We start from the raw sequence: 72,089 nt of genomic DNA, 5'->3' as shown, positions 1-72,089 counted from the left end.
GGGTCCATTATTCTGTATGGTGGGCTATGTGGGGCACATTATTCTGTATAGAGGACTATGTGGGGCACATTATTCTGTATGGAGGGCTATGTGGGGTCCATTATTCTGTATGGATGACTATGTGGGCCCCCTTATTCTGTATGGAGGACTATGTGGAACACATTATTGTGTATGGAGGACTATGTGGGGCCCATTATTCTGTATGGAGGGCTATGTGGGGCACATTATTCTGTATGGAGGACTATGTGGGACACATTATTCTGTATGGAGGGCTATGTGGGGCACATTATTCTGTATAGAGCACTATGTGGGACACATTATTCTGTATGGAGGGCTATGTGGGGCACATTATTCTGTATGGAGGGCTATGTGGGGCACATTATTCTGTATAGAGCACTATGTGGGGCACATTATTCTGTATGGAGGACTATGTGGAGCACATTATTCTGTATGGAGGGCTATGTGGGGCACATTATTCTGTATGGAGAGGTATGTGGGGACATTATTCTGTATGGAGGGCTATGTGAGGTCCATTATTCTGTATGGAGGGCTATGTGGGGCACATTATTCTGTATAGAGCACTATGTGAAGCACATTATTCTGTATGGAGGACTATGTGGGGCCCATTATTCTGTATAGAGCACTATGTGGAACACATTATTCTGTATGGAGGGCTATGTGGGGCCCATTATTCTGTATAGAGCACTATGTGGAACACATTATTCTGTATGGAGGGCTACGTAGGGCCCATTATTCTGTATTGAGGGCCCATTATTCTGTATGGAGGGCTATGTGGGACACATTATTCTGTATGGAGGGCTATGTGGAGCACATTATTTTGTATGGAGGACTATGTGGAGCACATTATTCTCTATTGAGGGCTACGTAGGGCCCATTATTCTGTATTGAGGGCCCATTATTCTGTATGGAGGGCTATGTGGAACACATTATTCTGTATGGAGGACTATGTGGGGCCCATTATTTTGTATGGAGGGCTATGTGGGGCCCATTATTTTGTATGGAGGACTATGTGGAGCACATTATTCTGTATGGAGGACTATGTGGAGCACATTATTCTGTATGGAGGGCTATGTGGGGCACATTATTCTGTATGGAGGACTATGTGGAGCACATTATTGTGTATGGAGGGCTATGTGGGGACATTATTCTGTATGGAGGGCTATGTGGGGCCATTATTCTGTATAGAGGGCTATGTGGAACACATTATTCTGTATGGAGGACTATGTGGGGCCCATTATTTTGTATGGAGGGCTATGTGGGGCCCATTATTTTGTATGGAGGACTATGTGGAGCACATTATTCTGTATGGAGGACTATGTGGAGCACATTATTCTGTATGGAGGGCTATGTGGGGCACATTATTCTGTATGGAGGACTATGTGGAGCACATTATTGTGTATGGAGGGCTATGTGGGGACATTATTCTGTATGGAGGGCTATGTGGGGCCATTATTCTGTATAGAGGGCTATGTGGAGCACATTATTCTGTATGGAGGACTATGTGGAGCACATTATTCTGTATGGAGGACTATGTGGAGCACATTATTCTGTATGGAGGGCTATGTGGAGTACATTATTCTGTATGGAGGACTATGTGGAGCACATTATTGTGTATGGAGGGCTATGTGGGGACATTATTCTGTATGGAGGGCTATGTGGGGCCATTATTCTGTATAGAGGGCTATGTGGGACACATTATTCTGTATGGAGGGCTATGTGGGGCCATTATTCTGTATGGAGGACTATGTGGGGCCATTATTCTGTATAGAGGGCTATGTGGGACACATTATTCTGTATGGAGGGCTATGTGAGGACATTACTCTGTATGGAGGACTATGTGGGGCACATTATTCTGTATAGAGCACTATGTGGAACACGTTATTCTGTATGGAGGGCTATGTGGAACACGTTATTCTGTATGGAGGGCTATGTAGGGCCCATTATTCTGTATGGAGGGCTACGTGGGGCCCATTATTCTGTATGGAGAGGTATGTGGGGTCCATTATTCTGTATGGAGGGCTATGTGGGGCACATTATTCTGTATGGAGGGCTATGTGGGGCACATTATTCTGTATGGACCACTATGTGGAACACATTATTCTGTATAGAGGGCTATGTGGGGCCCATTACTCCGTATGGAGGACTATGTGGGGACCATTATTCTGTATGGAGGACTATGTGGGGCCCCATTATTCTGTATGGAGGACTATGTGAGGACATTACTCTGTATGGAGGGCTATGTGAGGACATTACTCTGTATGGAGGGCTATGTGAGGACATTACTCTGTATAGAGCACTATGTGGAACACGTTATTCTGTATGGAGGGCTATGTAGGGCCCATTATTCTGTATGGAGGGCTATGTGGGGCACATTATTCTGTATGGAGGGCTACGTAGGGCCCATTATTCTGTATGGAGGGCTATGTGGGGCCATTATTCTGTATGGAGGACTATGTGGGGCACATTATTCTGTATGGAGGGCTATGTGGGGCACATTATTCTCTATTGAGGGCTATGTGGGGCTCATTATTCTGTATGGAGGGCTATGTGGGGCCCATTATTCTGTATGGAGGGCTATGTGGTGCACATTATTCTGTATGGAGGGCTATGTGGGGCCCATTATTCTGTATGGAGGGCTATGTGGAACACGTTATTCTGTATGGAGGGCTATGTAGGGCCCATTATTCTGTATGGAGAGGTATGTGGGGCCCATTATTCTGTATGGAGGACTATGTGGGGCCCATTATTCTGTATGGAGGGCTATGTGGGGCCCATTATTCTGTATGGAGGACTATGTGGGGCACATTATTCTGTATGGAGGGCTATGTGGGGCACATTATTCTGTATGGAGGGCTATGTGGGGCACATTATTCTGTATGGAGGGCTATGTGGGGCCCATTATTCTGTATGGAGGACTATGTGGGGCACATTATTCTGTATGGAGGACTATGTGGGGCACATTATTCTGTATGGAGGACTATGTGGGGCCCATTATTCTGTATGGAGGGCTATGTGGGGACCATTATTCTCTATGGAGGGCTATGTGGGGCTCATTATTCTGTATGGAGGGCTATGTGGAACACGTTATTCTGTATGGAGGGCTATGTGGGGCACATTATTCTATATGGAGGGCTATGTGGAACACATTATTCTGTATAGAGGACTATGTGGGGCACATTATTCTGTATGGAGGGCTATGTGGGGTCCATTATTCTGTATGGTGGGCTATGTGGGGCACATTATTCTGTATAGAGGACTATGTGGGGCACATTATTCTGTATGGAGGGCTATGTGGGGTCCATTATTCTGTATGGAGGGCTATGTGGGGCACATTATTCTGTATGGAGGGCTATGTGGAACACATTATTCTGTATAGAGGACTATGTGAAGCACATTATTCTGTATGGAGGGCTATGTGGGGTCCATTATTCTGTATGGTGGGCTATGTGGGGCACATTATTCTGTATAGAGGACTATGTGGGGCACATTATTCTGTATGGAGGGCTATGTGGGGTCCATTATTCTGTATGGTGGGCTATGTGGGGCACATTATTCTGTATAGAGGACTATGTGGGGCACATTATTTTGTATGGAGGGCTATGTGGGGTCCATTATTCTGTATGGTGGGCTATGTGGGGCACATTATTCTGTATGGAGGGCTATGTGGGGCACATTATTCTGTATGGAGGGCTATGTGGAACACATTATTCTGTATAGAGGACTATGTGGGGCACATTATTCTGTATGGAGGGCTATGTGGGGTCCATTATTCTGTATGGTGGGCTATGTGGGGCACATTATTCTGTATGGAGGGCTATGTGGAACACATTATTCTGTATAGAGGACTATGTGAAGCACATTATTCTGTATGGAGGGCTATGTGGGGTCCATTATTCTGTATGGTGGGCTATGTGGGGCACATTATTCTGTATAGAGGACTATGTGGGGCACATTATTCTGTATGGAGGGCTATGTGGGGTCCATTATTCTGTATGGTGGGCTATGTGGGGCACATTATTCTGTATAGAGGACTATGTGGGGCACATTATTCTGTATGGAGGGCTATGTGGGGTCCATTATTCTGTATGGTGGGCTATGTGGGGCACATTATTCTGTATGGAGGGCTATGTGGGGCACATTATTCTGTATGGAGGACTATGTGGGGCCCATTATTCTGTATGGATGACTATGTGGGCCCCCTTATTGTGTATGGAGGACTATGTGGAACACATTATTGTGTATGGAGGACTATGTGGGGCCCATTATTCTGTATGGAGGGCTATGTGGGCACATTACTCTGTATGGAGGGCTATGTGGGCACATTACTCTGTATGGAGGGCTATGTGGGCACATTATTCTGTATGGAGGGCTATGTGGGCACATTATTCTGTATGGAGGGCTATGTGGGGCCCATTATTCTGTATGGAGGGCTATGTGGGCACATTATTCTGTATGGAGGGCTATGTGGGCACATTACTCTGTATGGAGGGCTATGTGGGGCACATTATTCTGTATGGAGGGCTATGTGGGCCCCCTTATTGTGTATGGAGGACTATGTGGAACACATTATTGTGTATGGAGGACTATGTGGGGCCCATTATTCTGTATGGAGGGCTATGTGGGCACATTACTCTGTATGGAGGGCTATGTGGGCACATTACTCTGTATGGAGGGCTATGTGGGCACATTATTCTGTATGGAGGGCTATGTGGGCACATTACTCTGTATGGAGGACTATGTGGGGCCCATTATTCTGTATGGAGGGCTATGTGGGCACATTATTCTGTATGGAGGGCTATGTGGGCACATTACTCTGTATGGAGGGCTATGTGGGGCACATTATTCTGTATGGAGGGCTATGTGGGGCACATTATTCTGTATGGAGGGCTATGTGGGACACATTATTCTGTATGGAGGACTATGTGGGACACATTATTCTGTATGGAGGGCTATGTGGGACACATTATTCTGTATGGAGGGCTATGTGGGGCACATTATTCTGTATGGAGGGCTATGTGGGGCACATTATTCTGTATAGAGCACTATGTGGGGCACATTATTCTGTATGGAGCACTATGTGGAGCACATTATTCTGTATGGAGGGCTATGTGGGGACATTATTCTGTATGGAGGGCTATGTGAGGTCCATTATTCTGTATGGAGGGCTATGTGGGGCACATTATTCTGTATAGAGCACTATGTGAAGCACATTATTCTGTATGGAGGACTATGTGGGGCCCATTATTCTGTATAGAGCACTATGTGGAACACATTATTCTGTATGGAGGGCTACGTAGGGCCCATTATTCTGTATTGAGGGCCCATTATTCTGTATGGAGGGCTATGTGGGACACATTATTCTGTATGGAGGGCTATGTGGAGCACATTATTTTGTATGGAGGACTATGTGGAGCACATTATTCTCTATTGAGGGCTATGTGGGGCCTATTATTCTGTATGGAGCACTATGTGGAACACATTATTCTGTATGGAGGACTATGTGGGGCCCATTATTTTGTATGGAGGACTATGTGGAGCACATTATTCTGTATGGAGGACTATGTGGAGCACATTATTCTGTATGGAGGACTATGTGGAGCACATTATTCTGTATGGAGGGCTATGTGGAGCACATTATTCTGTATGGAGGACTATGTGGGGCACATTATTCTGTGTAGAGCACTATGTGGAACACATTATTCTGTATGGAGGGCTATGAGGAACACGTTATTCTGTATGGAGGGCTATGTGGAGCACATTATTCTGTATGGAGGACTATGTGGAGCACATTATTGTGTATGGAGGGCTATGTGGGGACATTATTCTGTATGGAGGGCTATGTGGGGCACATTATTCTGTATGGAGGACTATGTGGGGCCATTATTCTGTATGGAGGGCTATGTGGAGCACATTATTCTGTATGGAGGACTATGTGGAGCACATTATTCTGTATGGAGGGCTATGTGGAGCACATTATTCTGTATGGAGGGCTATGTGGGGCCATTATTCTGTATGGAGGGCTATGTGGGGCCCATTATTCTGTATGGAGGGCTATGTGGGGCCCATTTTTCTGTATGGAGGGCTATGTGGGCCCCATTATTCTGTATGGAGAGGTATGTGGGGCACATTATTCTGTATAGAGGGCTATGTGGGGCCCATTACTCCGTATGGAGGACTATGTGGGGCACATTATTCTGTATGGATGACTATGTGAGGCACATTATTCTGTATGGAGGGCTATGTGGGGACCATTATTCTGTATGGAGGGCTATGTGGGGCCATTATTCTGTATGGAGGACTATGTGGGGACCATTATTCTGCATAGAGGGCTATGTGGGACACATTATTCTGTATGGAGGGCTACAGTTAGGTCCAGAAATATTTGGACAGTGACACAAGTTTTGTTTTTTTAGCTGTTTACAAAAACATGTTCAGAAATACAATTATATATATAATATGGGCTGAAAGTGCACACTCCCAGCTGCAATATGAGAGTTTTCACATCCAAATCGGAGAAAGGGTTTAGGATTCATAGCTCTGTAATGCATAGCCTCCTCTTTTTCAAGGGACCAAAAGTAATTGGACAAGGGACTCTAAGGGCTGCAATTAACTCTGAAGGCGTCTCCCTCGTTAACCTGTAATCAATGAAGTAGTTAAAAGGTCTGGGGTTGATTACAGGTGTGTGGTTTTGGATTTGGAAGCTGTTGCTGTGACCAGACAACATGCGGTCTAAGGAACTTTCAATTGAGGTGAAGCAGAACATCCTGAGGCTGAAAAAAAAGAAAAAATCCATCAGAGAGATAGCAGACATGCTTGGAGTAGCAAAATCAACAGTCGGGTACATTCTGAGAAAAAAGGAATTGACTGGTGAGCTTGGGAACTCAAAAAGGCCTGGGCGTCCACGGATGACAACAGTGGTGGATGATCGCCGCATACTTTCTTTGGTGAAGAAGAACCCGTTCACAACATCAACTGAAGTCCAGAACACTCTCAGTGAAGTAGGTGTATCTGTCTCTAAGTCAACAGTAAAGAGAAGACTCCATGAAAGTAAATACAAAGGGTTCACATCTAGATGCAAACCATTCATCAATTCCAAAAATAGACAGGCCAGAGTTAAATTTGCTGAAAAACACCTCATGAAGCCAGCTCAGTTCTGGAAAAGTATTCTATGGACAGATGAGACAAAGATCAACCTGTACCAGAATGATGGGAAGAAAAAAGTTTGGAGAAGAAAGGGAACGGCACATGATCCAAGGCACACCACATCCTCTGTAAAACATGGTGGAGGCAACGTGATGGCATGGGCATGCATGGCTTTCAATGGCACTGGGTCACTTGTGTTTATTGATGACATAACAGCAGACAAGAGTAGCCGGATGAATTCTGAAGTGTACCGGGATATACTTTCAGCCCAGATTCAGCCAAATGCCGCAAAGTTGATCGGACGGCGCTTCATAGTACAGATGGACAATGACACCAAGCATACAGCCAAAGCTACCCAGGAGTTCATGAGTGCAAAAAAGTGGAACATTCTGCAATGGCCAAGTCAATCACCAGATCTTAACCCAATTGAGCATGCATTTCACTTGCTCAAATCCAGACTTAAGACGGAAAGACCCACAAACAAGCAAGACCTGAAGGCTGCGGCTGTAAAGGCCTGGCAAAGCATTAAGAAGGAGGAAACCCAGCGTTTGGTGATGTCCATGGGTTCCAGACTTAAGGCAGTGATTGCCTCCAAAGGATTCGCAACAAAATATTGAAAATAAAAATATTTTGTTTGGGTTTGGTTTATTTGTCCAATTACTTTTGACCTCCTAAAATGTGGAGTGTTTGTAAAGAAATGTGTACAATTCCTACAATTTCTATCAGATATTTTTGTTCAAACCTTCAAATTAAACGTTACAATCTTCACTTGAATTCTGTTGTAGAGGTTTCATTTCAAATCCAATGTGGTGGCATGCAGAGCCCAACTCGCGAAAATTGTGTCACTGTCCAAATATTTCTGGACCTAACTGTATGTGAGGACATTACTCTGTATGGAGGACTATGTGGGGCACATTATTCTGTATAGAGCACTATGTGGAACACGTTATTCTGTATGGAGGGCTATGTGGAGCACATTATTCTGTATGGAGGGCTATGTGGAACACGTTATTCTGTATGGAGGGCTATGTAGGGCCCATTATTCTGTATGGAAGGCTACGTGGGGCCCATTATTCTGTATGGAGAGGTATGTGGGGTCCATTATTCTGTATGGAGGGCTATGTGGGGCACATTATTCTGTATGGAGGGCTATGTGGGGCACATTATTCTGTATGGACCACTATGTGGAACACATTATTCTGTATAGAGGGCTATGTGGGGCCCATTACTCCGTATGGAGGACTATGTGGGGACCATTATTCTGTATGGAGGACTATGTGGGGCCCCATTATTCTGTATGGAGGACTATGTGAGGACATTACTCTGTATGGAGGGCTATGTGAGGACATTACTCTGTATAGAGCACTATGTGGAACACGTTATTCTGTATGGAGGGCTATGTAGGGCCCATTATTCTGTATGGAGGGCTATGTGGGGCACATTATTCTGTATGGAGGGCTACGTAGGGCCCATTATTCTGTATGGAGGGCTATGTGGGGCCATTATTCTGTATGGAGGACTATGTGGGGCACATTATTCTGTATGGAGGGCTATGTGGGGCACATTATTCTGTATGGAGGGCTATGTGGGGCACATTATTCTGTATGGAGGGCTATGTGGGGCACATTATTCTGTATGGAGGGCTATGTGGGGCCCATTATTCTGTATGGAGGGCTATGTGAGGCCATTATCCTGTATGGAGGGCTATGTGGGGCACATTATTCTGTATGGAGGGCTATGTGGGGCACATTATTCTGTATGGAGGGCTATGTAGGGCCCATTATTCTGTATGGAGAGGTATGTGGGGCCCATTATTCTGTATGGAGGGCTATGTGGGGCCCATTATTCTGTATGTAGGACTATGTGGGGCCCATTATTTTGTATGGAGGACTATGTGGAGCACATTATTTTGTATGGAGGACTATGTGGAGCACATTATTCTGTATGGAGGACTATGTGGGGAACAATATTCTGTATGGAGGGCTATGTGGAGCACATTATTCTGTATGGAGGATTATGTGGGGCACATTACTCTGTATGGAGGGCTATGTGAGGACATTACTCTGTATGGAGGACTATGTGGGGCACATTATTCTGTATAGAGCACTATGTGGAACACGTTATTCTGTATGGAGGGCTATGTGGAACACGTTATTCTGTATGGAGGGCTATGTAGGGCCCATTATTCTGTATGGAGGGCTATGTAGGGCCCATTATTCTGTATGGAGGGCTACGTGGGGCCCATTATTCTGTATGGAGAGGTATGTGGGGTCCATTATTCTGTATGGAGGGCTATGTGGGGCACATTATTCTGTATGGAGGGCTATGTGGGGCACATTATTCTGTATGGACCACTATGTGGAACACATTATTCTGTATAGAGGGCTATGTGGGGCCCATTACTCCGTATGGAGGACTATGTGGGGACCATTATTCTGTATGGAGGACTATGTGGGGCCCCATTATTCTGTATGGAGGGCTATGTGAGGACATTACTCTGTATGGAGGGCTATGTGAGGACATTACTCTGTATAGAGCACTATGTGGAACACGTTATTCTGTATGGAGGTCTATGTAGGGCCCATTATTCTGTATGGAGGGCTATGTGGGGCACATTATTCTGTATGGAGGGCTATGTAGGGCCCATTATTCTGTATGGAGGGCTATGTGGGGCACATTATTCTGTATGGAGGGCTATGTGGGGCACATTATTCTGTATGGAGGGCTATGTGGGGCACATTATTCTGTATGGAGGGCTATGTGGGGCCATTATTCTGTATGGAGGACTATGTGGGCCACATTATTTTGTATGGAGGGCTATGTGAGGACATTACTCTGTATGGAGGGCTATGTGAGGACATTACTCTGTATGGAGGACTATGTGGGGCACATTATTCTGTATAGAGCACTATGTGGAACACGTTATTCTGTATGGAGGGCTATGTGGAACACGTTATTCTGTATGGAGGGCTATGTAGGACCCATTATTCTGTATGGAGGGCTATGTGGGGCCCATTATTCTGTATGGAGAGGTATGTGGGGCCCATTATTCTGTATGTAGGACTATATGGGGCACATTATTCTGTATGGAGGACTATGTGGGGCACATTATTCTGTATAGAGCACTATGTGGAACACGTTATTCTGTATGGAGGGCTATGTGGGGCCCATTATTCTGTATGGAGAGGTATGTGGGGCCCATTATTCTGTATGGAGGGCTATGTGGGGCACATTATTCTGTATGGACCATTATGTGGAACACGTTATTCTGTATGGAGGGCTATGTAGGGCCCATTATTCTGTATGGAGGGCTATGTGGGGCCCATTATTCTGTATGGAGAGGTATGTGGAGCCCATTATTCTGTATGGAGGGCTATGTGGGGCACATTATTCTGTATGGACCACTATGTGGAACACATTATTCTGTATAGAGGGCTATGTGGGGCCCATTACTCCGTATGGAGGACTATGTGGAGACCATTATTCTGTATGGAGGACTATGTGGGGCCCCATTATTTTGTATGGAGGGCTATGTGGGGCACATTATTCTGTATGGAGGGCTATGTGGGGCCCATTATTCTGTATGGAGGGCTATGTGGGGCCCATTACTCTGTATGGAGAGGTATGTGAAGCCCATTATTCTGTATGGAGGGCTATGTGGGGCACATTATTCTGTATGGACCACTATGTGGAACACATTATTCTGTATAGAGGGCTATGTGGGGCCCATTACTCCGTATGGAGGACTATGTGGAGACCATTATTCTGTATGGAGGACTATGTGGGGCCCCATTATTCTGTATGGAGGGCTATGTGGGGCACATTATTCTGTATGGAGGGCTATGTGGGGCAGATTTTTCTGTATGGAAAGCTATGTGAAGCACATTATTCTGTAAGGAGGACTACACCATGTTCCAAATTATTTTGCAAATTGGATGTAAGTGACCTAGCGATTAATAATGAAACTCATTGATGGTATTGTGTCTCAGGGTCTTTGGGTAACTGAAATCAATCTCAGATACCGGTGATAATTAGTTTGCCAGGTGAGGCCCAATAAAAGGAATACTGAATGTTCCACAATATTAAGCAGCCACAGTTTTCAAGTAACATGGGAAAGAAAAAGGATCTCTGGTGCTGCCGAAAAGCATCAAATAGTGCAATGCCTTGGACAAGGGATGAAAACATTAGATATTTCACGAAAACTTAAGCGTCAAGTTCATTGGGTTAAGAGAGCAGCTGCTATAAAACCATTACAAACCAGCAAACAGATATTTGAAGCTGCTGGTGCCTCTGGAGTCCCTCCAACGTCAAGGTGTAGGATCCTTCAAAGGCTTGCTGTGGTGCATAAACCTATTATTCGGCCACCCCTAACCATTGCTCACAAGCAGAAATGGTTGCAGTGGGCCCAAACATACATGAAGACTAATTTTCAAACAGTCTTGTTTACTGATGAGTGTCAAGCAACCCTGAATGGTCCAGATGGATAGAGTAGTGGATGGTTGGTGTAAGGCCACCTTGTCCCAACAAGGCTGCGACGTCAGCAAGGAGGTGGAGGAATCATGTTTTGGGACGGAATCATGGGGAGACATCTGGTAGGCCCCTTTAGTGTTCCTGAAGGTGTGAAAATGACCTCTGCAAAGCATATAGAGTTTCTGACTGACAACTTTCTTCCATGGTACAAAAAGCAGAAACTTGCCTTCAGAAGCAAAATCATCTTCATGCATGACAATGCACCATCTCATGCTGCAAAGAATACCTCTGTGTCATTGTCTTCCCTCTGTACTAGTCTGTCTATTGAAATTTTTTAGATGTAATGTGTATGTAACCCCCCTCTCATGCACAGCACCATGGAATCAATGGTGTTCTATAAATAAATAAATAATAATAATTATTATAATAATAATAATTGGCTGCTATGGGCATAAAAGGAGATAAACTCATGGTGTTGCCACCATCTTCCCCTGACTTCAACCCTATAGAGAACCTTTGGAGTATCATTAAGCAAAAGATCTATATGGGTTGGAGGCAGTTTACATCAAAACAGCAGCTGTGGGAGGCAATTCTGACATCATGCAAAGAAATTCAAGCAGAAACTCTCCAAAAACTCACAAGTTCAATGGATACAAGAATTGTGAAGCTGATATCAAAGAAGGGTTCCTATGTTACATGTAACTCGGCCTGTTAGGTTATGGATTTAAATAGCTTTTTATTTCAGTGAATGTGACCTCCTAATGCTGCAAATTCCACAAATCAGCATTTTCAGTTCTATAAAACATATAAAATGTTTAGAAACTCTACTGAGCCTAATAATTTGGAAAAGGAAGATTATACTGTTATCATTGGGAGGTTTTTACAATAAAATTCCATGTATACTCTAACGGATAATGACGTTTATTAGACTGACTGTCATTTGCACCGACCAGTTAGGAAAATCAGAGACAAATATCATTTGCATAATAATTTGAAACATGGTGTATATGGTGCACATTATACTGTATAGAGGACTATGTGGGGCGTACGTCTACGTTGACCCACGACTGTATAATTTTTTTATTTTTGTCCCTCTGTGTATTTGAGTTTGATAACCCTGTTCCATACTATGTCATCTATTATAGTCATAGGCGAGGGTGAAGTACGGTGAGTGATGATCCGGCTATTAAGGCTATGTTCACATGTTACATCTTTGCAGCATTTTTAATGAGTTTGATGCAAATGAAAACCTGATTTTAGTCCCAACAAAAGCAATGAGATTTCATAAAGCTAATGCACACGATTATTATTCCTGACTGAAATGGGAAACTGCTGCATTTTGATAGAACGCTCAGTGTGAATATAGCCAAGAGGGTGGAGCAGGCAGTTTTTCTCTATAGTTGAGTTTTGGTCATATACAAGTCACTATACACAGTAAAGAATCTTTCCTAACATTTTGTCTACTAAAATCTTTTTTATTCTCGGTTTTGTTTTATTCTCAGTCCAGTAAAAGTGGTGTAATTCTCTGGCCACATTGTTCCCGACTGCGACTTGGGAGTCAGAGATGCTGCTTCAAGGTGTGGTCCTCGTGCTGTTCCCATTCCGGACATCATCCCCGTGCTGCTCCCATTCTGGGTGTCGTCCCCGTGATGTTTCTGTTCAGGGCATCGTCCCCGTGCTGTTCCCATTCCGGACATCGTCCCCGTGCTGCTCCCATTCCGGACATCATCCCCGTGCTGCTCCCATTCCGGACATCATCCCCGTGCTGCTCCCATTCCGGACATCATCCCCGTGCTGCTCCCATTCTGGGTGTCGTCTCTGAGCTGTTCCCGTTCAGGGCATCGTCCCCAAGCTGTTCCCATTCCAGACGTCGTTCCCGGACTGTTCTCATTCCAGGCGTCATCCTTGTGCTGTTCCCTTTCTGGGCGTCGTCCCAACCATCCTGTTCCCGTTCCGGGCATTGTCGCCATACTGTTACCATTCCAGATGTAGTTCCCATGCGGTTACCATTCCAGATGTTATCCCATTCCAGGCATTGTTCCTGTGCTGTTCCCATTCTGAGCTTTGTCCCCATACTATTCCCGTTCCAGGCTTTGTCCCCATGCTCTTCCCATTCCAGACGTCGTTCCTGTGCTGGTCCTGGCATCATCCCTATGCTGTTCCCATAATAGGCATTGTTCCCGTGCTGTTCCCATTATAGGCATTGTTCCCGTGCTGTTCCCATTATAGGCATTGTTCCCGTGCTGTTCCCATTACAGGCGTCGTTCTGTGCTGTTCCCATTACGGGCATCATCCTTGTGCTATTTCTGTTCCAGGTGTCGTCCCCCATGCTGTTCCCATTCCGGACGTCATCTTCGTGCTGTTCCCGTTCCGGGCATTGTCCCTGTGCTGTTCCCATCCGTTTCAGTGATTTCCCGGCCCCCTCAAGCCTCCCGGGGGGTCTGCCAGGCTAATGCTGGAGTTTCTCATTGCCTTCCATTATGCTGTTAATGGAGACGAGCCACCCAGCATTTCAGTGCTCGCCCCTCTCTATATCGCCCCTCTCTATATCACCTCTCTCTATATCACCCCTCACTATATCACCCCTTACTATATCATCCCTCACTATATCACCCCTCACTATATATTCCCTCTCTATATAGCCCCTCACTATGACGCCCCTCTCTATATCACCTCACACTATATGATCCCTCACTATATATTCCCTCTCTATATATCCCCTCTTTATATCGCCCCTCTCTATATCACCCCTCTCTATATCACCCCTCACTATATCACCCCTCACTATATCACCCCTCACTATATATTCCCGCTCTATATCGCCCCTCACTATGACGCCCCTCTCTATCACGCCTCACTATATATTCCCTCTCTATATATCCCTTCTCTATATCGCCCTTCACTATGTCGCCCCTCACTATATATTTCCTCTCTATATATCCCCTCTCTATATCGCCCTTCACTATGTCGCCCCTCACTATATCATCCCTCACTATATAGCCCCTCTCTATATATCCCCTCTATATCATCCCTCACTATATATCCCCTCTTTATATCACCCCTCACTATATCATCCCTCACTATATCGCCCTTCACTATGTCGCCCTTCACTATGTCGCCCCTCACTATATCATCCCTCACTATATATTCCCTCTCTATATCGCCCCTCACTATATATTTATATCCCCTCTCTATATCACCTCTCACTATATCACGCCTCACTATTCCCTCTCTATATCGCCCCTCTCTATATCACCTCTCTCTATATCACCCCTCACTATATCACCCCTTACTATATCATCCCTCACTATATCACCCCTCACTATATATTCCCTCTCTATATAGCCCCTCACTATGACGCCCCTCTCTATATCACCTCACACTATATGATCCCTCACTATATATTCCCTCTCTATATATCCCCTCTTTATATCGCCCCTCTCTATATCACCCCTCTCTATATCACCCCTCACTATATCACCCCTCACTATATATTCCCGCTCTATATCGCCCCTCACTATGACGCCCCTCTCTATCACGCCTCACTATATATTCCCTCTCTATATATCCCTTCTCTATATCGCCCTTCACTATGTCGCCCCTCACTATATATTTCCTCTCTATATATCCCCTCTCTATATCGCCCTTCACTATGTCGCCCCTCACTATATCATCCCTCACTATATAGCCCCTCTCTATATATCCCCTCTATATCATCCCTCACTATATATCCCCTCTTTATATCACCCCTCACTATATCATCCCTCACTATATCGCCCTTCACTATGTCGCCCTTCACTATGTCGCCCCTCACTATATCATCCCTCACTATATATTCCCTCTCTATATCGCCCCTCACTATATATTTATATCCCCTCTCTATATCACCTCTCACTATATCACGCCTCACTATTCCCTCTCTATATCGCCCCTCTCTATATCGCCCCTCACTATATCGCCCCTCACTATATCGCCCCTCACTATATCGCCCCTCACTATATCATCCCTCTCTATAAATCCCCTCTCTATATCATCCCTCGCTATAGATCCCCTCTCTATATATCCCCTCTATATCGCCCCTCTCTATATATCCCCTCTCTCTATATATCCCCTCTATATCACCCTTCATTATATCATTCCTCGATATATCGCCCCTCTCTACATCATCCCTCGCTATAGATCCCCTCTCTATATAACCCCTCTATATCACCCCTCTCTATATATCCCCTCTATATCACCCTTTATTATATCATTCCTCGATATATCGCCCCTCTCTATATCATCCCTCGCTATAGATCCCCTCTATATCACCCTTCATTATATCATCCCTCGATATCTTGCCCCCTCTCTATATCATCCCTCTCTATATCATCCCTCTCTATAGATCCCCTCTCTATAGATTCCCTCTCTATGTCATCGCCCCTCACTAGTAAATATTTGCATTCCTGACACTCCTGTGCGGGCTGTCAGGCTGCGGCAGATATATCCACAGGTTTAATCTCACGTGGGCACAGAGCCTTATACATCTGTGAAGCCCTGCAATACCGCGTGCTGTTATAGATGGCGCACTTCAGTATGTGCATCGTACGGCCAGTATAGCTGTACGGCAGGAGTACCGGTTCGCACTGCCGGACCGGCCGGCTTCTCTCTGTATGTATATCTGTGGTGCTGACCCGCTCCTGTCAGTAGCGCCGCGGCCGGTCCGGGCAGTGCGAGCCGATACTCGCACGTGACTCCAGCCGTAAAACGCAGAATTCCAACGCTACATGAACGTCTTTTCCGGTCAGTGGAACACAGATGCGTTCCAGTGCCATATGAAGGTTACTTCCGGTGACGCAGTTCCGCCTCTGGCTATATGGAACGCATTCTGAGTTCTACCGCAATATGGTGTACGACTTCCGGTGACCTGCTCCTAGTATATACACCAGCATGAGTCCAGCGCCTCCATGTGGATAAGATGGGGCTGTGCCTCCAATAACACGCATGCGCCCTGGGTCGCTGTTAATGTCTGTGGCTGCTCTCTGCTGCTACCGTTGTGTGATGGGGCCAGCGTTATACAGGGGAAACCTCAGAGGAAACAGGTAAAAGTGAAGCCGTCCCAGGGGGGAGTCACAGGTGACAGCAGGGAAACAGTCACAGGGGGTGGAAGCAGTCACAGGTGACAGCAGGGAAACAGTCACAGGGGATGGGAGCTGCCACAGGTGACAGCAGGGAAACAGTCACAGGGGATGGGAGCCGCCACAGGTGACAGCAGGGAAGCAGTCACAGGTGACAGCAGGGAAACAGTCACAGGGGATGGGAGCCGCCACAGGTGACAGCAGGGAAACAGTCACAGGGGATGGGAGCCGCCACAGGTGACAGCAGGGAAACAGTCACAGGGGATGGGAGCCGCCACAGGTGACAGCAGGGAAACAGTCACAGTGGATGGGAGCCGCCACAGGTGACAGCAGGGAAACAGTCATAGGGGATGGGAGCCGCCACAGGTGACAGCAGGGAAACAGTCACAGTGGATGGAAGCAGTCACAGGTGACAGCAGGGAAACAGTCCCAGGGGGTGGAAGAAGTCACAGGAGCAGCCGTGTATCATCTATGCTACAGCCGGGTGGGGGTCTTACAAGATCCACCCGCTGTTCAACAGTTTGTCACAATCAGACTGCTCTCTAGCGCCCCTCCTGTCATCAGGTCCATTTCGGTACTGCCGGACAATAAGTAAATAAGGCTGCTGAGCTACTAATGCCAAGTATTGAAGGTCTGCCAGCATGGGTAATGTATTTGTCACCGATTCCCGCTAATGGAATGAATATATATATATATTTATTATACCCTGGTACTCCTTACTGGAATCACCCCAATAATTCTACACAACAATAATTATATTGCCACCACCGGACATTCTGCAGGTGGTCCGGACACCCGATACAGATAGCATAGGGCCCTTCGGGTTTGGATTCGTGTGTAGAACAGGAGGAAATTAACTATTAAATTTGATATATTTAATCTAAAAATAGGCAGTGTTTATAAAATATACAAGATGTTACAAAGGGGAACAATACAAATACAGTGTAGACAGCTACATAAAAATAAAAGGGATAAACATGAAACTTACTAAACCCGTGCCATAGATGTGACTTCGGAATTTCTGGATGGAGGGGCTCCAGTAAAAGATGGGTAGGGCTGCAGCTTCCGCAGGGCCCACACTATGGCGAGGCGCTCCTCCACAGTGGCGTAGGCCACTTCCCGGATAAGAGCTTGCGGCTGAGAAACCCCACCGGATGCTCTTCCCCATCCCCTTTTTCCTGGCTGAGTATTGCATCCAGGCCAAATGCACTTGGTTCTGTCTGAACTATGAACCGTCTGGTGAAGTCTGGGGCTTGTAAAATTGGAGAACTGGCGAGGGCAGCTTTGAGGACATCACCTGCTTCTTTGACTTGGGGTTAAGGCCCTGTTACACGCGTTGATTTATCGTACAATCGCATGTGCGATCGCCCCCACCCCCAACGTTTGTGCATCACGGGTAATTTGATGCCCATGTCGCACAAAGTCGTTAATCCCCGTCACACATACCTCCCGAATGACCTCGCTGTGGGCGGTGAACATCCTCTACCTGAAGGGGGAGGGACGTTCAGCGTTACAGCGACGTCACACAGCGGCCGCCCAATAGAAGCGGAGGGGCAGAGATGAGTGGGATGTAAACATCCCGCCCATCTCCTTCCTTCTTCATTGCCGGCGGGACGCAAGTAAGCTGTGTTCGTCGTTCCCGAGGTGTCACACAGAGCGATGTGTGCTGCCTCAGGAACGGCGAACAACATGCATCCAGGAATGTGACCGATATTATGAAAATGAACGACGTGTCAACGAGCAACGATAAGGTGAGTATTTTTGCTCGTTAACAGTCGCTCGTAGCTGTCACACGCTACGATATATCAAACGATGCCGGATGTGCGTCACGGAATCCGTGACCCCCAACGACATATCGCCCGATATCGCGCACACACACACACTCGGATCGCGCACACACACACTCGGATCGCGCACACACACACTCGGATCGCGCACACACACACTCGGATCGCGCACACACACACTCGGATCGCGCACACACACACTCGGATCACACACACACACACTCGGATCGCGCACACACACACACTCGGATCGCGCACGCACACACACTCGGATCGCGCACGCACACACACTCGGATCGCGCACGCACACACACTCGGATCGCGCACGCACACACACTCGGATCGCGCACACACACACACTCGGATCGCGCACACACACACACTCGGATCGCGCACACACACACACTCGGATCGCGCACACACACACACTCGGATCGCGCACACACACACACTCGGATCGCGCACACACACTCGGATCGCGCACACACACACACTCGGATCGCGCACACACACACACTCGGATCGCGCACACACACACACTCGGATCGCGCACACACACACACTCGGATCGCGCACACACACACACTCGGATCGCGCACACACACACACTCGGATCGCGCACACACACACACTCGGATCGCGCACACACACACACTCGGATCGCGCACACACACACACTCGGATCGCACACACACACACTCGGATCGCGCACACACACACACTCGGATCGCACACACACACACTCGGATCGCACACACACACACTCGGATCGCACACACACACACTCGGATCGCACACACACACACACACTCGGATTGCACACACACTCGGATTGCACACACACACACACACGCACACACTCGGATCACACACACACACTCAGATCACACACACACACTCAGATCACACACACGCACACAATCGGATTACACACGCACACAATCGGATTACACACGCACACAATCGGATTACACACGCACACAATCGGATTACACACACGCACACAATCGGATTACACACACGCACACAATCGGATTACACACACGCACACAATCGGATCACACACGCACACAATCGGATTACACACACGCACACAATCGGATTACACACACGCACACAATCGGATTACACACACGCACACAATCGGATCACACACGCACACAATCGGATCACACGCTCAGAATCAGATCAAAACAAATCCCAAACTTTTCTTTAAATTTATAAACAGTAAAATGATTAAAATTGATGGTGTCCGCCCTTTAAAGAACAATGAGGGTAAAATCATAGAGAGCGATGTGGGAAAAGCAAATGTTTTAAATACTTTTTTCTCAACTGTGTTCACACAGGAAAAGGATATGCCTGGGTTAATGAAGAGTGATAATGTAAACACCCCATTAAGTAAGACCTGCCTAACCCAGGAAGAAGTGCAGAACCGACTTAATAATTCCTTATATTTAAAGACTCTATAGAAACTGGGTCTGTTCCATTGGATTGTCAGCAAATGTGGTACCAATATTCTAAAAGGGGTTTAAAGGGAACCTGGAAAGTATATGCCGGTAAGCTGAACCTCTGTTGTGGGTAAAATGTTTGAAGGGTTTTTAAGGAATACTATTATGGAATATTTTAATAAATGTTTAACTCCATATCAGCATGGATTTATGAAGGATCGCTCCTGTCACACTAACCTGATCAGCCTCTACGAGGATGTAAGCTCTCAAATGGACCGAGGAGATTCATTGGATGTCATTAATCTCCACTTCTGTAAAACATTTGACAGTGTCCCACATAAAAGATTGATAAGTAAAATGAGAAAGCTTGGGCTCAGGGAAGATGTGTGTAGATGGGTAGGTAAGCTGGCTTAGTGATAGAAAACAAAGAGTGGTTATAATGGTGCATACTCAGATTGGGCCAGGGTTACTAGTGGGGTACCACAGGGGTCTGTATTGGGCCCTCTACTATTTAATATAGTATATGATCTGGTGGATGGCTTACAGAGTAAAATATCAGTATTTGCAGATGATTCAAAAAGAATGTAAGGTAGTTAAAACAAAGGAGGACAGTTTGCAACTACAGATGGATTTGAGTAAATTGGAGAATTGGGCTGAAAAATGGCAGCTGAGGTGTAACACAGATAAGTGTAAAGGCCGCTTTACACGCGGCGATTTATCGTGCGATCGCATGTGCGATCGCACCCGCCCCCATCGTTTGTGCAACACGGGCAATTTGTTGCCCGTGTCACACAAAGTCGGTAACCCCCGTCACACGTACTTGCCTTCCAAACGACCTCGCTGTGGGCGGCGAACATCCTCTTCCTGAAGTGGGAGAGACGTTCGGCGTCCCAGCGACGTCACTAGCGGCCGCCCAATAGGGGCGGAGATGAGCGGGACGTAACATCCCGCCCACCTCCTTCCTTCCGCATTGCCGGCGGAACGCAGGTAAGCTGCAGTTCATCGTTCCCAAGGTGTCACACGGAGCGATGTGTGCTGCCTCGGGAACAATGAACAACCGGCGCGCAGAAGGACGTTCAATTTTCTTGAAAATGAGCGACGTGTCAACGAGCAATGATAAGGTGAGTATTTTTGCTCGATCACAGTCGCTCGTAGCTGTCACACGCTACGATATGTCAAACGATGCCGGATGTGCGTCACTAACGACGTGACCCCGACGACATATCGTTATTAGTGATGAGCGAGCATGCTTGTAACTACTCGGTACTCGCACGAGTATCGCTGTACTCGGGCTGCTCGGCGGGGACCGAGTAATCTCGCGATACTCGTGCTGTACTCGTGGTCTTCATTTCTGCATGTTGGCGCTCTTTTGAGAGCCAGCCCTCATGCAGGGATTGGCTGGCAGACCACTGCAATGCCACAGCCCTGTTAGTTGTGGAATTGCAGTGATTGGCCGGCCTGCACAGCGTGACCGAGCCTTTATACCGGCCGGCGCGCTGTGCTCTGCTCACAGCTATCCAGACAGTGAGTGCAGGGAGAGTGTCGCTGATTCAGGGAAAGCTTTGCGGCCCTTTATAGCTTTTTCAGTTGCAGGGCTGCAAACAGTGTGACCAAAAGTCCTTCTCAGGACTATTCTAGTTGTATACAGGCAGGCAGGGTATAGCCAGGTTGGAGTACAGTAGCAGAGTCCTTCTCAGGACTATTGTTGCTGTATACAGGCAGGGTATAGCCAGGTTGGAATACAGGCTAGTGACCAAAAGAGTCCTTGTCAGGACTATTGTACCAGTATACAGGCAGGCAGGCAGGCAGGGTATATAGCCATTCCTAGTGGTGACCGTATACCAGCCTTCATCATATCTGGGGCTGGTGTACACAGTCTAAAACAGTCCTGATAGTGTCAGACTTCTCAGCAATTGTCGCTCCTAAAACCTGTTAGGTTCTTAGTGCGTCCGTGCTTGCATTTAAAAACCGCACGTGTGTGCCTGTCGGTGGCAGCGTACAGGTGCACTTGTGTGCGTTTTTACCAAACTATTATATAACGCACAAGTGTAGTGTATAATACACGTCAGTCAGCAGTGGCTGATAGTGTCAGAGTTCTTAATTTTTGCTCCTAAAACCTGTGTTAGGTTCTTAGTGCGTCCGTGCTTGCATTTAAAAACCGCACGTGTGTGCCTGTCGGTGGCAGCGTACAGGTGCACTTGTGTGCGTTTTTACCAAACTATTATATAACGCACAAGTAGTGAATACACGTCAGCACAGCATTGCAAAATGCGCAAGGGCATTGGCAAGGAACAAGGAAGTGGACGTGATGGTGGTGCAGGCAGAGGCCGAGGTCGTGGGCAAGCTCTAATTTCGCCACAACAAAGGGCCACATCTAGTCGCTCGCACGTCCTGTCCCAAATTCTTGGGGACCGCAGCAGTACACCGCTCTTGAACCAAGACCAGTGTCAACAGGTTGTTAGTTGGATAGCAGATAATGCTTCCAGTCAGATTGGCACCACCACAAACACTCTGTCTTCCACACGGTCAAGTGTCAGTAGCCGTGATACTGCACCGCACATTTCTGAACCTGATCCTCCTTCCTACCACCAGGCTGAGTATACGTCCTCCTCGGACATTAATGATCCCACACTTGGACACTCGGAAGAGCTGTTCACGTTTCCATTCACACATTCTGGCCTCTCGCCAGCTCATATTGAAGTGGGTCATGAGGAGATCGTCTGTACAGATGGCCAAATATTTGAGCAGCCACGTTCTCACGAAGTTGGCAACGTGTCTCAACAAGTGGTGGACGATGATGAGACACAATTGTCAGGAAGTCAGGAGGAGGAGCAGGGTGCGGAAGAGGAAGACGACGTGGTGGATGATCCAGTAACTGACCCAACCTGGCAGGAGGATATGCAGAGCGAGGACAGCAGTGCACAGGGGGAGGGAGGCGTAGCATCACAACAGGCAGTAAGAAGCAGGGTGGTGGCCCCAGGCAGAAGTCAGGCAACCGTTCCCCGGAACAACACGACGACACAAGGTGCCTGTACAAATGTTAGGTCTTCCCGAGTCTGGCAGTTTTTTAAGTTGGATCCAGATGATTCAAAAAAGGCCATTTGCAACACCTGCCGTGCCAGCATCAGCAGGGGTACCAAAACTAGCAGCCTGACCACCACCAGCATGATCAGGCACATGTCAGCCAAGCACCCGACTTTGTGGGAAGTACAACAGAGTCGAGGAGCAGTGCTTGCTGATGTCACTGCTACGTCTTCGCTGGTTGTGCATGCGAGCCAATCCCCTGTCCATGCTGCCTGCGAACAAGCCTCCTCCACTCCTGCACCTGCAGTTGCCTACGCAGAAAGAACACCATCATCAAGCACGTCCTTGTCCCAGCGCAGCGTTCAGTTATCAATTCAGCAAACCTTTGAACGCAGGCGCAAATACACTGCCAACACCCCACATGCCACAGTTCTAAATGCTAACATTTCGCGACTGCTTGCGCTGGAAATGTTGCCTTTTAGGCTGGTGGAGACAGAAGCATTCCGTGACCTGATGGCGGCAGCTGTCCCACGTTACTCGGTCCCCAGCCGCCACTATTTCTCCCGGTGTGCCGTCCCCGCGTTGCATAACCACGTGTCACAAAACATCACACGTGCCCTGAACAACGCTGTTTCACCCAAGGTCCACCTAACCACAGACACGTGGACAAGTGCTTGTGGGCAAGGCCGCTACATCTCGTTGACGGCACACTGGGTTAATATTGTGGAAGCTGGGACCCAGTCTGAGCGAGGGACGGAACACGTCCTTCCCACACCAAGGTTTGCAGGCCCTACCTCAGTCAGTGTTTCACCCACACTCTACAGCTCCGGAATGTCATGCTCTTCAGCCTCCTCCTCCTCCTGCGCATCCTCATCCACTGTACCCTCCACACCAGTCACAAGCTGGAAGCACTGCAGCACTGCCTCGGCGAAGCGGCAACAGGCTGTGCTGAAGCTAATCTGCATAGGTGACAAACCCCACAATGCAGAAGAGCTGTGGACAGCTCTGAAACAGCAGGCAGATCACTGGCTCACACCTCTGAACCTAAAGCCAGGAAAGGTCGTGTGTGACAATGGCCGGAACCTGGTGGCGGCTTTGAGGCGAGGCCAGCTGACACATGTTCCATGCGTGGCCCATGTGCTCAACCTCGTGGTTCAGCGGTTTCTAAAGTCATACCCAGAGCTGTCTGATCTGCTGGTAAAAGTTCGCCGCCTGTCTGCACATTTTCGAAAGTCACCTACTGCTTCAGCCGGCCTTGCCGGCTTTCAGCGCAGTTTGCATCTTCCGGCTCACAGACTGGTGTGTGATGTCCCCACGCGTTGGAATTCAACTCTGCACATGTTGGTCAGGATATGTGAGCAGAAGAGGGCAGTTGTTGAGTACCTGCATCACCTAAGCCGTCGGGAAAAGGGTCAAACTCCACACATAACACCTGAGGAGTGGAGATGGATGTCAGACCTATGTACCATCCTCCAAAACTTTGAGGACTCCACCAAGATGGTGAGTGGTGATGACGCCATTATTAGCGTCACCATACCGCTACTCTGCCTTCTAAAACGGTCTCTGCTGAAAAACAAACATGATGCATTGCAGGCGGAGCGCGATGAGTTGCAGCAAGAAACAGTAGTGGGTGTGGGTGATGATAACACACAGCCCAGCCTCGTCTCATCACAACGTGCAGTGGAGGACTATGACGAGGAGGAGGATGAAGACATGGAGCAACTCTCCGGCCAAATTGAGGATATGACATGCACACCAGTCATATCCTCGGTTCAGCGTGGCTGGCCAGAGGACAGGGTAGATGAGGAGGAGGAGGAGGAGGACAGCATGTTCAGTCATCTTGTTGGTCAGGCTACTGAAGTCCTGGCTGTTAAGAGTCTGGCGCACATGGCTGACTTTATGGTAAGCTGCCTGTCTCGTGACCCTCGCGTTAAGAACATCTTGGCCGACAATCATTACTGGTTGGTAACACTGTTAGACCCACGCTACAAGGAGAACTTTTTGTCTCTTATTCCCGTGGAGGAGAGGTCAACCAAAATGCAGCAGTTCCGGAAGGCCATAGTCACGGAAGTAGGCAAAGCATTCCCCTCACAAAACGCTAGCGGCATAGGTCATGAATCAGTGGACAACCGAGGCGTACAGCCGAGAGAGGCACAAGTCCAATCCGCCAGAGGTAGGGGAACAGTCTTTAAGATGTGGGACAGTTTTCTCAGCCCCTCACGTACCACAGCCCCTGAGGTGCGGGGTAGTGCCACAAGAAATCCTAAGTTTGCCCAGATGCTGAAGGAGTACCTTGCAGATCGAACAACTGTACTCCGACATTCCTCTGTGCCTTACAATTATTGGGTATCCAAGCTGGACACGTGGCATGAATTGGCTCTCTACGCCTTGGAAGTCCTGGCCTGCCCTGCTGCTAGCGTTTTGTCAGAGCGTGTTTTTAGTGCCGCAGGTGGAATCATTACAGATAAACGCACCCGCCTGTCAACTGAAAATGCTGACAGGCTGACTCTGATCAAGATGAACAAGGGTTGGATTGGGCCAGACTTCACCACACCACCAGCAAATGAGAGCGGAATTTAAAGTTTGCCATGTACCTCCACTCACCCATGGGTACACACTTCTGGACTTTGGATAATCGCTGGACTGCTCCTCCTTCTCCTCATGCGCCACCATGATGATGACCGTTACAAATTGCAATACTTAGGCCTTTGTTTCAGGTATACCCCCAGTGGTAAATTTTTTCGCCCATTCTTTGCAGAATGGACATTACAACGACAGGAAACAATGTTTTGAGGCCCTCATGCACGTCTCTACCCAGGGACAACGTGGAGCCTCCCAATTTTTGGCTGCCCTGCCTAAGGGCTACACTATAATACACCCACTTCCTGACAATGGACACTTAATGTTTTGAGGCCCTCATGCACGTCTCTACCCAGGGACAACGTGGAGCCTCCCAATTTTTGGCTGCCCTGCCTAAGGGCTATACTACAATAGACCCACTTCCTTCCAATGGGCACTTCAGGTTTACAGGCCCTCATGCACGTCTCTACCCAGGGACAACGTGGAGCCTCCCAATTTTTGGCTGCCCTGCCTAAGGGCTATACTATAATACACCCACTTCCTGACAATGGACACTTAATGTTTTGAGGCCCTCATGCACGTCTCTACCCAGGGACAACGTGGAGCCTCCCAATTTTTGGCTGCCCTGCCTAAGGGCTATACTATAATACACCCACTTCCTGACAATGGACACTTAATGTTTTGAGGCCCTCATGCACGTCTCTACCCAGGGACAACGTGGAGCCTCCCAATTTTTGGCTGCCCTGCCTAAGGGCTATACTACAATAGACCCACTTCCTTCCAATGGGCACTTCAGGTTTACAGGCCATCATGCACGTCTCTATCCAGGGACAACGTGGAGCCTCCCAATTTTTGGCTGCCCTGCCTAAGGGCTATACTACAATAGACCCACTTCCTTACAATGGGCACTTCAGGTTTACAGGCCATCATGCACGTCTCTATCCAGGGACAACGTGGAGCCTCCCAATTTTTGGCTGCCCTGCCTAAGGGCTATACTACAATAGACCCACTTCCTTACAATGGGCACTTCAGGTTTACAGGCCATCATGCACGTCTGTATGCAGGGGCATTGGTGAACCTCACAATTTTGGACTGCCCTGGCAAAGGAAAATACTACAAAGACTCACTTCCTCAAAATGGGCACATTCGACTCAAGAGGCCTTCATGTACGTCTCTTCTCAGGGACATCGGAGTGCCACACAATGTTTTCACGTAAAATCTTTCATGTATTAATCTCAAAAAGTAACATACACCAGCTCTATCTCACTATTGGGTATGTGCCCTTAACATTTCCGCCATGAAAAATCATTTTGGGGTCATTTTGGAAGGTTTTCTGGTGAGTCCGTAAAAATGGCGTAAAACGCGGACAAAATTGTTCACAGCTGTGACTTTTCAGTGATAAATGCTTCAAGGGGTCTTCGCCATGCTGTTGCCATGTCATTTGAGCACTCTTCTGAGACTTTTGTGACATTTTTAGGGTTTCTCCATGCTGCCGGGGGGTCATTTCACAAAAATACTCGGGTCTCCCATAGGATAACATTGGGCTCGTTGCTTGGGCCGAGTACACGAGTATCTTGGGAGGCTCGGCCCGAGCTTCGAGCACCCGAGCTTTTTAGTACTCGCTCATCACTAATCGTTATATATATCGTAGCGTGTAACGGGCCCTTTAGGTTCTGCACATGGGAAGGAGAAACAGATGTTACGATTACTTACTAAATGGGAAACTGCTGGGGAAATCAGACATGGAAAAAGACTTAGGCATGTTAGTCAAAAAGAAACTAAATTGGAGTGCCCAGTGTCAGGCAGCAGCCACCAAAGCAGATAGGGTGATCGGATGCATTAGAAAAGGTCTGGGGGCACGAGATGAAAACCTCATTCTCCCTCTGTACAAATCACTCGTCACACCACACTTGGAGTATTGTGTGCTATTTTGGGCGCCAGTGCTCAAAAAAAGACATTACTGAACTTGAAAGTGTTCAGAGGCGGGTAAATAAAAATAAGTGGAGTGGGTGCACTACAATACCCAGAAAGATTATCAAAATCAGGTATATTTACTCTATAAAAGAGAAGACTAAGGCTGGCTTTGCACATTACGACATCGCATGCCGATGCTGCGATGTCGAGTGCGATAGTCCCCGCCCCCGTCGTACGTGCGATATCTTGTGATTGCTGGCGTAGCGAACATTGTCGTTACGCCAGCTTCACACGCACTCACCTGTCCTGCGACGTCGATCTGGCCGGTGAACCGCCTCGTTCCTAAGGGGGCGGGCCGTGCGGCGTCATAGCGACGTCACACGGCAGGCGGCCAATAGGAGCGGAGGGGCGGAGATGAGCAGGATGTAAACATCCCGCCCACCTCCTTCCTTCCTCATAGCAGCCGGCGGCAGGTAAGGAGATGTTCCTTGCTCCTGCGGCTTTACACACAGCGATGTGTGCTGCCGCAGGAACGAGGAACAACATCGTACCTGTTGCGGCACCGGCATTATGGAAATGTCGGAGACTACACCAATGATACGATAACAACGCTTTTGCGCTCGTTCATCGTATCAAAAAGGTTTTACACACTACGACATCGCAAGTGACGCCGGATGTGCGTCACTTTCGATTTGACCCAACCGACATCGCACCTGCGATGTCGTAGTGTGCAAAGCCGGCCTTAGTTGAGACCTAATAAATATGTACAAGTATATCAGAGGGCCATACAGAGATCTCTCCCATCATCTGTTTGTACCAAGGACTGTGACAAGAACAAGGGGCATTATCTTCTGCACCAGCATAGAAGAGGGTTCTTCACGGTAAGAGCAGTGAGGCTCTGGAACTCTCTTCCTGAGGAAGTGGTGATGGCCAACTCACTGAATGAATGAATGAAAGAGAGGATTGGATGCTTTTCTTGAAAGCAACAGGTTAGAAGGTTATGAATAACATAATATTACAGGTAAATAGGTGCCCCAGCTTAGGTGGCGGGAAATAATTTTTTCCCTATGAAGAAAATTGGCTTCTACTCTATGGGTTTTTGCCTTCCACAGGTTCAACACTGGAGAACAGCAGCACTAAAAATAGGCTGAACTAGATGGACATAAGGTCTTCCTTCAGCCTTAGAAACTATGTTACTATGTTAGATCACACATACAATCAGGTCACGCACACACACCAATCAGATCGTATACACACACCAGTCGGATCGCAGACACACGAGTCAGATCGCACACACACACACCACACACACACCACATCCAGCGACAATCATTTCTTCTCGCCGGCAGAATCCTGAGAGGCAGTGCGGTGGAGCGCAAGGATCTGCCACAATGTTAGCTTACAGGACCTGCGAACACGTGACTTCCTCCCATTATTCCCTTTGGCTGGATGCATTCTTTAACGCTGGATGTGGAGTGAATGAGTCAGTCTGTCTGTGATCTGCTGTGTCTGTGATCTGCTGTGTCTGTGATGTGGTGTGCTGTGTCTGTGGTGTGCTGTGTCTGTGGTGTGCTGTGTCTGTGGTGTGCTGTGTCTGTGGTGTGCTGTGTCTGTGGTGTGCTGTGTCTGTGGTGTGCTGTGTCTGTGGTGTGCTGTGTCTGTGGTGTGCTGTGTCTGTGGTGTGCTGTGTCTGTGGTGTGCTGTGTCTGTGGTGTGCTGTGTCTGTGGTGTGCTGTGTCTGTGGTGTGCTGTGTCTGTGGTGTGCTGTGTGTGAGTGTGTCAGCCAGAAGTAGGGGGGACGGCATGCAGCACCCACTGGAGATCACAAGGAGGACCTGAAAACCATGCAGACGTCCGGGTCTGGTAAGTCTGAGTCTCCTGAGAAGTTGGGGGGGTTTTCTGCTTTTTTGAGGGGTAAACTTACCCCCAACCATGTTTCTCCAAAAACAAGACCTTCTGCAAACATAATCCCTAGTGCTTTTTTAGGAAGCAAAAAAAGTATAAGACAGTGTCTTATTTTTGGAAAAACACGGTATATATGAATAAAGTAATTCTGTTGCATTAGGATGTCTGATTGCTTTTTTCTGTTTCGGGTTGGTTCTCATTGCGATCTATCCGGTGTCCTTTCATTATACACACTTGATCTTTTATATTGTATATGCTAAATCGAGCAAGATGTACTGTGTGTTTGTTGAATTTTCTTTATTATGTATGTGTGTATATTTATATATAATATATATTAGTGTGTGTGTATATACACATACACACACATAATATTTTACTCCGAGCTGTATCTGTACTACATGGAACCTGTCCTCGGTGAGCACGACGACATCTCCGTGCGCCCCTAGACTAGATGTGAAAACTGAGTTGTTAATAAGCATAAAGCCGCTGCAGACTCTGTAGTGCAGCAAATAGTCCCCTTGGGCATCCAAGACGCACAGCACGTCTCGTGAAAGTCTGTCAGAAAAAGAAAAATATTTCTAGCCCTAGATCTGCTGTCCGAGAAAGGAGGACCTAATGTCCTGCTGCCTGCAGGACTCCTGGAAAAAGGATTGCCAGTAATGTAGTTTTATGTTTTTGTACTTACAATGTAACGTTGCCCAATAAGAATGTGGAAACTGGTGTTCTGCAGTCTGGTTACACAGTAAGCTGTGGGACGGACATTGTAATAATTAAGTTGTTTTCCAGTCCCATGACCCCCATTTGTTACCCTTCCTCTATTGCTTTCATGTATGACCTCTGGCCTCATTGCCCCTGGTGTGTAACATCTGAATCTTTTCCCCCCTGGTGTGTAACATCCGAACCTTTTCCCCCCTGGTGTGTAACATCCGAACCTTTTCCCCCTGGTGTGTAACATCCGACCCTGTGCTTTGCTACCTGCCTTTATTACCGTGTGACAGAATGTCTGCTGGACCTCACTAATATCAACACGTCCTGTAATGGCAACCACTGATGTAACGAGTCTCTCGATGACCTGTTTTCCACCTAAAAAATATTCCTCCATCACATGTGAATTATATTTTTGATCAGTGGAAGGAATGGAAGCAAATCAGTTTAATATTACAGAGCAGGGTAGAGGGGGGAAAGCACTGAGGAGCAGGGGGTGGTGGTTTATGGCGATGAGGGGCAGGGGCTGGTGGTGGTTTAGAGCGATGAGGGGCAGGGGCCGGTGGTGGTTTAGAGCGATGAGGGGCAGGGGCCGGTGGTGGTTTAGAGCGATGAGAGGCAGGGGCCGGTGGTGGATTAGAGCGATGAGGGGCAGGGGCCGGTGGTGGTTTAGAGCTATGGGAGGCGGGGGGGTTTAGAGTGATGAGGGGCACCTAAAAAATATTCCTCAATCACCTGTGAATTATATTTTTGATCAGTGGAAGGAACAGAAGCAAATCAGTTTAATGTTACAGAGCAGGAAAGAGGGGAGCAAGCACTGAGGAGCGGGGGGTGGTGGTTTATAGCGATGAGGGGCAGGGGGTGGTGGTGGTTTAGGGCGATGAGGGGGTGATGGTGGTGGTTTAGAGCGATGAGGGGGTGGTGGTGGTGGTTTAGAGCGATGAGGGGCAGGGGCCGGTGGTGGTTTAGAGCGATGAGGGGGTGGTGGTGGTGGTGGTTTAGAGCGATGAGGGGCAGGGGCCGGTGGTGGTTTAAAGCGATGAGGGGGTGGTGGTGGTGGTTTAGAGCGATGAGGGGCAGAGACCAGTGGTGGTTTAGAGCGATGATGAGGGGCAGGGGGGTGGTGGTGGTTTCGGGCTCTGGAGAGAAGTGGTGGGTGGTGTTATGCTCACAGGGCGAGTGCTGTTTTAGAGGGTCTACTGGACCGAAAGTACAGTTCACTTGCCTGAGGGAGCCAACTGAACCATCCGCCGAGTCTTCTCCAAGCGCTTGTAGGCAGAGGGCAACCCCAGGGGATCAGCAAAACCCCGGCAGCTGGCACAACGGACACAGCAGTCTCTGGGTAGAATGCAGCAGCAGGCAGAGTAGTGCATCCGTCCAGTATAGATGGATGGAACGGCAGCAGCAACCAGTGTGGATACTTGCGTTGGCGGGTATCGTGATAGCCAGCTGGCATGGATGGAAGGTTGTACGGAACAAAGACAGCTTTCATGGCAGGTGTGACCCCACTTGAGCATGTTCCCGGATCTCCAGTTCAGAACCAATTCATGCTTCCGAAGCCACGGTAGACCCAGCAATAATAGATGTGACATTCCCGGAAGGACATCATAGGCGATTCTCTCCGTATGCAGCATTCCCACACGTAGGACAGGCTTTCTATCCACCAACAACACTATAATGAGAGTTTGCAGCTGACGCACCGGAATCCGATGCCGATCCACTGTTATGGCCTGCTGCACAAAATTCCTGTCAGCTCCAGAAGGGCCAGTTCAGAGAATCAGAAGTTGACGCCGGTTACAGACACTATTATATATAGAGGTAAAGAGGACTTGCAATCACCTAGGGAAGCCTCTCCTACTGACCCTAGGCTGGAAAGTTTCCCGGCTTCTTGGGACAAAAGCGGATAAGGTGCATGGGACTTATGCAGTAGAAACACCCTTCACTGGTGCGACGGGTCTCCTGGCAACGGCGGTCTGGACGCACTTGATCTATCTTCATAGGCTTGGAGGATACAGCAGGAGTTACTGGTAGTGGCACGAGGGGCCCTGGAATGATGGAGTCAAGCGCCATGACCTCTTTTAACAGTTCGACTCTCCAGACCGTTCTTGGAACTGGAGGTCGATGCAGATAGCCAGCGATATCATGTCTTCCAGAGAATATGGGACATCTTGACCCGCTAATTTGTCTTTTATTCTTCCGGACAACCCCTCCCAGAATACGGCCACCTGCGCTTCATTGTTCCAGCCTAATTCGGAGGGTATGATGCGGAACCAGACGGTGCATTTGCCTATGGTGAGGCTCCCTTGGTGGAGTTTGAGCAGCGAGGATGCGGTCAAAGAAACTCGGCCAAGCTCATCAAAAACCCTGCGGAAAGTTTTTTTAAGAACAGTGGTAGACTCTGGGTAATTGGATCATCTCTTTCCCATAAAGGATTAATCCACGCCAGAGCTTCACTGGTTAAATGCAACATCATAAAGGCCACCTTGGTCCCATCCGTGTGGAACAGGAGTGACAGCAGCTCGAAGTGCAGGGAGCACTGGTTTATGAAGTCTTTGCATAACTGGGGATTGCCATCGAAGCGTGAAGGAGACAATAAGCGGAGACTGGTATTTGGAGCCAGATTAACTTTCGGGGTAAGAACCCCGTCCGGTACCACATTAGCCAGAGACATGGTTTGGAAGTGCGCATCCAGAGACTGCGGATAAGTCAGCATCCGATCCTGTTGATCACGTTGCCGAACCAGCTCTTGTTGCCCACCTGTGAATCAAGGCAAGCCGAGGCCAGCGGGATCCGTGCCCTGGGCAAATTGTTATGCTCACAGGGAGAGCTCTGTTTTATTGGGTCCACTGGACCGAAGCTACAGATCAGTTACCTGAGGGAGGCAACTAAACTGTCCAGCGAGTCTTCTCCAGGCATTGGTAATCAGCCGGCAAAGGGCACCCCCAGGGGATCAGCAGTGCCATGGACAAAGCACAGTCTCTGGGTAGAAGACGGCAGCAGTAGCAGCCAGAGTAGTGGATCCGTCTGGGATGAATGGATGGAATGGCAGCAGCAATCGGTATGGATACTTGCGGTGACAGGTATTGTGATAGCCAGCCGACGTGGATTGAATCGGCAGCAGTGGCACAGCACTGAAATGCAAAGCGACGTCAGCAGCAGTCTTCAGCACTAAGGGACTCGACAACTTGCAGTGTACGAAACTCATTGCCCAGACACCTCCCATAGGGCAGAGGTGCCTTAAGTACCTGCAACCTCCCAGCTGACCTGAGAGGCACTTCTGGGTTAGGAGGACGCTGGCCCTTTAGGAAAAGGGGTAGGCCACCGGTGCTCCTTACGGGCAGAGGCCAAAGCCTTCAAGGTGCACAGACCCTCTGGTAGACAGCAGCATGTGATTGAGATGATGCCGACTTCTTTGCCGGGGGAGAGGGGTAGGACTGTCCAAGGACATCGGTGTGGTCGATGCAGGAGCATGGTTTTGAGTGCTGAGGAGCAGGGGGGTGAGGAGAGGGCTAAGCAGCGGGGGGCAAGGAGAGTGCTGAGGAGCAGGGGGCAGTAAAGTCGCCTACACTCTGCTGACCCCATAACTACAGAGTGCAGACCTCCTCTAGTATTAACATCAGCACAAACTGCACCCATCTTAGAGCTTCTTGGGTGAGCAGCTGCACAATGCCATACATCACTAAACACAATTCCGAGCGTCAGATCGAGCGGTGTAGTGCCACCAACCGGACTCTGGAGGAGATGTGTTCTGTGCAGTGATGGATGAGTCTTGGTATGGTGAATGCCAGGAGAATGTTACCTGTCTAACTGCATTGTGTCCACTGTATAGTTAGGTGGTGGAGGATAACGCTATGGGATTGCTTTTCAGAAGTCCATCCCCACCCCTTAGTTCCAGTGAAGGGAATTGTTAATTCTTCGGCATACAATACATTCTGGAGAATTGTAGCTTCCGGCTTTTTGGGAACAGTTTGTGGAAGGCCGTTTTCTGTGGACCATGATTATGTCCATTGCTGAATGTCTATAAGGCATGGCTGGAAGAGTTTGGTGTGAAAGAAAATGTCTGGCCACAGAGTGCTTGGACCTCAGCCCCATCCAACACCTCTGGGAACAACGACTGCAGAGAATTTGAGTCTAGTTCTCGAAAAGCATCAGGGTCTGACCTCATAAATGCTCTTCTGGATGAAGGAGCAAAAATTCCCACAGATGACTCCAAAATCCTGTAATAGGACTTCCCAAAAGAGTGAGAGACGTTATTCTGTAGAGGCTGACTCCATATTAATGTCTATGGATGTAGGATGGGAACACAGAAAAGCTCCAGGAGTGGGATTTCCTAATTCCCATAAAGACACACCCTGTACTCCATATGATTGTGACTGTGTGCTCAGTCTTCATTGTACTCCGTCATTGTGACTCTGCGCTCAGTCTTCTTTGTACTCCGTCATTGTGACTGTGTGGTCAGTCTTCTTTGTACTTTGTCGATGTGACTGTGTGGTCAGTCTTCATTGTACTCCGTCATTGTGACTCTGCGCTCAGTCTTCTTTGTACTCCGTCATTGTGACTGTGTGGTCAGTCTTCTTTGTACTTTGTCGATGTGACTGTGTGCTCAGTCTTCTTTGTACTCCGTCATTGTGACTGTGTGCTCAGTCTTCATTGTACTCCGTCATTGTGACTCTGCGCTCAGTCTTCTTTGTACTCCGTCATTGTGACTGTGTGGTCAGTCTTCTTTGTACTTTGTCGATGTGACTCTGCGCTCAGTCTTCTTTGTACTCCGTCATTGTGACTGTGTGGTCAGTCTTCCTTGTACTTTGTCGATGTGACTCTGCGCTCAGTCTTCATTGTACTCCGTCATTGTGACTCTGCGCTCAGTCTTCCTTGTACTTTGTCGATGTGACTGTGTGCTCAGTCTTCTTTGTACTCCGTCATTGTGACTGTGTGCTCAGTCTTCATTGTACTCCGTCATTGTGACTCTGCGCTCAGTCTTCTTTGTACTCCGTCATTGTGACTGTGTGGTCAGTCTTCTTTGTACTTTGTCGATGTGACTCTGCGCTCAGTCTTCTTTGTACTCCGTCATTGTGACTGTGTGGTCAGTCTTCCTTGTACTTTGTCGATGTGACTGTGTGCTCAGTCTTCATTGTACTCCGTCATTGTGACTGTGTGGTCAGTCTTCTTTGTACTCCGTCATTGTGACTCTGCGCTCAGTCTTCTTTGTACTCCGTCATTGTGACTCTGCGCTCAGTCTTCCTTGTACTTTGTCGATGTGACTGTGTGCTCAGTCTTCATTGTACTCCGTCATTGTGACTGTGCTTTCAGTCTTCTTTCTGCTCCCCCAGGTTCCTTACGTTCAGGACATTTCAAAGTTAAAGTCTCTTCCATAAGACAGTGGTCCTTCTCATCGGTAGCCCATTGAGGATGTAGAAGGACAGACACTGCATGGCTGCCAGGATAATAACCCTCGCCCTGGAGATAATTGACCTGATAACTGGAGAGGTGAGACTTTCACATTTCATCATCCTTTCTCTAGTGATAAAGCCACCGGAATGATGATGTATTATTAGAATCTGTAGTGATCAGCATCTCTCACCATTCACAGGAGCACACAGTAGTGAAGAAGACGACCGGTGAGCGAGAGACACGCTATGTTTCCAGAGGAAGGAGCCAGAGCCGCATCACAGATTTCCCGCACTCCCCGATACCTGAGAAAGAAATCCTAGAACTCACCAACAAGATCACAGAGCTGCTGACTGTAGAGGTGACTGCTGGGAGATTATACAGTGTACACTGGAGGATTCTGGGTGATGAGACTGCTGGGAGATTATACAGTGTACACTGGAGGATTCTGGGTGATGTGAGGTGACTGCTGGGAGATTATACAGTGTACACTGGAGGATTCTGGGTGATGAGACTGCTGGGAGATTATACAGTGTACACTGGAGGATTCTGGGTGATGAGACTGCTGGGAGATTATACAGTGTACACTGGAGGATTCTGGGTGATGAGAGGAGACTGCTGGGAGATTATACAGTGTACACTGGAGGATTCTGGGTGATGTGAGGTGACTGCTGGGAGATTATACAGTGTATACTGGAGGATTCTGGGTGATGAGACTGCTGGGAGATTATACAGTGTACACTGGAGGATTCTGGGTGATGAGACTGCTGGGAGATTATACAGTGTACACTGGAGGATTCTGGGTGATGTGAGGTGACTGCTGGGAGATTATACAGTGTATACTGGAGGATTCTGGGTGATGAGACTGCTGGGAGATTATACAGTGTACACTGGAGGATTCTGGGTGATGAGACTGCTGGGAGATTATACAGTGTACACTGGAGGATTCTGGGTGATGAGAGGAGACTGCTGGGAGATTATACAGTGTACACTGGAGGATTCTGGGTGATGTGAGGTGACTGCTGGGAGATTATACAGTGTATACTGGAGGATTCTGGGTGATGAGACTGCTGGGAGATTATACAGTGTACACTGGAGGATTCTGGGTGATGAGACTGCTGGGAGATTATACAGTGTACACTGGAGGACTCTGGGTGATAAGGAGAGGAGACTGCTGGGAGATTATACAGTGTACACCAGAGGATTCTGGGTGATGTGAGGTGACTGCTGGGAGATTATACAGTATACACTGGAGGATTCTGGGTGATGAGACTGCTAGGAGATTATACAGTGTACACTAGAGGATTCTGGGGGATGAGGTGACTGCTGGGAGATCATACAGTGTACACTGGAGGATTCTGGGTGATGAGCGAAGACTGCTGGGAGATCATACAGTGTACACTGGAGGATTCTGGGTGATGAGAGGAGACTGCTGGGAGATTATACAGTGTACACTGGAGGATTCTGGGGGATGAGAGGAGACTGCTGGGAGATTATACAGTGTACACTGGAGGATTCTGGGTGATGAGCGGAGACTGCTGGGAGATTATACAGTGTACACTGGAGGATTCTGGGGGATGAGAGGAGACTGCTGGGAGATTATACAGTATACACTGGAGGATTCTGGGTGATGTGAGGTGACTGCTGGGAGATTATACAGTATACACTGGAGGATTCTGGGTGATGAGACTGCTAGGAGATTATACAGTGTACACTGGAGGATTCTGGGGGATGAGAGAAGACTGCTGGGAGATTATGCAGTGTACACCGGAGGATTCTGGGGGATGAACGGAGACTGCTGGGAGATTATACAGTGTACACTGGAGGATTCTGGGTGATGAGAGGAGACTGCTGGGAGATTATACAGTGTACACTGGAGGATTCTGGGTGATGAGCGGAGACTGCTGGGAGATTATACAGTGTACACTGGAGGATTGTGGGTGATGAGGAGACTGCTGGGAGATTATACAGTGTATACTGGAGGATTCTGGGTGACGAGAGGAGACTGCTGGGAGATTATACAGTGTACACTGGAGGATTCTGGGTGATGAGACTGCTGGGAGATTATACAGTGTGCACTGGAGGATTCTGGGTGATGAGCGGAGACTGCTGGGAGATTATACAGTGTACACTGGAGGATTGTGGGTGATGAGGAGACTGCTGGGAGATTATACAGTGTACACTGGAGGATTCTGGGTGATGAGACTGCTGGGAGATTATACAGTGTACACCGGAGGATTCTGGGTGATGAGCGGAGACTGCTGGGAGATTATACAGTGTACACTGGAGGATTCTGGGTGATGAGCGGAGACTGCTGGGAGATTATACAGTGTACACTGGAGGATTCTGGGGGATGAGAGGAGACTGCTGGGAGATTATACAGTATACACTGGAGGATTCTGGGTGATGTGAGGTGACTGCTGGGAGATTATACAGTGTACACTGGAGGATTCTGGGTGATGAGACTGCTAGGAGATTATACAGTGTACACTGGAGGATTCTGGGTGATGAGACTGCTAGGAGATTATACAGTGTACACTGGAGGATTCTGGGGGATGAGAGGAGACTGCTGGGAGATTATGCAGTGTACACTGGAGGATTCTGGGGGATGAGAGGAGACTGCTGGGAGATTATGCAGTGTACACCGGAGGATTCTGGGGGATGAGAGGAGACTGCTGGGAGATTATACAGTGTACACTGGATGATTCTGGGGGATGAGAGGAGACTGCTGGGAGATTATACAGTGTACACTGGAGGATTCTGGGGGATGAGAGGAGACTGCTGGGAGATTATACAGTGTACACTGGAGGATTGTGGGTGATGAGAGGAGACTGCTGGGAGATTATACAGTGTACACTGGAGGATTCTGGGTGATGAGCGGAGACTGCTGGGAGATTATACAGTGTACACCGGAGGATTCTGGGTGATGAGCGGAGACTGCTGGGAGATTATACAGTGTACACTGGAGGATTCTGGGTGATGAGAGGAGACTGCTGGGAGATTATACAGTGTACACTGGAGGATTCTGGGTGATGAGACTGCTGGGAGATTATACAGTGTACACTGGAGGATTCTGGGTGATGAGCGGAGACTGCTGGGAGATTATACAGTGTACACTGGAGGATTGTGGGTGATGAGGAGACTGCTGGGAGATTATACAGTGTACACTGGAGGATTCTGGGTGATGAGAGGAGACTGCTGGGAGATTATACAGTGTACACTGGAGGATTCTGGGTGATGAGAGGAGACTGCTGGGAGATTATACAGTGTACACTGGAGGATTCTGGGTGATGAGACTGCTGGGAGATTATACAGTGTACACTGGAGGATTGTGGGTGATGAGGAGACTGCTGGGAGATTATACAGTGTACACCAGAGGATTGTGGGTGATGTCCGTCTGCTTGGTTGTCAGGTTCCTCTAAGGTGTCAGGACATCGCTGTGTATTTTTCTCTGGAGGAGTGGGATTATGTAGAAGGACACAAGGATGAATATAAGGATTTTATAATGGAGGACCATCCGCGTCTCCCATCTGCAGGTAAGAGGAGGCTCTTCTAGGGGGACACACGCTCGTCATTCGGTGGGGGATAAAAAAGCACACCCACCTCGAACTGTTTTGCTATGGGCTGAAAGTAAAATACTTACTAAGGTGGGTGTGCTTTTTTTTTTTTTTTTTGTTTTTTTTTTTATTTTCTCCATGAACTTTACATCTTAGGACGCAGAATTGAAGTGAAATTTGAGACAGTAACCCACTTCCCGCAGCGTGCGCGATCTATGAGGAGAGGAGGACACTGATCACGAGAGCTTACAATCTATGAGGAGAGGGGGACACTGATCACAAGAGTTTACAATCTATGAGAGAAGGACACTGAGCACAAGAGCTTACACTCTATGAGGAGAGGAGGACACTGATCACAAGAGTTTACAATCTATGAGGAGAGGAGGACACTGAGCACAAGAGCTTACACTCTATGAGGAGAGGAGGACACTGAGCACAAGAGCTTACACTCTATGAGGAGAGAGGACACTGAGCACAAGAGCTTACAATCTCTGAGGAGAGAGGGGGACACTGCGCACAAGAGCTTACAATCTATGAGGAGAGGAGGACACTGATCACAAGAGCTTACAATCTATGAGGAGAGGAGGACACTGATCACAAGAGTTTACAATCTATGAGAGAAGGACACTGAGCACAAGAGCTTACAATCTATGAGGAGAGGAGGACACTGAGCACAAGAGCTTACAATCTATGAGGAGAGAGGAGGACACTGAGCACAAGAGCTTACACTCTATGAGGAGAGAGGACACTGAGCACAAGAGCTTACAATCTATGAGGAGAGGAGGACACTGAGCACAAGAGCTTACAATCTATGAGGAGAGGAGGACACTGAGCACAAGAGCTTACAATCTATGAGGAGAGAGGACACTAATCACAAGAACTTACAATCTATGAGGAGAGGAGGACACCTGAGCACAAGAGCTTACAATCTATGAGGAGAGGAGGACACTGAGCACAAGAGCTTACAATCTATGAGGAGAGGAGGACACTGAGCACAAGAGCTTACAATCTCTGAGGAGAGAGGGGGACACTGCGCACAAGAGCTTACAATCTATGAGGAGAGGAGGACACTGATCACAAGAGCTTACAATCTTTGAGGGGAGAGGGGGACACTGATCACAAGAACTTACAATCTATGAGGAGAGGAGGACACTGAGCACAAGAGCTTACAATCTTTGAGGGGAGAGGGGGACACTGATCACAAGAACTTACAATCTATGAGGAGAGGAGGACACTGAGCACAAGAGCTTACAATATATGAGGAGAGGAGGACACTGAGCACAAGAGCTTACAATCTATGAGGCGAGGAGGACACTGAGCACAAGAGCTTACAATCTATGAGGAGAGGAGGACACTGAGCACAAGAGCTTACAATATATGAGGAGAGGAGGACACTGAGCACAAGAACTTACAATCTATGAGGAGAGGAGGACACTGATCACAAGAGCTTACAATCTATGAGGAGAGAGGACACTAATCACAGGAGCTTACAATCTATGAGGAGAGGAGGACACTGAGCACAAGAGCTTACACTCTATGAGGAGAGGAGGACACTGAGCACAAGAGTTTACAATCTATGAGAAGAGGAGGACACTGAGCACAAGAGCTTACAATCTATGAGGAGAGAGGACACTAATCACAAGAGCTTACAATCTATGAGGAGAGAGGACACTGAGCACAAGATCTTACAATCTATGAGGAGAGAGGACACTGAGCACAAGAGCTTACAATCTATGAGGAAAGAGGACACTGAGCACAAGATCTTACAATCTATGAGGAGAGAGGACACTGAGCACAAGAGCTTACACTCTATGAGGAGAGAGGACACTGATCACAAGAGCTTACAATCTATGAGGAGAGAGGACACTAATCACAAGAGCTTACAATCTCTGAGGAGAGAGGAGGACACTGAGCACAAGAGCTTACACTCTATGAGGAGAGAGGACACTGAGCACAAGAGCTTACACTCTATGAGGAGAGGAGGACACTGATCACGAGAGCTTACAATCTATGAGGAGAGAGGACACTGATCACAAGAGCTTACACTCTGAGGAGAGAGGACACTGAGCACAAGAGCTTACAATCTATGAGGAGAGAGGACACTGAGCACAAGAGCTTACAATCTATGAGGAGAGGAGGACCCTGATCACAAGAGCTTACAATCTATGAGGAGAGGGGGACACTGAGCACAAGAGCTTACAATCTATGAGGAGAGAGGACACTAATCACAAGAACTTACAATCTATGAGGAGAGGAGGACACTTTTCACAGGAGCTTACAATCTATGAGGAGAGGACACTGAGCACAAGAGCTTACACTCTATGAGGAGAGGAGGACACTGATCACAAGAGCTTACAATCTATGAGGAGAGGAGGACACTGAGCACAAGAGCTTACAATCTATGAGGAGAGAGGACACTGATCACAAGACCTTACAATCTATGAGGAGAGGAGGACACTGATCACAAGAGCTTACAATCTATGAAGAGAGGAAGACACTGAGCACAAGAGCTTACAATCTATGAGAGAAGAACACTGAGCACAAGAGCTTACAATCTATGAGGAGAGGAAGACACTGATCACAAGAGCTTACAATCTATGAGGAGAGGAAGACACTGATCACAAGAGCTTACAATCTATGAGGAGAGAGGACACTGATCACAAGAGCTTACATTATATGAGGAGAGGAGGACACTGAGCACAAGAGCTTACAATCTATGAGGAGAGGAGGACACTGAGCACAAGAGCTTACAATCTATGAGGAGAGGAAGACACTGATCACAAGAGCTTACAATCTATGAGGAGAGAGGACACTGATCACAAGAGCTTACAATCTATGAGGAGAGAGGGGGACACTGATCACAAGAGCTTACAATCTATGAGGAGAGGAGGACACTGAGCACAAGAGCTTACAATCTATGAGGAGAGGAGTACACTGAGCACAAGAGCTTACAATCTATGAGGAGAGGAGGACACTGAGCACAAGAGCTTACAATCTATGAGGAGAGGAGTACACTGAGCACAAGAGCTTACAATCTTTGAGGAGAGGAAGACACTGAGCACAAGAGCTTACAATCTATGAGGAGAGGAGGACACTGAGCACAAGAGCTTACAATCTATGAGGAGAGGAGGACACTAATCACAAGAGCTTACAATCTATGAGAAGAGGAGGACACTGAGCACAAGAGCTTACAATCTATGAGGAGAGAGGACACTAATCACAAGAGCTTACAATCTATGAGGAGAGAGGACACTGAGCACAAGATCTTACAATCTATGAGGAGAGAGGACACTAATCACAAGAGCTTACAATCTATGAGAAGAGGAGGACACTGAGCACAAGAGCTTACAATCTATGAGGAGAGAGGACACTAATCACAAGAGCTTACAATCTATGAGGAGAGAGGACACTGATCACAAGAGCTTACACTCTATGAGGAGAGAGGAGGACACTGAGCACAAGATCTTACAATCTATGAGGAGAGAGGACACTGAGCACAAGAGCTTACAATCTATGAGGAAAGAGGACACTGAGCACAAGAGCTTACAATCTATGAGGAGAGGAGGACACTGAGCACAAGAGCTTACAATCTATGAGGAAAGAGGACACTGAGCACAAGAGCTTACAATCTATGAGGAGAGGAGGACACTGAGCACAAGAGCTTACAATCTATGAGGAGAGAGGACACTGAGCACAAGATCTTACAATCTATGAGGAGAGAGGACACTGAGCACAAGAGCTTACAATCTATGAGGAAAGAGGACACTGAGCACAAGAGCTTACAATCTATGAGGAGAGAGGACACTGATCACAAGAGCTTACAATCTATGAGGAGAGGAGGACACTGATCACAAGAGCTTACAATCTATGAGGAGAGGAAGACACTGATCACAAGAGCTTACAATCTATGAGGCGAGGAGGACACTGATCACAAGAGCTTACAATCTATGAGGAGAGGAGGACACTGATCACAAGAGCTTACATTATATGAGGAGAGGAGGACACTGATCACAAGAGCTTACAATCTAGGAGAAGACAATGAGCACAAGAGCTTACATTATATGAGGAGAGGAAGACACTGATCACAAGAGCTTACAATCTATGAGGAGAGGACACTGAGCACAAGAGCTTACAATCTATGAGGAGAGAGGACACTAATCACAAGAGCTTACAATCTATGAGGAGAGGACACTGATCACAAGAGCTTACAATCTATGAGGAGAGGAAGACACTGATCACAAGAGCTTACATTATATGAGGAGAGGAGGACACTGAGCACAAGAGCTTACAATCTATGAGGAGAGGGGGACACGGAGCACAAGAGCTTACAATCTATGAGGAGAGGGGGACACGGAGCACAAGAGCTTACAATCTATGAGGAGAGGGGGACACTGAGCACAAGAGCTTCCAATCTATGAGGAGAGAGGGGGACACTGAGCACAAGAGCTTACAATCTATGAGGAGAGGGGGACACTGAGCACAAGAGCTTCCAATCTATGAGGAGAGAGGGGGACACTGAGCACAAGAGCTTACAATCTATGAGGAGAGGGGGACACTGAGCACAGGAGCTTACAATCTATGAGGAGAGAGGACACTGAGCACAAGAGCTTACAATCTATGAGGAGAGAGGACACTGAGCACAAGAGCTTACAATCTATGAGGAGAGAGGACACTGAGCACAAGAGCTTACAATCTATGAGGAGAGAGGACACTGAGCACAGGAGCTTACAATCTATGAGGAGAGAGGACACTGAGCACAAGAGCTTACAATCTATGAGGAGAGGGGGACACTGAGCACAAGAGCTTACAATCTATGAGGAGAGGAGGACACTGAGCACAAGAGCTTACAATCTATGAGGAGAGAGGACACTGAGCACAAGAGCTTACAATCTATGAGGAGAGAGGGACACTGAGCACAAGAGCTTACATTATATGAGGAGAGGAGGACACTGAGCACAAGAGCTTACAATCTATGAGGAGAGAGGAGGACACTGAGCACAAGAGCTTACAATCTATGAGGAGAGAGGAGGACACTGAGCACAAGAGCTTACAATCTATGAGGAGAGGGGGACACTGAGCACAAGAGCTTACAATCTATGAGGAGAGAGGACACTGAGCACAAGAGCTTACACTCTATGAGGAGAGGAGGACACTGAGCACAAGAGCTTACAATCTATGAGGAGAGAGGACACTGAGCACAAGAGCTTACAATCTATGAGGAGAGAGGACACTGAGCACAAGAGCTTACAATCTATGAGGAGAGAGGGACACTGAGCACAAGAGCTTACATTATATGAGGAGAGGAGGACACTGAGCACAAGAGCTTACAATCTATGAGGAGAGAGGAGGACACTGAGCACAAGAGCTTACAATCTATGAGGAGAGAGGAGGACACTGAGCACAAGAGCTTACAATCTATGAGGAGAGGAGGACACTGAGCACAAGAGCTTACAATCTATGAGGAGAGGAAGACACTGAGCACAAGAGCTTACAATCTATGAGGAGAGGGGGACACTGAGCACAAGAGCTTACAATCTATGAGGAGAGGCGGACACTGAGCACAAGAGCTTACAATCTATGAGGAGAGGAGGACACTGAGCACAAGAGCTTACAATCTATGAGGAGAGGAAGACACTGAGCACAAGAGCTTACAATCTATGAGGAGAGGAGGACACTGAGCACAAGAGCTTACAATCTATGAGGAGAGGGGGACACTGAGCACAAGAGCTTACAATCTATGAGGAGAGGAGGACACTGAGCACAAGAGCTTACAATCTATGAGGAGAGGAAGACACTGAGCACAAGAGCTTACAATCTATGAGGAGAGGAAGACACTGAGCACAAGAGCTTACAATCTATGAGGAGAGGAGGACACTGAGCACAAGAGCTTACAATCTATGAGGAGAGGGGGACACTGAGCACAAGAGCTTACAATCTATGAGGAGAGGAGGACACTGAGCACAAGAGCTTACAATCTATGAGGAGAGAGGACACTGAGCACAAGAGCTTACAATCTATGAGGAGAGAGGACACTGAGCACAAGAGCTTACAATCTATGAGGAGAGAGGACACTGAGCACAGGAGCTTACAATCTATGAGGAGAGAGGACACTGAGCACAAGAGCTTACAATCTATGAGGAGAGGAGGACACTGAGCACAAGAGCTTACAATCTATGAGGAGAGAGGACACTGAGCACAAGAGCTTACAATCTATGAGGAGAGAGGACACTGAGCACAAGAGCTTACAATCTATGAGGAGAGAGGACACTGATCACAAGAGCTTACACTCTATGAGGAGAGGAGGACACTGAGCACAGGAGCTTACAATCTATGAGGAGAGAGGACACTGAGCACAAGAGCTTACAATCTATGAGGAGAGGAGGACACTGAGCACAAGAGCTTACAATCTATGAGGAGAGGAGGACATTGAGCACAAGAGCTTACAATCTATGAGGAGAGAGGACACTGAGCACAAGAGCTTACAATCTATGAGGAGAGGAGGACACTGAGCACAAGAGCTTACAATCTATGAGGAGAGGAGGACATTGAGCACAAGAGCTTACAATCTATGAGGAGAGAGGACACTGAGCACAAGAGCTTACAATCTATGAGGAGAGGAGGACACTGAGCACAAGAGCTTACAATCTATGAGGAGAGGAGGACATTGAGCACAAGAGCTTACAATCTATGAGGAGAGAGGACACTGAGCACAAGAGCTTACAATCTATGAGGAGAGAGGACACTGAGCACAAGAGCTTACAATCTATGAGGAGAGAGGACACTGAGCACAAGAGCTTACAATCTATGAGGAGATGAGGACACTGAGCACAAGAGCTTACATTATATGAGGAGAAGAGGACACTGAGCACAAGAGCTTACAATCTAGGAGGAGAGGAGGACACTGATCACAAGAGCTTACAATCTATGAGGAGAGAGGACACTGAGCACAAGAGCTTACAATCTATGAGGAGAGAGGACACTGAGCACAAGAGCTTACAATCTATGAGGAGAGAGGACACTGAGCACAAGAGCTTACAATCTATGAGGAGAGAGGACACTGAGCACAGGAGCTTACAATCTATGAGGAGAGAGGACACTGAGCACAAGAGCTTACAATCTATGAGGAGAGGGGGACACTGAGCACAAGAGCTTACAATCTATGAGGAGAGGAGGACACTGAGCACAAGAGCTTACAATCTATGAGGAGAGAGGACACTGAGCACAAGAGCTTACAATCTATGAGGAGAGAGGGACACTGAGCACAAGAGCTTACATTATATGAGGAGAGGAGGACACTGAGCACAAGAGCTTACAATCTATGAGGAGAGAGGAGGACACTGAGCACAAGAGCTTACAATCTATGAGCAGAGAGGAGGACACTGAGCATAAGAGCTTACAATCTATGAGGAGAGAGGACACTGAGCACAAGAGCTTACAATCTATGAGGAGAGGAGGACACTGAGCACAAGAGCTTACAATCTATGAGGAGAGAGGACACTGAGCACAGGAGCTTACAATCTATGAGGAGAGAGGACACTGAGCACAAGAGCTTACAATCTATGAGGAGAGGAGGACACTGAGCACAAGAGCTTACAATCTATGAGGAGAGAGGACACTGAGCACAAGAGCTTACAATCTATGAGGAGAGAGGACACTGAGCACAAGAGCTTACAATCTATGAGGAGAGAGGACACTGATCACAAGAGCTTACACTCTATGAGGAGAGGAGGACACTGAGCACAGGAGCTTACAATCTATGAGGAGAGAGGACACTGAGCACAAGAGCTTACAATCTATGAGGAGAGGAGGACACTGAGCACAAGAGCTTACAATCTATGAGGAGAGGAGGACATTGAGCACAAGAGCTTACAATCTATGAGGAGAGAGGACACTGAGCACAAGAGCTTACAATCTATGAGGAGATGAGGACACTGAGCACAAGAGCTTACATTATATGAGGAGAAGAGGACACTGAGCACAAGAGCTTACAATCTAGGAGGAGAGGAGGACACTGATCACAAGAGCTTACAATCTATGAGGAGAGAGGACACTAATCACAAGAGCTTACAATCTATGAGGAGAGGAGGACACTGAGCACAAGAGCTTACAATCTATGAGGAGAGGAGGACACTGAGCACAAGAGCTTACACTCTATGAGGAGAGGAGGACACTGAGCACAAGAGCTTACACTCTATGAGGAGAGGAGGACACTGAGCACAAGAGCTTACATTATATGAGGAGAGGAGGACACTGATCAGAAGAGCTTACAATCTATGAGGAGAGGAGGACACTGAGCACAAGAGCTTACAATCTATGAGGAGAGGAGGACACTGAGCACAAGAGCTTACAATCTATGAGGAGAGAGGACACTAATCACAAGAGCTTACAATCTATGAGGAGAGGACACTGAGCACAGGAGCTTACAATCTATGAGGAGAGGAGGACACTGAGCACAAGAGCTTACATTATATGAGGAGAGGAGGACACTGAGCACAAGAGCTTACAATCTAGGAGGAGAGAGGAGGACACTGAGCACAAGAGCTTACAATCTATGAGGAGAGAGGAGGACACTGAGCACAAGAGCTTACAATCTAGGAGGAGAGAGGAGGAGACTGAGCACAAGAGTTTACAATCTATGAGGAGAGGAGGACACTGATCACAAGAGCTTACAATCTATGAGGAGAGGAGGATACTGAGCACAAGAGCTTACAATCTATGAAGAGAGGAGGACACTGAGCACAAGAGCTTATAATATATGACGAGAGGAGGACACTGAGCACAAGAGCTTACTGTGACTGGGTCCTTCTCCCATATCACACAATGAACAGAGCAAGAGATGGGTGAACAATCCAAAAAACATTTATTCTATGCAATCCAGAATGTTTATAAATCATAATCCACCACACGGAGGGTAAAATAGTCCAGTAATGGCTTAAATGTCCTAGGGATCAGTCACAATCCTCCAGCAGTCCTTTTCCAGGGAAATCGGGGTTTCTCACAGTCTCTCTAGGGTGTCTGCTTTTCCCTCAGAGGATCAATTTTGCTTCTTCTCCCTTGTAAGTCTCACCCAGAATGACTAATCCCCCAGGTAAGCGGAGAGATTAGCTGGATCCCAGGCCCCCTCTCCCAGACCTAGGGACAGAAACACTACAGTGGGTGATTACCTATAGACAATACAATGTACACACAAGCAATATAGAGAATGGACAGTGAACCATGCCTAAAATACGAACCTACACAACTTGATACACAACCCCCCATTTTCCACCATCACAACCTTTCCCTCCTTCTTAATAAGTACGCCATGAGGTCTACACAGACCTCTGGCCACCTCACTTAAGTCCATGTTGCTCAGCTGTGGATAGTCCCTTGTACAGTAGTGACATTGTAAGGACAAGCTTTCCTTTGTGTCCTCATTCACTCAAACTATGCTTTCTGCACCCACAAATTGGCACTGTAACTCCTCAATGCCGTTTCCCAGGAGGATATCGGCAGGCAGTCCTCCCATAACTCAAATCCAACACAGGTTTTTCCCATAACCATAATCCAAAAACACAGAAGCTCGCGGTATATATTTGCGAGTCCTTCCTGCCAGGACAATGGGGATTACAGGGCCCTGGTGAATTGCCTTGGGTTGAACTACACGAGGGTCAGCGATAATCAGGAAGGCCCTTGTGTCTCTATATCTCGACACTTTGTATCCATCGATTAAGACATCCTGCGGGTGGCGTTGCCATTGCCCTGTGTTGCTTGGGGACAAAGACCGGAGGCCGTACACTCCAACAGGGGCATCTGTGGTGAAGGGGTCAGACGTACATTCCAGTGGAGGTGTTGATAGCTCTTCCTCAGGAGAATTGGCGTGTACAAGTTGAATGGATTAGGTGGAGGTGCATATGGCTCCCTCCGAGTCCTTGCAGGACAACCCGACTGCAGGTGTCCAGGCTGTCCACACCCATAGCATCTCTTTTGCATCGTACTCCTTTCCGTTTGCATTCTGGAAAAAGCATTGGGATAACCTGGGGACAAAGGCTGGAAGCCATACACTCCAAAAGGGACATCAATGGGGCAATGGTCAGCGGTACACTCCAGTGGAGGTGTTGGTAACTCTTCCTTAGGCAGGATGGAGTGCACAAAATGCACCGGATGAGGTGGAGATGCATGGGGCTCCCTCCGAGTCCTGCAGGACAACTGGACTGCAGATGCCCAGGTTGCCCGCACCTATAGCATCTCTTCTCTGTGATTCCCCAAGGGCGTGGTCGGAACTGTTGGGGCCCAGGATTGTGAGCCGTGGTTATCATCAGCCTGCAGCTGGTTGGAGGGGCAGACATAACTGGAGAGGGTCGGGGCAGAGGAGCAGGCTGTGGCTTATTGTCCAGAAGCCGCCTCTATTATGGTCTGATAGTAAGGGCCTCATCAGCCAGGGCTGCAGCTCTATCCAAGGTGCACGGCGTGCGCTCTCTGACCCACTCATGTATTTCTGAGGGGCACTTGTAAAGAAATTGTTCTATAAGAAATACTTCCAGCCATCTCCGACATGCCTGGAACATCTTATGGGCACACATCCTAAACGATCCCCCCCCCGTGGTGCATGGGAGGTCTCAAAACTGTGCCCTATGTGAGTCTGGGGTGATGGCATGGTAATCCAGGATAGTCCGCTTTACAATGTTATAATCAGGGCTGTGGAGACGGTAAACCAAACCTGCGACTCCAACTCCTCAATTTCCCTTGCATCGACTCCGATTCCACGACCCCGACTCCCACATATTTTGCTTATATTTAAGTGAAAAATGTATTGTAGTACAATGTGAACATCAGACATTTAATAATTTTTATGATACAATAATCAAGGAATTTAGATCCAGCAAATAGAACATAAAATATAATACAACTTTAGAACACAAAAAAACTGCAATAAATTGTAAATATGTAGTACACTATGTAAGATATATATATATATATATATATATATATAGATAGATATATAGATATAGATATATATATATATATATATATATATATATATATATATATATATATATATATATATATATATATATATATATATATATATATATATATATATATATATATAGATATATATATATATATATATATATAATATATAGATATATATATAGAGAGAGAGATATATATATAATATATAGATATAGATATATATAGATATATATATATATATATATATATATAATATGAACACTATAACACTATGTAGTAAACTATATACGTTTCAAAAAACAGTTTTCAACAAAAATATACTTATACTAAATACCATTTGTGCAATGTATGAATTTGTTGTAAGAAATAGAATTGCCTCCATCAGATCCTCCTTCACAGATGATCTCAAATCCGACCTAATAAATTTTAAGGCTAGAGAACAACCTCTCTACAGTAACTTGGGTTGGAGGCAAAGCCGTAACCACATGGGCAACATCTCTAACAATTTCCGGGTATAAAGGAATTGCCTCATGCACACACAGTTTTGATGAACGGTTGAATTTTTCCATTTCTTTGAGAGTAAGTGAAAAATTGTGCTGATATATGGTCAATCTGCTGCTATAGGAGATGGAGTGAGATCTTTTTCCTTGCGGCAATGCTTTGCCTGCTCTATGTCATCTAAATACTTGTATACTTGTAAAAGTTAATCTCCTCATCTGATGAGGATGAAGATTTGGCAGCAGTAGCATTGTCAGGATCCAAGTCCTCTTGCACCTGGCAGTCCTGGAGCCGCTCATCCTAACTGCTACCTCACTCAGAGATTCTTTTCCTTTAGCAAGCTGTTGATCATCAAGCAGTATACGATGACTTGGGTCCACATAAACAGCTGCCAGACGAATTTTATTTTCCAATAGCTGTGTCTCTCTCCGTTTCATTGAAGCAGAAATGACATCTGCAATTAAACCTCTTTGGGACAGGCAAAATAGCAAGTTCTTACACTCCCTTATGAAAATGCCAGGAGTTAAATCCTCATCTTGTAATTTTTTAGTCACGGTAAATGGGTGATTAAGCAATTCCATCAATTCAGCCACCTGTGTCCATCTACCTTCATTTAGGGTTACCTGAGGGTTCGCCGTATCTATAAGAAACGGTTTTAGTTCAAGCAATCGCTCAATCATTAAATAAGTGCTGCCCCACCGAGTGGCTTGATCGACAATTGCCCCTTTCCCAGCACGTCTCTTCAAGATGGAATCAATTTTAAGGGTTCTGGCGGCAATAACCAATTTCCTCACTTTTCCAATCAGATTTCCAGCATGTCCCTCTTGCCAACTATCTCTTATTGCCAGCTGTAGTGTGTGCACAACACAGCGCATGTGATGAATAGGAAAGTGTTTTCAAGCAGCTTCAACAAGATCATCTAATTCTAAAGTATCATTTTGCTGTTCTTCTGTTGTAATATCTGTTTGTTCCTCAGTTACATGAACAGCATTGTGGCGCCATCTCAAAACATACTGAATCCTAAATTTACTTCTAGCTGTTGTTCATTACTCTCATTCATCAGTTGAATTGTTCTTATCATGTTTGAAGCATTGTTTTGTGAAGATACGTTTTTGGGCTCAAAAACGGATCCTCATAAAAAATGAGCAGTCAGTTTGTGGCATTTTTCTAATCTGCTTTTGCTATTGAAAACATTATCTATGAGCTCAAACCTTTCAGGTGATGAGGTTTTTTAAAAAGCTGATCTGCTTTTGCAGCTGAAAAACGTATCCTCAAAAAACGCAGCAAAAACAGTGTGTGAATGTAGCCTTAATCAAGAATAGAACAGCCATTTATAGGACATTTCATAACTTTCCCAAATTCCTATGAAAAAATATTCAGCACATTCTGCATTAAACTATTGTACCCAATTTATTATATATTTTAGGAGTCGGAGTCGGTCCATTTTATACCGGCTCCGACTCCACTAAAATGAACACCGAATTCACGACTCCAACTCCGACTCCACAGCCCTGGTTATAATGCCAGTTCTATGTATATGTATATATATATACAGTTAGGTCCAGAAATATTTGGACAGTGACACAATTTTCGCGAGTTGGGCTCTGCATGCCACCACATTGGATTTGAAATGAAACCTCTACAACAGAATTCAAGTGCAGATTGTAACGTTTAATTTGAAGGTTTGAACAAAAATATCTGATAGAAATTGTAGGAATTGTACACATTTCTTTACAAACACTCCACATTTTAGGAGGTCAAAAGTAATTGGACAAATAAACCAAACCCAAACAAAATATTTTTATTTTCAATATTTTGTTGCGAATCCTTTGGAGGCAATCACTGCCTTAAGTCTGGAACCCATGGACATCACCAAACGCTGGGTTTCCTCCTTCTTAATGCTTTGCCAGGCCTTTACAGCCGCAGCCTTCAGGTCTTGCTTGTTTGTGGGTCTTTCCGTCTTAAGTCTGGATTTGAGCAAGTGAAATGCATGCTCAATTGGGTTAAGATCTAGTGATTGACTTGGCCATTGCAGAATGTTCCACTTTTTTGCACTCATGAACTCCTGGGTAGCTTTGGCTGTATGCTTGGGGTCATTGTCCATCTGTACTATGAAGCGCCGTCCGATCAACTTTGCGGCATTTGGCTGAATCTGGGCTGAAAGTATATCCCTGTATACTTCAGAATTCATCCGGCTACTCTTGTCTGCTGTTATGTCATCAATAAACACAAGTGACGAAGTGCCATTGAAAGCCATGCATGCCCATGCCATCACGTTGCCTCCACCATGTTTTACAGAGGATGTGGTGTGCCTTGGATCATGTGCCGTTCCCTTTCTTCTCCAAACTTTTTTCTTCCCATCATTCTGGTACAGGTTGATCTTTGTCTCATCTGTCCATAGAATACTTTTCCAGAACTGAGCTGGCTTCATGAGGTGTTTTTCAGCAAATTTAACTCTGGCCTGTCTATTTTTGGAATTGATGAATGGTTTGCATCTAGATGTGAACCCTTTGTATTTACTTTCATGGAGTCTTCTCTTTACTGGTGACTTAGAGACAGATACACCTACTTCACTGAGAGTGTTCTGGACTTCAGTTGATGTTGTGAACGGGTTCTTCTTCACCAAAGAAAGTATGCGGCGATCATCCACCACTGTTGTCATCCGTGGATGCCCAGGCCTTTTTGAGTTCCCAAGCTCACCAGTCAATTCCTTTTTTCTCAGAATGTACCCGACTGTTGATTTTGCTACTCCAAGCATGTCTGCTATCTCTCTGATGGATTTTTTCTTTTTTTTCAGCCTCAGGATGTTCTGCTTCACCTCAGTTGAGCGTTCCTTAGACCGCATGTTGTCTGGTCACAGCAACAGTTTCCAAATGCAAAACCACAGACCTGTAATCAACCCCAGACCTTTTAACTACTTCATTGATTACAGGTTAACGAGGGAGACGCCTTCAGAGTTAATTGCAGCCCTTAGAGTCCCTTGTCCAATTACTTTTGGTCCCTTGAAAAACAGGAGGCTATGCATTACAGAGCTATGATTCCTAAACCCTTTCTCCGATTTGGATGTGAAAACTCTCATATTGCAGCTGGGAGTGTGCACTTTCAGCCCATATTATATATATATAATTGTATTTCTGAACATGTTTTTGTAAACAGCTAAAATAACAAAACTTGTGTCACTGTCCAAATATTTCTGGACCTAACTGTATATATATAATATAATTAATTTTATTTTTTTCTGTTTGTGTCGTCAGGGATCTAGTTCAACCTGTAGCCTAACATGTTGATCCAGAGGAAGGCAAAAAAAAACCCCAATGTGGCAAACAAGTTCCAATGGGGAAAAAAATTTCCTTCCTGACTCCACATCTGGCAATCAGACTAGTTCCCTGGATCAATACCCTGTCATAAAATCTAATATACATAACTGGTAATATTAAATTTTTCAAGAAAGGCATCCAGGCTCTGCTTAAATGTTAGTAGTGAATCCCTCATTACAACATCATGCGTCAGAGAGTTCCATAGTCTCACTGCTCGTACAGTAAAGAATCCTCGTCTGTGATTATGATTAAACCTTCTTTCCTCAAGACGTAGCGGATGCCCCCGTGTTCCAGTCGCAGGCCTAGGTGTAAAGAGATCTTTGGAAAGGTCTCTGTACTGTCCCCTCATATATTTATACATTGTGATTAGATCCCCCCTAAGCCTTCGTTTTTCCTGTCTTGGTATTGCAGCCCACCCATTCCTCTAATAATCTTGGTCGCTCTTCTCTGCACCCTCTCCAGTTCAGCTATGTCCTTCTTATATATCGGTGACCAGAATTGTACACAGTATATAAGTGTGGTCGCACTAGTGACTTGTACAGAGGTAGAACTATATTTTTTTCATGAACACTTCTACCTCTTTTAATACATCCCATTATTTTATTAGCCCTGGCAGCAGTTGCCTGACACTGTCCACTAAAGTGAAGTTTACCATCCACCCATACACCCAAGTCTTTTTCTGTGTCTGTTTTACCCAGTGTTCTACAATTAAGTACATAACATTTATGATTATTTCCTCTACCCAAGTGCATGACCTTACATTTATCTACATTAAACTTCAATTGCCACTTCTCAGCCCAATCCTCCAATTTACATAAATCTCCCTGTAATATAAAATTATCCTCCTCTGTATTGATTACCCTGCAGAGTTTAGTATCATCTGCAAATATTGAAATTCTACTCCTCATGCCCCCAACAAGGTCATTTATAAATATGTTGAAAAGAAGCGGGCCCAATACTGACCCCTGTGGTACCCCACTATGAACTGAGACCCAGTCCGAGTACGTACCATTAATAACCACCCTTTGTTTCCTATCACTGAGCCAGTTTTTAACCCAGTTACACATATTTTCCCCTATCCCCATTATTCTCATTTTATTTACCAACCTTTTGTGTGGCACCGTATCAAAAGCTTTTGAAAAGTCCATATACACAACATCCACTGCATTTCCCTGCTCCAGGCTTGAACTTACCTCTTCATAGAAGCTGATCAAATTAGTTTGACAGGATCGATCCCTCATAAACCCATGTTGATACTCTGTCATAAGGTTATTTTTCTTGAGATACTCTAGTATAGCATCTCTCAAGAAACCCTCAAGGATTTTACCAACCGTAGAGGTTAAACTTACCGGCCTATAATTTCCCGGCTCAGTTTTTCTCCCCTTTTTGAATATTGGCACCACATTTGCTATGCGCCAGTCCTGCGGTACCGACCCTGTTATTAAGATATCTGAGAAGATTAAAAATAATGGTCTATCTATCACAGAACTCAATTCCTGTAGTACATATATATATATATATATATATATATATATATATATACAGTGCCTACAAGTAGTATTCAACCCCCTGCAGATTTAGCAGGTTTACACATTCAGAATTAACTTGGCATTGTGACATTTGGACTGTAGATCAGCCTGGAAGTGTGAAATGCAGCAAAAAAGAATGTTATTTCTTTTTTTTTTTTTTTTTTTTTTTTTTTTAAAATTGTGAAAAGTTTATTCAGAGGGTCATTTATTATTCAACCCCTCAAACCACAAGAATTCTGTTTGGTTCCCCTAAAGTATTAAAACGTATTTCAGGCACAAAGAACAATGAGCTTCACATGTTTGGATTAATTATCTCTTTTTCCAGCGTTTTCTGACTAATTAAGACCCTCCCCAAACTTGTGAACAGCACTCAAACTTGGTCAACATGGGAAAGACAAAGGAGCATTCCAAGGCCATCAGAGACAAGATCGTGGAGGGTCACAAGGCTGGCAAGGGGTACAAAACCCTTTCCAAGGAGTTGGGCCTACCTGTCTCCACTGTTGGGAGCATCATCCGGAAGTGGAAGGCTTATGGAACTACTGTTAGCCTTCCACGGCCTGGACAGCCTTTGAAAGTTTCCACCCGTGCCGAGGCCAGGCTTGTCCAAAGAGTCATGGCTAACCCAAGGACAACAAGGAAGGAGCTCCGGGAAGATCTCATGGCAGTGGGGACATTGGTTTCAGTCAATACCTTAAGTAACATACTCCACCGCAATGGTCTCCGTTTCAGACGAGCCCGTAAGGTACCTTTTCTTTCAAAGCGTCATGTCAAGGCTCGTCTACAGTTTGCTCATGATCACTTGGAGGACTCTGAGACAGACTGGTTCAAGGTTCTCTGGTCTGATGAGACCAAGATCGAGATCTTTGGTGCCAACCCCACACGTGACGTTTGGAGACTGGATGGCACTGCATACGACCCCAAGAATACCATCCCTACAGTCAAGCATGGTGGTGGCAGCATCATGCTGTGGGGCTGTTTCTCAGCCAAGGGGCCTGGCCATCTGGTCCGCATCCATGGGAAGATGGATGGCACGGCCTACCTGGAGATTTTGGCCAAGAACCTCCGCTCCTCCATCAAGGATCTTAAGATGGGTCGTCATTTCATCTTCCAACAAGACAACGACCCAAAGCACACAGCCAAGAAAACCAAGGCCTGGTTCAAGAGGGAAAAAATCAAGGTGTTGCAGTGGCCTAGTCAGTCTCCTGACCTTAACCCAATTGAAAACTTGTGGAAGGAGCTCAAGATTAAAGTCCACATGAGACACCCAAAGAACCTAGATAACTTGGAGAAGATCTGCATGGAGGAGTGGGCCAAGATAACTCCAGAGACCTGTGCCGGCCTGATCAGGTCTTATAAAAGACGATTATTAGCTGTAATTGCAAACAAGGGTTATTCCACAAAATATAAAACCTAGGGGTTGAATAATAATTGACCCACACTTTTATGTTGAAAATGTATTAAAATTTAACTGAGCAACATAACTTGTTGGTTTGTAAGATTTATGCATCTGTTAATAAATCCTGCTCTTGTTTGAAGTTTGCAGGCTCTAACTTATTTGCATCTTATCAAACCTGCTAAATCTGCAGGGGGTTGAATACTACTTGTAGGCACTGTATATATAATACAAAAGTATATATATCTTTAGGGATATACTGTACGTACATATATATATTTGTGTCTTTACCCGTCTCCATTGTGGTTTTCTTTCCCTTTTGGGGTTTCATCTTGAGCTTTCTGTATTAACCCCACGTTTATTTTTTTCCTTCCCTTTTGTTAGGTACTAACCATACAGGGTCCCCAAACTTTTGCATCTGCCCATTTTCCTTTTTTGTTCATTTAAAAATGGAAAAGATTTTTTTTTTGCCGAAAATATAAAGGGATTGTGTGATGTCACCTTCTGCCATCTAGAGATCATTTCATCTTTAGCTTGCTGCACTCTTCACCATAACAGCAATTGTGACCAAGGGTGCCCAAACGTTTACATGCCATAGTATGTAGTACAATAGATCATACGATCGCTTATTATAGTCTTCTATGGGGGCTATTAAGAACAGTGAAAACTAAAAAAGAACACATTTTTTTACAAAAATATAAAAAAAAAAGTTAAAATATCAAAGGTGAAATCCCCCCTTTTTTTCTACATTTAAAAATAACATTAAAAAAAAGTGATCTCACTGCATTCAGAAAACTGTGATCTATCAAAATATAAAACTAACCTGATCGGTAAACACAAAAAAAGTTCAAGAACGCTAAAATTACAGTTTTGGGGGTCACTGCAATCCCTCAAGAAATGCTGGAACAAGTGATGAGAACATCATATATGTCCCAAAGTGGTATGAATAAAGACTGAGTCCCGCCATGCCAAAAAAATGAGCCATCACACACCTCTATCCACCAAATAAATAAAACTGTTATGGGTCTTGGAAAATGGCGACACAGCTGCCCCAAATTTTTATTTTTATTTTTGCAAACTTTTTTTTTTTTAAATAAAAATAAAATAAGAAAGAAAACTTGCGATGTTTGGTATCGCCATTAGTGATGAGCGAATATACTTGTCACTATTCGATACTCGCATGATAACTACAGTACTCCATTACGCGATGAGTATTTTGGTCCTCACCTCTTGAGTTTCGAGTCCCCACATGTTTGGCCACTAAACATGCTGGGATTGCTTGCCAATTACAGTAATGCCGTCGCCATCTTTGCAACTGGCATTACTGTGATTGGGGAGGTGCAATGAAAAAAAAAAAGATCTGCGTTAATTAAAGCAGGAGAATTCTACTTACAGTTCTGTGTGGCTGTCACACTGCTTACCGGTCCGATCATTAAAGTTCATGAATATTCACTGCTTTCCACCCACCCTCTGTAACATTGTGTCTGATTGGTTGCCCTCATAGTAGCTGTCTGGGTGTCCCGAAGTGGAGTATGAAAATGAATAATTGGAAAAAATGGCGCAGGATCCCCCATATTTTGATACCTAGTGCAGATAAAGCAGATGGCTACAAGCTGCAGCCCCCAGCCTTATACGTTATTTTGGCTGTGTTTCAATATACAAGGGACCCCATGCGTTTGTGTGTCTTTTTTTTTTTTTGGTTATAGTCCTCCCTAGCCTAAAAATAGCCGCCTCGGAATTGGCGCATCCATGAAATCCTCCTATTCTGGCACTTTATCCAGCTCATCCTGATTGCTCTGGTGATACAGCAATCGCGGTAATATATGGGATTAATGACAGCTGTTGTTTGTCAAAAAAAAAAAGTCACAGCTGTCATCAATCCTGATGTTAGTAATGGGGAGTGGTGTATAAGACCCCCCCCATTACTAACCCTGTCAAAAGAAATAAACACCTTTCACAGAGGAAAAATCCTTTTATTTTAAAACAAAAAAAACACACCCTCTGTCTCCAATTTTATTATCCCCCAAAACAATCCTTCAGATCTGATTTAATCTACACTAGGTCCCATGACGATCTCTATATTTTGAGGTCACAGTGCTCGGTCACATTAGAAAATGTGACCAATCACTGTGGCACCAGGTACATACTGACAGAGCCACAGCTCTGAGTGATGATGTCACTGCATTCACCTGAGGTCACAGCTATCTGTTCCCATGGTTCCCCAGCTGTACTTCAGGCGAACTGATCTTAGATGAACTCAGTGACGTAATTGAACTCCATGCCGGATTACCAAATTAGGTGCGCACATTGAGTATTTGGTAGACATTTCTGCACCAAATCTGCAGCTCCTGGCAAAATACCGCACCAAACCATATCAAAACTCATGCGTTTTTTGTGCGGGTTTTTGACAAGAGCTGCAGATTTGAGTTCACTGACTTAATCTTAGGTCACTTCACCTGAGGTAACATTAGGTTACTGTGAGATCCCCAGCTGTGTTGTCAGATGAACTAGCTGACGTCACCTGTCACAGCTGTGGCTCTGTCAGTGTGTCCCTGGTGCTGCAGTGATCAGTCACATTGACCTCATGATCTAGTAGAGCCCGGATTATCGTAGGGCCTTTATGGATTACGCCGGACGGGCAGGTGTGTTTTGAGGAGTAATAAGTTGTAGAATTAGAGTGTGTTTATTTTTAAATGATTTTTCTTTTGTGTTTATTCCTTTTGGCTTACAGGGTTAGTAATGGAGTCTCATGGACCCTTCCCCATTTCTAACCTCGGGCTTTATGACACCTGTGATTTTTTTTTTTTTTTTGACAATTCACAGCTGTCATCAACTCCTTTTTATATTACCCCGACTACCACCACACTAGGGCTATTGGGAAAAGTCAGATAAAGTACTGGAATTGGTGCATGTAATGGTTGCGCCAATTCCGGGGTGGCTGCAGGCTGTTATTTTTAGGCTGGGGAGGGCCCAATAGCCATGAGCTTACCCAGCCTGAGAATACCAGCCTTCAGTTGCCCACTTTATCTTGACTGGGTATCCAAATTGGGGGCTGCAGCCTGTAGCCGTCTGCTTTATCTGTGCTGGGTATCAAAATAATGGGGACCCTGGGCCATTTTTTCAATTATTTATTTTTACACTCCACTTCAGGGACCTAGACAGCTAGTGTGAGGGAAACTAACCACAGACGCTGTCACAGAGGGTAGGCATCACACTGTGTTTGACATGGTGTTATGGCGGCATCTGGTGCTGTTCAGAGTCTGACACTTGTTACTATGCCTCTTTTGGTGCTTCTGAGTTACACAGACAAGCTCAGGTGTTATGATTCAGTGACCGAGGAGGATCAGAAAAAGGACAAAAATGCGGAAACCCAAAAAGTAACCACAGTGGCTGGAACCTTACCGGACTGCAGACCTAATACTGACACACAACTAGAAGTAGCCATGGGGCGTGCCTACGATGACCTAGTCGCCACTGTTGTAGCTGTTCTGTTTCAAAAGTCAGCTTATGGGATCACCAGTGAGGTCCTCTGAATTAGGCCTCTTCAGGCCTAATCAAGATCGAGCGCTCGGAGAAAAGACCTGCATTCATGTGAGCATGATCAGTTTTCTGTTTATTCAGCCAAGGTATAGATTATTTATACCATTTACAGATCAATGAGATATTGCAAAAAAGGCTTCTAGCTGGGATTTACAAGTTGATTATATGACCTTTAAGTTTTAGAAAAACAAAAATGTAGAGTCATGCATATGAGATAAGAAGAACATTTAGCAGACAATAATAATCCTTGAGTTTGTTTCTCATTCCGAAGGCTCCATAATGACTATGAACTAACACCAGATATACTTACTAATGGAACAATAAAATATTTAAAATCAAGAAATCGAGAAACTATTAACCCTTCTATATCACCACAATACAGCCGGAGAACTAAATACCAAGCCTGACAAAACACAATACAAAGCAGAACATGGAGCTAGGTATACAGACACTCCCAGCAGGGAATGATCCAACTCCACGAAGAACGCCACACAGGCAAAATCAGAAATGAAGCATTAGTATCAAAACAGTAAAAACTACAAGAAAGTGGAAACAATAAGCAGAGGTACAAAGACCAACTTATCTGAGAGGAGTTCTGGTAGAGAGAAGGGCTGGTTTCAGAATGTCCTTAGCACACAGGAGATACATTGAGCACCGGCAAGGAACAGAAAAAAACTACTGCGTTATATAGGCCCAATCTGAATGACCTGATTGTCAGTCCTCCACAGGTGTCTGGCTCTCATTCAACAAGTCAACTGCACCACCAGCACTGACCACAAGAGGGAGCCCCAAACTAGAAAATGTATTCACAACACTCAGGCATCAACCAGTTGTGTTCTCATTCGTAATCAAGCTCATAGGAGTTAGTTTCAGCTTGCCTGCTGGTTTCCTCTTTCATCACATGTTGTGGGAGATCAGGGCTTTTTAGGAGCAGGGCTAGGAAGGTAGCCATTAGATTATATCTGGGATCAGTGACCGCTAGGGTCCCCCTAGTCCGTGGGTCAGTTTAGAAGCCCTGGTTATCCCATCCCATCCTGTGATAGTGAGCGGGGGAAGCAGTGCATATTCTTGAACTTTAATGATCGGAAGCAGTGTGACAGCCGCTTGGAAACTCTGAAAGCATAATTCTCCTGTATTAATCCCTGTAATACTCTGACAACATTATTCCCAGAAACCAATTGTGAGTCAGAAATGCATCCAGGCATCTTCCCCATGCTGTCCTCATTCAGTTTCAGCACTTTCCATCCATTGCAGCATTTTTACAGCCCTCCCGGACCTACTTCTAAGGTGCTCCAGAAAAATATTAGTATCCCATTGACTTGCCTTGGGTACCCTATTCGGTACAAATACACAAAGAATCCTAACATTTGACTATTCACCTATCTCTAATCGCCATAGTCGTCCTGATGAGGAGAAGCATATTGCAATGTTGTTTTTAACACAAAATGTACACCAAAAAACTATTCCCAAAGAAACAGGTCAGAATTGCGGAGTTTTTTTCACAATTTCTCCCCACTTGGAATTTTTATCCCATTTTCCAGTACATTATGTGGTAAAATGAATGGTGTCGTTCAAAAGTACAACTCGTCCCACAAAAAAACAAGACCTTTTGCGTCGATGTAGGCAGAAAAAAAAAGTTATGGCTCTGGGAAGAACAGGAGAAAAAAAAATGTAAACGCAAATTGGCATTGTCATGAAGAGATTAATAAAACAAAAAAAAAGTATTACAGTGGTACCTTGCTTAACGAGAACAATCCGTTCTGGCACTGTGCTTGTTAATCAAGGTACTCGTTTAGCAGAGCAAGATTTCCCATAGGAAATCATTGCAATGCTGACGATCCGTTCCACAACTTCTAAAATATCCCATCCTGGTCCCCTATTGTGTCATTCCACACATGCACAAACACACACAGACACACACAATCTCACACAAACACATGCATACACACACATTATATGCTCACCTTCCCTTCCGTTCCATCGCCGGTCTGCTGGGACTTGCTGTTCTCTGGTATGGGGCCGGCTGTGTAACGCGTTACCATAACGACGAGGCAGGAAGTTCCCGGCCAGAGCGCTGACGTCAAAAGGCAGAGCCGCTTGCCTCTGATTGGCCAGCGCTCTGCCTGTCATTAGCGGTGACAGGAAGTTCCTCCCTCGTCGCTATGGATGCAGAGACACAGCGTGGACTGGAGCGGCACACTACAGCACCCAGGAGGCCGGCGATGAAACGAAAGGTAAACATATTATGTTATATTATATGCTCACCTTACCCTCCGTTCATCGCAGGCCTCCTGGGTCTTGTAGTTCGCCGTGAGGACGCCGCGATGTACCCGGGAACTACAAGAACCATCAGACCAGTGGTGGAACGGAAGGTAAGGTGAGCATAATACTGTATTTGCGTGCGTGCGTGTGTGTTTGTGAGTACATGTGTGTGTTTGTGTGGACTGCAAGTGCGGGTCAGAGCGCGGTGGATGGACGAAACCGGAAGTGTGTGCGGTGAGAATTTCGCTCGTACAGCAAAGCTTTCTCGTAAAGCGGGTTACAAATTTACAGAAAGCTTTGCTTGTATAGCGAAATTCTTGTTAAGAGGGTTACTCGTTAAGCGAGGTACCACTGTACTCCCAAAAAAGGAATAATAATATATCCATGCTTTTGTAGCTCAAATTGAGACTAATGAAAACTACAATTTCTCCTACCAACAAGACGAGCACTCACACCAGAATAAATAAAATCATGGTTTGTGAGGAAGAGGGGCAGATGTCGGGATGAGCATTTTGCGTTTAGGACACCACTGCTCATTTTTGTGAGACTCTCTTAGGCAATTTATTGAAATAATTTCCACATTTCCCATTGGTGGCACAGCAGAGATGCCTGGCTGGACAGTTGTTTGCCAATTCTAATTGGAAGATGGTTTTCTCTGATAAGACAACCATCTTTAATACTTGACCCACTGCATTATTTGATACATCTATGTGTAAATCTCGTTTTGCTGACTGTATTTTGATACAAGTTTTGCTCAATGTATGGATTTTTATATTGAAATTCTAATATATATTTGTTTTTGCAGGTGAAAACTCTATCAGAGGCTCCCATGGATATCTCCTTTTATCTCCCCATATTAAAGTACAGGATAGTCCATCATGGATTGACAAAAAAAGTTCTGGACAGAGGCTCGGAAAAACATTTGCATGTTCTGAATGTGGGAAATATTTTAAAAAGAAATCTAATCTTTCAATACATAAGAGAATTCACATAGATGAAAGGCCATTTTCTTGTTCTGAATGTGGCAAATCTTTTAACAGAAAATCAGCTCTAGAGCAACATCAGAAAATTCACATAGGCGAGAAGTTATTTTTATGCTCTGAATGTGGCAAATCTTTTACTAGGAAATCACATCTTGTTGGACATCAGAGAATTCACACAGGCGAGAAACCATTTTCATGTTTGGAATGTGGAAAATGCTTTATACGTAAAGATTGTCTTGAAAGACATCAGAGAACTCACACAGGAGAAAAACCATACTCATGCACAGAATGTGGGAAATGTTTTACCAATAAATCAAATCTTGTTGAACATCAGAGAATTCATACGGGAGAGAAGCCATATACATGTTTGGAATGTGGGAAATGCTTTATGCTTAAAAATTCTCTTGTGGAACATCTTAAAATTCACACAGATGAGAAACAATATTCTTGTCATGATGAGAATGGATTTATTCAGAAATCCGATCTTGTTAGTCATTCCAAAATTAGCAAAGAAGAAAAAACATTTTCATGTTCAGAATGTAGGAAATGTTTTAAAAAGAAATATAGTCTTTCCATGCATGAGAGAATACACATAGATGAAAGGCCATTTTCATGTTCAGAATGTGGGAAATCTTTTACTCGAAAATCACATCTTCTTGGCCATCAGAGAACTCATACAGAAGATAAACCATTTTCATGCTCCAAGTGTGGGAAGTGGTTTAAATTGAAGCATCATCTTGAGAGACATCAAGGAATTCACACTGGAGAGAAACCGTATTCATGTTCTGAATGTAGGAAATGTTTTTCCCAGAAATCAGATCTTTTCAAACATCAGAGAATTCACACAGGAGAAAAAACATTTTATGCAAAAATTGCAAAATTTTCATGTCCTGACTGTGAGAAATGTTTTAGTCAGAAATCTGGTCTTATGCAACATCTAAGAAGTCACACAGGTGAAAAGCCATTTTCATGTTCAGAATGTGGAAAATGTTTTACTAGAAAATTACATCTTGTTGAACATCAGAGAACTCACACAGAAGAAAAAACTGATTCATGCGTGGAATGTGGGAAGTGGTGTAAGCTTAAACATCATATTGAGAATCCTCAAGAAAATCACACTAAAGTGAAGCTGTATTCATGTTCAGAATGTGGGAAGTGTTTTAATGGGAAATCACGGCTTGTTCGACATCATAGCGTTCACACGGGGGAGAAACCATTTTCATGTTCAGAATGTGGGAGCTGCTTTAGTCAGAAATCAGGTCTTATGGCACATTTAAAAATTCACAAAGGAGAGAAGCCATTTTTATGTTCAGAATGTGGGAAATCTTTTAGGCAGAAATTAGGTCTTATGCAACATTTAAGAATTCACACAGGGGAGAAGCCATTTTCATGTTCAGAATGTGGGAAATCTTTTATCCAGAAATCTGGTCTTGTTCAACATCACCGAACTCACTTAGGGACAAAGCCATTTTAATGTTAAAATTGTAAGAGATTGCTTCAGGATGTCTTCTGATATATTGCTTAAAGGTATTATCAAGTTTGGAAGTTCTCTCCTGTCATAGAAAAATTATGAATCCATGAAGATAACTCTCTGAAGGGACATACATCCATTCACTCTTACAAACAAGATATGTGGTCAGTTGTAACTGGTGAGGTGAGATAAATTAAGCTGAGAGAGGGCTCTTCATTAGCCGGTAAGGGAGACGGCTAATCTGAATTTGTATACAAAAGGGCGAAGATCTGCTTTCCCTGCTATATCAGTGTGCAGTCATCAATGGATCTTGTCAGTTACCAGTGAAAAATTTTAAATATTGGAATTTCCATAGATCCTACAGTCATGAGTAAAATATGTGTAGTGTCGGGACTGGATGATGAATGTATAACATTTTTTCATATGTGATACATGCCTATCAGCCTTAAATCAAAATCTGCCAACTAGATGATACTAGCCATGTCATGTTTCCTATCTATGAATAGGTAAAATCATGATACTGTCAAGGAGAAATTCCATAGTTTCGGAAATCACCTTCTTAACAATGAATGTCTACTGAAATCTCTGATTAATAGTCACTGAGTGCCGGCAAAGGAATTTAGACCAAACAAAGGTAGTTGGTATAAGCTCCCCGTTCAGTAGTAAGAGGAGGTGCACACCCGAGTGCTATATTATTTTTTACGAGCCTTTTATAGAGCAGTTATGGGGTTAATCTTTTAGTAAAATTCCTAAGTATGCCATTGGTTATATTAAAAAAATATGCAAAAAGTCTGTGACGTGTATCTATTTTGGAACTTGCAGCGCCTCCTATTTTCCGACTCCATGTCTTGCAATGTTTCTGGCACATAACCGCTCAACCATGAATTTAGACTTGCGCAGTTAGCCAGTCTTTTATCACATCTGCATTCTGTTGCTTGTATTAGTCTGCAGCTGGTGACCTTGACGTACGCATACTTTTCCTGATACCAACAGTAATCAGAGAACAGACTCTTCCTTATATGAGACATCAGCTGCAGGCTTTAAAACTCCATCTTGCTCCTCATATACTAAAGAAAACTTGGATATAGAAAGGTATATAGTGGTTATATAAAAAAATATATAGAGAAACATTATATATTCTCAAAGTACAAAAGCATATAGAAAAATATTTTGTATTCTCACAGTCTCCCCTAAAATACTTTCCTATCCGATTCCCTAAGTCTATCCCTGTTAATTCCCTGTACTATCATTATTTTCCTATGGCATCAATATAAACATGGGGGTCTTAACTTCCCTTCTACTGCTATATATATACCCGTAGATTGTGAGGCTCCTGCTCTCTCAGAGACTATGTAAAATGGCATAAAAATATTGGCCAGAGTACACTGTCCTAGCCCTGGAGACCCCCCAACAGAATGTCATAGGAAATTAGTCCTGTAGGTTGGCGTGGGGTGTTTCTGACTAAATAAAGGGCTATGGACAATATCTTAGGCCAGGGAAGGGACAGTTCCTGACTGGCTTTTAGGATTTTATTCTTCAGGGTTCCATTGAGTCTTCTAACTTTGCCTCTCTTCTGGGGTTGGTAAGGTGTATGAAGACCTAAGTTTGCTCCCAATAGGGACCAGAGCTCTATGGTCACATCTTCGGTAAAGGCAGGGCTTTAATCGCTCTCTATAACTTCTGTGATTCCAAAGCAGAAGACTACTTCTGTATGCAATTTTTTGATAGTTGTTTTGGCTGTCATGTTGGAGACTGGGTAGGCCTCGGGCCATGCTAAGAACATATGTTACCACTAGTACATACTCATTTTTCCTGACCTTGGGTAACTGCATATGATGAATTTAGATCCTTTGGAATGGGTATAGTGGTTTGACCAGATGTTTAGCTGGTGTCTTCACTGATCCTCCCGCATTACACATCTGACAGATCTGACAGTCCTGTACAAGTTGGTTAATGATTGAAGATATCCCTGGTGCCGGGTAGAGACCTGTGATTGCCAATAGTGTTTAAATTCTTTCTCGCTGGGTAATCCTACTGATTTACCGCATGATGCAGGCTCCTTGGTAGGCAGACTTTCTTCCCTTTTCTCCAAATCTCGTCTGTCTTGCTCTGCACCTTTCTCTTTCCATTTAGTTTTTTCTTCAGGTAAAGCCTTGTCTTGAAAGATCTTGAATTGGTGTATTCCTCAGACATCTTGTTTGTTCTGCCTTTTGCAGTCTTGTCATGACATAGACTCCTGCTTCCTCTTTTATGTCACAAATGGCTACTTGTTTGTCTGCTTGATCTGCTAGTTGATTCCCTTTAGCTTCTACTGAGTTTAGTTTCCTGTGCGCTTTATTTTTTATGACTGCCACGGCCGCTGGTAGTTTGAGAGCTGTGATCAATGCTTCAACAGCTTCAGAGTTCTTTATGGGTGCTCCACTGGCTGTTTTGTAGCTTCGTAGTGCCCACAGAGACACGTATCTGGAGTCTGTGTAGATATTGGGCGTTTTTCCTTGCACCAGTTCACAAGCTTTAGTGAGAGCTGTCAGTTTGGCTTCCAGTGCTGACTTGAGTGGAGGCAATGGCTCCACAATAATGATATCCGGAGTCGCCACAACAGAGGAACTTGTGTGAAACTGTCCTGTCTCATCTGCGTAGCGTGAGCCATCTGTAAAGAAGATCAAATCAGCATCTGGCAATAGTGTTTCTGTAGCTGTGGACAGGTTGGAGCACTCAAGGGTGCTTTACAGGCTGCGACATCGCTATTGTTTGCTAGCGATGTCGTGCGCGATAGCACCCGCCCCCGTCGTGTGTGCGATATGTAGTGATCGCTGCCGTAGTGAACATTATTGCTATGGCAGCGTCGCACACACATACCTGTTCAGCGACGTCGCTCTGACCGCCGAACAATCACTCCTTCAAGGGGGAGGTGCGTTCGGCGTCATAGCGACGTCACTGCCGCGTCACTAAGCGGCCGCCCAATAGCAGAGGAGAAGCGGAGATGAGTGGGCGGAAGATCCCGCCCACCTCCTTCCTTCCTCATTGCCGGCGGGATGCAGGTACGGTGAGTTTCCTCGTTCCTGTGGTGTCACACGTACTGATGTGTGCTACCGCAGGAACGACAAACAACCTCGCTACTCACCTGTCAACGATTTTTGGTTTTGGAGCGACCTCTCCAAAACCAACGATTTTTACCTCTTTTGCTATCGTTTTAGATTGCTCAGAGGTGTTACATGCTGCGATGTAGCTAACGACGCCGAATGTGCGTCACAAACACTGTGACCCTGACGATATATCGTTAGCGATGTCGCAGCATGCAAAGCCCCCTTCAGATCGCATAAGTTCAAAGCAATTATGTTCCTGGGTGTCTTGGTCTTAATAGTCAATGTACATAGGCCTGGAAAGGATATCTCATGTACAGAAGTATTCATCCCTTGCAAGAGGAAGCAGAGTCGATGGATTGAGATTAGTACAGCACAGGGGAGTAACGTTGGAAGGCATGAGCAAGTCGCACTGGAGTCTTGTATGCCTTTGTGAGAAGAGATTCTTCTGTTGACTTTGTTCGAAGATAACCTTGAGATTATGTAGGACAAGGATAGTGACAGGGTAACTTAGGATAATATCTTCGGGTTTTTTCCTTTCTGGTTGCCTCTTGGCAGTCCTCTTTTTTTTTTTTAACCGGAAATAGAGGGGTATTGGCAGGAGAAACATATCGTATGAGGGCACAGTTTGCGAGGAGAGATTGGATTTGTTCCTAAAGGCATTTTTCTTGGTTGGTCTTCAGGGGATATGCAAAAAAAGAATGCCGCGGAGACACCATCACATGTTTCTCAACGCTGGCAGGAAACTAGTCAGGTCTTTCACCGGAAAGGAACAACCACGGGAAGGGCAGTCTCCAGTCAAGGAAACTGCCTATACCAAAACATGGTATCCATCCACAGACAGCTGTTTCGGGGTATTTGCCCCTCATCAGTGTGGAGTAGGAAACTGGCTAGTGGGAGCAATGCCTAGTAGAAGATTACATAGGTAAGGATGGTCTTCAGGGGATATTGAGGTAATCGAGGTATGGTGGCTTCTGGTTTTAGGAAAATCTGTACAGGTGAAACCGGAAGGTCTCCAATGTCATCTGGGCTTTTTAACCAGAGATCTGAAGTGATTTGATTGAAACAGCATTCCGGTAATGGAGACTCTGTCGTGACAATGAAGAGGTGCTGATGTGGATTTGAGAAGGCAGGTATCTTCTGGCGTCAGAGAATCGGGCAAGGACAGGTGCATCCCATCTTCATTATATACAATTGAAATTCTGAGTTTCTGTAGGAGCAAAGATAGGTCTTTTAAGTCCTGGAGGAGTATAACTGATCTGGCTGCACCTGTATTGACCAGTAAAGGCAAGGTTTGCCCATTAACATCAAGAGATACTGTCGATATGGGGCCTGATTTAGGAGTATTGGTGACAATAATATTTGTAAAAGCATTTGACACAAGCTTGCTGATTTCCTATGGATAGGATATTTGTTGTGAATGATTGCTGTAGTTGTTTTGCTGGTGACCACTGTTTCCAGCGGGGAGTGCTTCCTGCATACGGGTCCTACAGTTTCTACTGACATGTCCATAGTTTCCGCATCTGAAACACATAGTATCTTTAAGATTCCTGGGTGGGATGCGTTGCTGGGGCATGCCTGGATATGGTTGTTGAGGTGAGTATACTTGAAGAGGAGGGTACATCTGGCGTTAGGTCTGTGGTCTTGGTTAGCAGGAGCATTGTACATAACCAGCTAAGTATCAGAGGTAGAATTGGTGGAGGTAGATTTCTTCTGAATGGACTTAAAGGGGCTTTACACGCTGCGATATCGCTAATGATTTATCGTCGGGGTCACGTCGTTAGTGACGCACATCCGGCGTGTGACACGTACGAGCGATCTTAAACGATCACAAAACAGGCAAAAATCATTGGTTTTGGAGAGGTCGTCCTAAAATCAAATATCGTTGCCTGTTTATTAGCGATATTGTTCCTCGTTCCTGCGGCATCACACATCGCTGTGTGACACCGCATGAGCGACGAACAGCTCCTTACCTCTGTCCACCGGCAATGAGGAAGGAAGGAGGTGGGCGGCATGTTATGGCCGCTCATCTCCGCCCCTCCTCTTCTATTGGACGGCTGCCGTGTGACGTCGTTGTGACGCCGCACGACCCGCCCCCTTAGAAAGGAGGTGGATCGGTGGCCAGAGCGACGTCGCAGAGCAGGTATGTGCGTGTGACGCTGCCGTAGCGATAATGTTCGCTACGGCAGCGATCATACAATATCGCACGTACGACGGGGGCGGGTGCTATCACGCTCGACATCGCTAGCCGATGCTAGCGATGTCGCAGCGTGTAAAGCCCGCTTAAGCAATGAGGAGAACCTGTTTAGTGGTGAGCTCCGGGTAATCGAGTCTGGTGTCTTCAATTTTCGATCTGATGGAGTCCTTAAGTCCCTTGACAAAGGAAATTATGAAGTGAACACGTTGGAACAGGAGATCACCAAAGGAAGTGAATAATCTCGTGTTGAATTTTTCTGCCGACTCATTGTTTTCTTGGGATGCGTCGGTGATATTGGTAGAGGTGTCCAGTAGGCAATATTTTGCTCATACTTAGGTGGGCTTTGCACGTTGCGACATCGCAAGCCGATGCTGCGATGTCGCACGCGATAGTCCCCACCTCCGTCGCAGGTACGATATCTTGTGATAGCTGGCGTAGCGAAACTTATCGCTACGCCAGCTTCACATGCACTCACCTGCCCCGCGACCGTCGCTCTGGCTGGCAACCCACCTCCTTCCTAAGGGGGCGGGTCGTGCGGCGTCATAGCGACGTCACACGGCAGGCGGCCAATAGCGGCGGAGGGGCGGAGATGAGCAGGATGTAAACATCCCGCCCACCTTCTTCCTTCTCATAGCAGCCGGCGGCAGGTAAGGTGATGTTCCTCGCTCCTGCGGCTTCACACAGAGCGATGTGTGCGGCCGCAGGAACAAGGAACAACATCGTACCTGTCGCTGCACCGGCATTATGGAAATGTCGGAGAATACACCGATGATATGATAACGACGCTTTTGCGCTCCTTCATCGTATCATCTAGGATTTACACGCTACGATGTCGAAAGTGACGCCGGATGTGACTTTCGATTTGACCCCACCGACATTGCACGTGCGATGTTGCAACGTGCAAAGCCGTGCAAAGCCGCAGCAGAACTCAACTCCGGATCTGAAATCATCCGTTGAATCCAGAGTGCTCTAGTCAAGAACAGATTTAAAGACTGGGTAAAAAAACAGTACCAACTTTGATGCTAGCTGAGTTGGATAGATCCTTCCAAATTGCAGAATAGGTTGTACAGATTAGTCTTCTGTAGGGTCTGGTAGCTGAGTGAGTAGGCTATTCACTTGGACTGGGGTAAAGAGGACATACGTGGGTTTTTCTGGTTTAGGGTCTGGAATGGTTTTAGCCGTTGGGGCTGGTGGAAGCATGACAACAGGGAGTGCTAGTAGGCCGGGCAGTAATTTATCCAATACTCCTGGGGGTGGTGATGTGGGAATGCGTTCTGGCTGCAGTGAGTGACTGGGGTAGTTAGGGGTCATAGCCAAAGGACGACTTGCTTCTTTGAAGTACTGTGCGGTGTTAGGACTTGTGACCAGATGGATAGCTTCTAGTGAAGATATGGGACAGTAACTAATGATTGTATCCGCAATAGCCTGTGTGCATTGTTTGACTGGGAAACCAAAGATACCAGAGCTGATTGCAGGAATGGCAATGAATTGGAGGCGTTTCTTCCTGGTCAGGTCAAGTACATGGGATATAGTCAGCTGTAGATCCTTCACACAGCGCTGGTGTTTGTCGGGGATCATACATTGGTCCTACAGCATATATGATCATATTACAAGGGAGATTAACTAGTCCTATAGCAGCCAGGTCCCTGAGTTGGATTTTGCCCTCTTTCCTTTTGATGGAGTGACAATCAGCTTGTATTTCTGGTTCCCCTGCTTGTACTATAGCCATGGCTATTCCCTCACTATGGCGGAGGGACATATTGGCCAAATTGTCAATAGCAGAAAGTCTTTGGGTCTCTAT

The 72,089-nt window shown here is 45.9% G+C and overlaps 1 protein-coding gene across 2 annotated transcripts; it reads left to right on the top strand.

Annotated features, from left to right (window-relative positions):
* Window positions 1-16,563: 16,563 nt before the first annotated feature.
* On the top strand, window positions 16,564-70,096 carry LOC142303682 (uncharacterized). Of its 2 annotated transcripts, XM_075345273.1 has the most exons (6): window positions 16,564-16,715; window positions 19,885-20,094; window positions 35,445-35,601; window positions 35,705-35,863; window positions 38,915-39,038; window positions 63,360-70,096. In XM_075345273.1, the coding sequence occupies exons 3-6, from the start codon at window positions 35,545-35,547 to the stop codon at window positions 65,009-65,011; spliced, it is 1,992 nt and encodes a 663-aa protein (XP_075201388.1). In that variant the 5' UTR covers window positions 16,564-16,715; window positions 19,885-20,094; window positions 35,445-35,544; the 3' UTR covers window positions 65,012-70,096. The 2 variants fall into 2 exon arrangements, with proteins under 2 accessions (XP_075201388.1, XP_075201398.1); XM_075345283.1 differs by lacking the exon at window positions 19,885-20,094.
* The last annotated feature ends 1,993 nt before the right edge of the window (window positions 70,097-72,089 follow it).

The sequence above is a fragment of the Anomaloglossus baeobatrachus genome, chromosome 1 (genome assembly GCF_048569485.1).
Source record: "Anomaloglossus baeobatrachus isolate aAnoBae1 chromosome 1, aAnoBae1.hap1, whole genome shotgun sequence".
Taxonomy (NCBI): Eukaryota; Metazoa; Chordata; class Amphibia; order Anura; family Aromobatidae; genus Anomaloglossus; species Anomaloglossus baeobatrachus.
This window is presented reverse-complemented; position numbering and strand designations above follow the sequence as displayed.

Coding starts and splice junctions, on each gene's coding strand:
- LOC142303682 (XM_075345283.1), top strand. CDS start 35,545: ATGGCTGCCAGGATAATAACCCTCGCCCTGGAGATAATTGACCTGATA. Junction 35,602..35,704: donor TTGACCTGATAACTGGAGAG/GTGAGACTTTCA, acceptor CACCATTCACAG/GAGCACACAGTAGTGAAGAA. Junction 35,864..38,914: donor CAGAGCTGCTGACTGTAGAG/GTGACTGCTGGG, acceptor CTTGGTTGTCAG/GTTCCTCTAAGGTGTCAGGA.